The following is a 72,089-nucleotide window of genomic DNA, read 5'->3' as shown; positions in this document are numbered from 1 at the left end:
ACATATAAATGCACTAACAATAGCTGTTTTAATGTTCTTGTCTAATAAATCTATTACTTTGTAACCTCCAAGTCTATTGATTTTTCAATTTATTCAGTTGAATGAATTGAATTTTCAATTATTGATTTTTGTTTCCTTCTTACTATAAGTTGAGTTTCTTGCCCTTTTGTATGCCTGATAATTTTGGATAGATGCTAGACATTGTAAATTTTACAAAGGTGATTGATGAATTTTTTAGTACAGTTGACCTTTGAACAACATGGGTTTGAACTCTGTGGGTCCACTTATACACAGAGGATTTTTTTTGATACAGTACAGTACTGAAAATGTATTTTCTCTTTCTTATGATTTTAATAACATTCTTTTATCTAGATTACATTATAAGAATCAAAAAAATGTGTGATATTATGTTATCAAGAAGGTTTCTAGTCAACAGTAAGCTATTAGTACTTAAGTCCTGGGGAGCCAAATGTTATCTGTAGATTTTCAACTGCATGGGAGGTTAGCACCCTGAACCCCCATGTTGTTCAAGGTTCAGTTGTATTTCTTTAAGTGTTTTTTGCTTTTGGACATAGTTACTTAGATATAATTTGATTCCTTTAAGACTAGCTATTAATTTTTGTTGGGTGGGATCAGAATAGCTTTAGTCCAGTGCTAGTTTTGCCTCTTTACTAAAGCAATACCCATCTGATGATTTTATGTATGGTAAAAATCATTTAAATTCTGACTGGTGGGAACACAGACCATGCCTAGCCCTGTGTAAGCTCTGGATCTTATTCCACATTCCATTATTCCATTCTCTCTAATTCCATTCTCTCTAATGATCTTTCCTTTGGCTGTCATGTGCTAATTAACATTCTGCTAAAGAGTTTAGGGGAATCCTCTGTGGATCTCTAGATCTCTCTATATGTGCATCTCTCTCCTCTCCAAGACTTTGCCACATAATTTCTAGGTACCTTGATCTCCTTGAACTCTGAATTTTGTTTCATTACTGAATGGAGATCACTGAACTCTGTTTTCATATCCTTTCCTTGCGCTGTGGCCTAGAAACTTTCACAATGAAGTGAACCAGGGCATTCGCAGTGTTTGCCTCATTTATTTACTTTCTCTCAGTGTTCTCTATCCTATGCTACCTATTGTTTAATATCTGAAATGCTTTTTCCTGGAATTTTGCCCAATTGTTAAGGCAGATGGACAAATCTGGTTACTGTATTGCGTCATGGCTGGGGGCAGAAGTCCAAAAACCTGATTCTTAAAATGCAGAGTTGACACCTGGGCTAATATTCAATGACAGGCAAGTACTAAAAGGCTAGAAACTTATTTTGTTGCTACTTAGATTAAATGAGAATTTTAAAAAAACATTGCAGGGCACCTGGGTGGCTCAGTTGGTTGAGCTTCTGCCTTCAGGTCAGGTCATGATCCTGGGGTCCTGGGATCGAACCCTGAATCAGGGTCCTTGTTCAGTGGGGAGACTGCTTCTCCCTCTCCCTCTGCCCCTCCTCCCACTTGCACTTTCTCTCTCTCCGTATCTCTTTGTCTCAAATGAATAAATAAAATCTTTAAAAAGATAAATAAGACATTACAGTTAATGCCACAGAAATAAAAAGGCACCTGGGTAGTTCAGAGGTTAAGTACTTGTCCTTGGCTCAAGACATGATCTCTAGGTCCTGGAATCAAGCCCCAGGTCAGGCTCCCAACTTAGCTGGGAGTCTGCTTCTCCCTTTCTCCCTCTGACTCATCTCCTGCTTGTGCTCTCTCTGTCTCTCTCTCTCTCAAATGAATAAATAAAATCTTTTTTTTTTTTAAGTTTTGTAAGTCCTGGACAGAGTAATTAGGCAAGGAAAAGAAATAAAAGTGATCCCAAATTGGTAACGAAGAAGCAAAACTATGACTCTTTGCAAATGACATGATAGTATGTGTAAAAAAATCTAAGAACTCAACCAAGAACTAGTAAACAAATTCTGTAAAGTTGCAGGATAAAAATCAAAATACATGTGATGTGATGAGCCCTGGATGTGATATGAAACTAATGAATCATTGAATATTATATCAAAAATATGTTGGCTAATTGAATTTAAATTTTTAAAATTAGTATACAAAAATCTGTTGCATTTCTATACACTAATAATTAACTAGCAGAAAGAGAAACTAAGAAAACTATCCCACTTTTAGTTGCATCAAAAAGAATGAAATACCAGGGATTAATTTAACCAAGGTGAAAGACCTGTACTCTGGAAACTATAAGATATTGATTAAATAAGTTGAAAAAGACACAGGCAAGTGGAAAGATATTCCATGCTCATTAATTGGAAGAAAGAATAATTTACAATGTCTATGCTACCCACATCAACCTACAGAGCCAATGCAATCCCTATCAAAATCCAATGCATTTTTCACTAAAATATATACATATGCACACAATGGAATAATACTCAGACATAAAAAGGAAGGAAATATTGCCATTTGCAACCACATGAATAGTTATTGAGGGCATTATGCTAAGTGAAATAAGTCAGACAGAGAAAAACAAGTACTGAAGGACCTCACTTATTTATGGAATCTAAAATAAAACAAAAACAAAGCTGAATTCACAGAAGGCAGAAGCTCAGCCAACTGAGTCACCCAGGTGCCCTGCAATATCTTCTTCAAATTCACATTTAATCTAAGTAGCAATTCATTGTTGGTTGCCAGAGGTGGCAAGTGGGATGGGTGGGTGAAATGAGTGAAGGGAGTCAAAAGGCATAAACTTTCAGTTATAAAATGGATAAATCCTGGGGATAATGTATAGCATGATGACTATAGTTAGTAATATTATATTGTATATTTCAAAGTTGCTAACAGCGTATGTCTCAAAAGTTCACATCACAAGAAAAAATTATAATTATGTATGGTGACAGATGTTGAATAGACTTATTGTGGTGATTACTTGGCAATATATACAAATATTAAATCATTATGTTGTATACCTGAAACTAATATAACACTATATGTCAATTATATCTTAATAAAAAATGAGAATTTAAGTATCAACCTTCAATCCTAATATATTGTTCAGAAGCTAAAACAGTAAGGAGTATAGTTAAAACTCAAATTCTGGTCTGTGAACATAGGTATATGATAAAGACTAAATAGGTCTTGAGCACTCCAACTGAGAAACCATAACAAATTACCACAAGTTTAGCACTTAAAACATGCAAATTTATTATTTTACAGTTCTTTAGGTCAGAAATCTGGGTACCACATGGCATGTCTGGTTCCTTGACTTAGTGTCTCAAAAGACTGAAATCAAGGTGTCAGTAGGGCTATGTTTCTTTCTCAGGATTCTACAGGAGAACACCCTTCTAGGCTTACTCTGATCATTGGCAGAATTCAGTGTGGCTGTAACCCCATTTCCTAGCTGTGTGCCATCCAGAAGTCATTCTCATTTTCTAAGGCTGCCTGTATCTCCTAGTTAGTGGCCCCTTCCATAGGTAGATTGGGTCCCTCATATTTGAATCTCTCTGACTCTTGCCATCTCTCCTGCTACATATTTTTTTCACTCTAGTTGGAAAAATTTGTCTGTTTTTAAGGGCTCAAGCGATTAGATTTGGATGACCCAGATAATCCAGGGTAATCTCCATGTATTAAGGCCCATAATCTTAAACAGATTTGCAAATCCATTTCATCAAGTAACATCACATAATCACAGGATCCAGCAGTTAGGGAATAGACATCTTAGGGGGGGCCATTATTTAGTTTACCATTTCAGTGTATTGGCTAAAATCTTCATCCTATCCTTTACCTTTATACTCCCAGAAGACAGAGGAATGAACAATTCAACCCTTGGGAGACCTTTGACTTTCTCACCCTTGCTGTTATTCAGTTTCATCTTGGAGACAGAAATAAACAGATACAAAATATCATCACAAAGTATCAAAGCTGGAAGGAATATTTTTAATCACCTAGTCCAGACCTCTTATTTTACAGATGAGAAAATTAATGTTCAGAGACAAGAAGATGGTTTGACTAGTTAATGGTAGTTAATGGTAGAATTGAATTCTGAATCTGCAGATCCTTGCCAATATGTGGTTTCATTAATTACCTGACTAGGCATTTATATATCCTTTCTTCTTTTTTTTTTAATTTTAATTTTAATTTTTTAAAAAATTTTTTAAACAAAGGTTTTAATCTTTTTTTTTTTAAGATTTTATTTATTTATTTGACAGACAGAGATCACAAGTAGGCAGAGGCAGGCAGAGAGAGAGAGGAGGAAGCAAGCTCCCGGCTAAGCAGAGAGCCCGATGCGGGGCTCGATCCCAGGACCCTGGGATCATGACCCGAGCCCAAGGCAGAGTCTTTAACCCACTGAGCCACCCAGGCGTCCCTTATCAATCCTTTCTTAACTTCAGTTTGTTCTTCTGAAAAATGGGAATAGTAATGATCTTTCCTTCTCAAAGATGTTGCAAGAATTAAAGGAAATTAACATATGTAAAGTACATGGTACAGTAACTATACCTGACATTTAGTAAGCACAGGAAATGTGAGCTATCATTGTTGTTGTTGTTACTACTATTATATTATTATTTTATGAATCAAGGCTACAACAACATATAGGCACCTTCTCTCTCTTTTTTTCTTAAAGATTTTATTTATTTATTTGTCAAAGAGAGAGAGAGAGAGAGCGCGTGCACCAGCACAGGCAGGGGGAGCAGCAGGCAGAGCAGGTAGTTGGAGAAGCAGGCTCCCTGCTGAGCAAGGAATCCCATGTGGGACTCAATCCCAGGACCCTGGGATCATGACCTGAGCTGAAGGCAGTGGCTTAACCAACTGAGTCACCCAGGCGTCCCATAGGCACCTTCTCTTGACTGACCTTTTCTTGCTTTGATAACTGAATAATTTAGTTGAAGCAATTGTGAATGTGAACTTTTATATTATATCATTGCTTTTTTAATGTGATCCCTTTTTTTTGCTTGATTGACTTGAAAATTTAGATGGGTGAGAAAATCCGTCCTACCCAGACTGAACCTTTATGTTAAGGTGATAAAAGAGGTAAGGAGAGAGAGGATGAGAAGAAGGAGGTTTTGCTGAAGACTTAGATATGAGCAGATGATAAGGGAAAGGATGGCCTAAAGACGACTCCCAGGTTTCTGACAGGGAGTTAAGGAATATTGTCAGAAGGAAGTTTAGAGGCATTAGGTCTAATTTTATCAATTACTTGTCATGTTGCATGTAATTTCATATGATAGTTGGCTTTTTAATTTCCCATTTTGGAGGAAATCTTATATAAAAAATTGTGTTAATCAAATCTACCTACCACCCTGAAGGATTCTTGTGAAAATATGTTCAGAAAATGTAGTTTAAAAACAAAGAAAAAAGTAAATACAATTGTATTTGTTTTATGAGAGAGAAATAAGTGTATGTAATTATAAAATAGTTGTTTAAAAGTGGAGCTGATATAGCTGTTGAAATTAAAAGATCAGAGAAGGCAAATCAATAAATAGAAAATAATATTTTATTCTTAACACAAGCAGTATGTCGTTTGAGTCAATCTGGATGGAAGGGAAATAACATTTTTAAAGGGGAACTTGAAATGGCTGCAGTGGTGTAATGGAGGGACTTATTGTTGAAAGTTAATGATGTTCACTGTTCTTTTATTCAATACTTAATTTAATCTTAACAAAAACTCTGTAATCCAGACATTATCTCATCTTAAACATGAACAAACTCAGGCTTAGAGTAACTAAGTAAGTTGTTAATGGTCGAGGTTAAAAAGTTACAAGGCTATGACTTAATCCCAAGTCTGTATCTCTGGGGTAAATATCAAGTAGTGCAATTGCTGGGTCATAGGGTAGCTCTATTTTTAATGTCATAACCTTAACTTCCATACTGTTTTCCAGAGCGGCTGTATAAGCACTGGGTGTTAAACGCAACGAATGAATCATTGAACACTACATCAAAAACTAATGATGTACTATATGTCAGCTAACTGAGCATAATAAAAAAACAACAAACAAAAACGCCAAGTCTGTCAAACTCCTAAACCCAATGGCTTACACCAGAGGCTGGCAAACTTTTTTGTAAAGGGTCTGAAATCAGTTTAGGTTTTGTGGGCCATATTGTCTCTTTCTCAACTACTCAGTTCTGCCATTGTACCATAAAAGCAGCCATAGATGATACATAAATGAGTGGGTGTGGCTGTAAGCCAATAAAACTTTATTTATTAAAGTAAGTTGATATGCTAGATTTGACTACTGACCACAGGCTTACACTAAGGAAAGGAGACAGCTTAACAGTTTCTATGAAAAATGGTGATGCCAAGACACAAAGCCTCATTTAAAGACAATCCACTAAGAAAATTATTTCAGATGCAAGTTAATGAACTTTAATGTTTCTTAGGATTTGCGATGGTTATGTCACAGCCTAGCATACATTCGCTGTTCACGGTAAAGCAGAATGGCAAGACACTAATTAAAATTCTAAAATAATCTAGAAATATCATCTTACTCAACAGTTCCAAATTTGTCTTTCTTCCAGCCTTTTACTGGAGCTACTGACTAGGAAACTGAACAGTGTGCATTTGACTTTTTCCTTTATATTCCCTTTATCAGTTTTTTTAAGAGGTAGTATTAGCCGCAGACATAATGAAGAAGAAAAGAACAGACAGAGGGAGGGGTGGTCACAGATTTTAGAGTATAATGGATGGCATAACTTCTGAGGCTTCTAGATTGGGGGTCTGTCATAATTAGCCCCTGATAATCATAAGTTTTCCATAGCAAGTGAGATGATCAGTGTATTCATTTTCTATTAATGCCATAAAAATTACCACAAACTTAGTGGTTTGAACACTCATTTATTACCTCACAGTTTTGTGGGTCAGAAGTCCAGGCACAGCATGGCTCAACTGGGTCTTCTATCTCACAGAAGTACAGGCACAGCAAGAACATGATTCAGACTAAAAGAAAGGCGTCAGCCAAGCTGGGCTCTTATTTAGAGATTTTGGGTAAGATTACCCTTCCATGTTTATTCAAGTTGTTGGCAAAACTTAGCTTCTTGTGAATTGATAACCAAAGTTACCCTTTCCTTAACATGTTGCCCCCTTCATGTTCAAGCCAAATTGACACCTGGAATCCTATTTGTGATTCAAATTTCTGACTTTGTCTTCTGCTCTGCTTTTAAGGGTTTGTGTGATTAGATTAGTCCTACCTGCATAATTTCCATATCTTAAAGTCATGCAATTAATAATCTTAATTACTCCTACAAACCCTTTCTGCCATATAATATAGTAAATTCATGTGAGTAACACCAGGAAGCAATGGTCATGGAGGCTATCACACACTAAGTTAGAATTTGTTATTGCAACTTCTTTCCAGGGAATAGGAAGGTTGGGAGGGAAAGTACTGGGTTCTAATTTAACTCATCAGCCGTTGTTTTGCAGTGTTAGTGCTGAAGACTGAAGTTCCTTCCTTTCTTCCTTTTAACAAAAGTTTTACAGGGCACATATACATTAAAGAGAGAGATAAAAGAACTTAGAGACCAGTGGAGAGCCTCACAGGCTAATAACTAACAGTGATAGGCATGACAAGTAAACACAAGGCAAAGGAGCACAACAGTGAGGGGGAGTGCATATATTCCAGTCTCAGAGGGTCATGTTACACTATTTAGAAGAGATGACATCTCATCCACCAAAGGATGAGTAAGAGTTAGTTAGCTCTTCCAGTGTTTGTCACTATATCTCATTGTCTTTTTGTTTTCTTTCCTAATTTTCATTTCAGTTAAGAAGAGCTCAAAGCAATGGAAAATTGAACTGTGGTCACTGCATTTATCTTTCCAGGATTTCCCAAACATCCTGAATTACAAAGGTATTCTTCTTGGTCTTCTTGATCATTTATCTGATAACTCTTCTTGGAAGTGCTTTCACATTAACAGTAATCAGAATCAGTCCTGTCCTCCACACTCTATTATATATATCATTAGCAACTTGAGCTTCTTGAACTTCTGCTACTTGTCCACTACCATTCTGGTCATGCTGGTGAACTTATTCCAGAAGAAGATCATGTCATATGAGGGCTGCCTTTCTCAGATGTTCCTGTGACCTGTGCTGAGGAAATCTTATTGGCTATTATAACTTATGAATGCTATGTAGCCATTGGCCACCTCTTTAACTGCCTGCTTCTCATGATTCCAAAGGTCTGTGTGTATTGGTTGACTGGAACTTGCCTGCATGGCCTAGAGAATTCTGTGACACACTAAGTGCTGGCAGTCATGTTCACTTTGTGTGGGCTCAACCAGATCAGGCACTTTCTCTGTGATATCCCACTGTTCCCGAAGCTCTCCTACTCAGACATCTTTCTCAATGAGTCTGTGTTCCGTGTCATCAGCATCACCACTGGCCTGAAGCCTTGCCTGTTTATTGCAATGTCTTACCTACTCATCATCTCTGCCATCCTTAGGAGTCCCTCAGGGCAGAAACAAGGTCTTTATCTGGGCATCTACTTCACTGTGGTGGTGACCTTATTTGGGACAGCTGACTTCAACAATGACAACCCAAAGCAGGCTACAACTCAGATGTGGATATCCTTGTTTCTGTGCTTTTCTGTGTTGTGACCCCTTTGTTGAACTCCATCATCTACAGCCTGTGAAACAAGGAAGTCAAGAATGCCCTGAGTAAGCCGGCTAAAGAAAGTGGATTCTGTAGTAATATCAGTGAGTAGATAAACATTTTTATTCTGCAGAGTTCTTCTTTCTTTCTTTTTTTAAAAAAGATTTATTTATTTATTTTAGAGAGAGAAGGGGAAAGGGCAGTGGGACAGGGAGAGAATCCTCAAGCAGACTCCCCACTGAGTGTGGAGCCCAATGTGGGGCTCAATCCCAAGACCTGGGATCATAACTTGAGCTGAAATCAAGAGTCAGATGCCTGGGGTGCCTGGATGGCTCAGTGGGTTGGGAAACTGACTCTTGGTTTCAGCTCAGGTCTCAGGGTTCTGCGATCAAGCCTGGCATTGGGCTCTATGCTCAGTGGGGAGTCTGCTTGTCCCTCTCCATCCCCCTCTTTCCCTCTCCCTGCTTGAGTACTCTCTCTCTCAAAAACAAATTTTTTAAAAAATCTTTAAAAAAGAGGCCAGGTGCTTAACCAATTGAGTCACCCAGGTGCCCCCTTTTTTCCTTTCTTTCTTTCTTTCTTCCTTTCCACTTGATCACTTTTATTTATATAATCCTTTAGTTATTTTATTAAAGTATCATGTTTATTGATTTTTAGACCATTTAAAAACTGTGTGTATTTAAGGTATACAAGATGATAAGTTGATATACATATACATAGCGAATGGCAAGGCAAGCTAATTAACATATCATCTTCTCATGTAGTTACCAACTTTTATGTGTATGTGGTAAGACCTCCTTATTCTCTTAGTAGATTTCCAGTATTCAATACCCACAATTCCTAACAAAAAATCTGGTACTGAAATTCACTTGCATATGCCCCAAAAGAGAAAAGGAGCTAATCTCTTCATTGTATGCTGGGCAAAGATGATTGCCAGGACTTTAATGAATACATGAGAGAATTAATTGTTTTTCATTTATAACAATTTCTATTCAAGCTGTTGCCCTTGAGTTGTGTTTGTACTCTGAGGAATCTCAAAACAGCTGCTTAGAGAGAGATTACATGGTTACTCCCGAATGGCCAGTCCACAATCATTTATAAATGTCCATTCTAGAAAAATGAATTCTTTGAGAGATCAAAGAAAGACTCCTGTATTAGGCAATTCAAGGCAGGTCCAGGAATGGCAGATCTCTGTCATGATGCATGGAATTGATAGCCTGTTTTACCAGGGAGTATCCTTTCCAGTCTGGGAAAAAACTAGGGTAGAAAGCAGGAAGCCCTGCCACAAAATCAGAAATCCAAAGCTTTCAGCAAAACTTAGTGGTAAGTAGTTTTTTTACCATGACAATTGAGAAAAACTGCCCAGTATCAGGATATAACTACTTCTAAAGGGCATGTTATAAGATATAGTGCATATTTTCTTTACCATTTTTATGATATTTATGTAATGACATATATTAAATATCATTTTCATGTTATCAATGTCTACAATAGTAATAATAAAACCAGAATTGAAATTACCTGAGAGATTATCAGCTTGAAAGCCTAAGATGTGCCTGAATTCCTTAGGTAAGATAATATGAGGGGAAAATTTGTTCATGATAAATAATATATAAGTATTATATGTGTGTGTGTATGTATATATGTGTATATATATATATATATATATATATATATATATATATAAATAGTATTACTCCTACTCTAATTTTGGGAAGCCAGATGGAAAGCTGTAATTTTCAAGCAGAAAGAGTATTTCCTATGTGTCCCCTATAGTATGACATTAAGGACATATAAAATATTTGTTTAAATAAAATATAATTAAATTTGCATAACTCATATTTGGAAATTTTTTGTTCACTATGCCAGGGGTTCTCATATCTATATTAAAATCCATTGATGTTTGGGAGGTGTCTTACATGCAATTTATTAACTATCATAAAGCCCTGAAGTTTGCGAGTCATATTGACTGGTCCTGCCCATACTCAATGAAAGGGGATTATGGTAGAACTGTGTACCAGAGGGTAGGATTTTGGAAGGTCATCTTAGAACTTTGCCTACCATAAATGGTGGTTTTCTTTCATTTTTCCTGTTACTTGTGTCTTCCTATAAAAGAGTAACCTTTTTTGGGGAACCTGTATATGTTACTAACAATCATAAGAATTATAGACAAAGCTATGCAGAGATGGAAGGGAAGCTGGGGTGGTTTGTAAACTGATTTTTTTTGTATGGTCAATGTTATATGATATAAACAAAAAACTAGGACACACACCAAACTGTTCATAGTGGTGCCAGGCAGAATGTGACATGAAGGTGAAGATATTTCACTTTCATTTGATATGCCTATGACTCTGGTAAATTTTTCAGTAAATATATGCTTTCTTTGAAATTTATTTTTTTAAAGATTTTATTTGTCAGAGAGAGAGAGCAAAAGCATACAAGCAGGGGGAGTGGCAGGAAGAGGAGAAGCAGCTCCCTGCTGAGCAAAGAGCACAATGTGGGACTCAATCCCAGGACTTGGGATCACGACCTGAGCTAAAGGCAGATGCTTAACTGACTGAGTCACCCAGGTGTCCCGCTTTTTTTGAAATTTAAAATCCCATAAAATTTTTAATTTTAAAAACTTAGTAAGACCTCCTTGTATATTTCTTTGTAATTCCCTGTCAATCTATAAATATTTTAAAATAAAAAGTCTTCTAAAATGTAAACAGTAAATTATTAAGTAAAAATTGGGACCTATCTATCTACCTATCCATCTATCTAATGTATTTGTCTCCACATAACATTAGACCAGGAATGTTTCAGTCATGTGGAATGTTACCATTCCAAAGTATGTTCATGAATGTTAAATAGGGATTTTCCCAAGGTAGATGAAAACTATGGATATATTGATATATTAGGTCTGAATATGTTCTTCTGAATATGAACATTTCAAGGTCTTAATAATGCCATGCTTTCAGGTGTGTAACAACATTGGCAGAACAATGAAATGCCAGGTCTGAAAGGAACTGTACAAACAATTCAAATGATCTGCACTTGAAACCTGAATCAATTCTCTGCAAGGCATGTAGCAATCTAGACTGCTTGAATATCTCCCATGATAGGGTCTCATTATTTTCTATGTATTTTAAAATTCTTGCATATGTAGTAGAAATACAGTTACTAAAACAAAAAGTTGCAAGTCTAAATAAGATAAAGGAAGAATAGTTACCAGACCAATTAAGCACAAGGGTGAGAGGATTGCAATTCAATATGAATTTGGCAATTTGGCCAAGTGGATTACCAAGAAATACTTGAAATGAAGCAAGCAAAGGGAATTGTGATCAAATTCCACATCATTCATAGAGTAGTATGGGGAGAGTATTGCTCAGAGGTCAAAACAGACTACCAGGATGATCTTTTGAAGATTGGAGCTTCTGTTCTCTCACTGCAAACAGAGCTAATAATAGTACTTAAACTTTCAAGTTGTTTGAGAATTCATGGAGCAATCATGAAAAGTGCCTGGCTTATAGGACATGTTCAACTAGCATTAAGTGGGAGTTATAGTGATGGTGTTAATAGTATGTACAAGAGGACAAGAAAACACAATGTCCCACTTTGAGGTGGCCTTGACTAGATAATCACAAAATTGGTAGGAAGTTTTCCAAAGTGGAATAGGTAAGAACAGGGTCATCTTTTCATTTTCATCATAGTTTGAGATAAAAGGGACTTCCATCCAATTTGCCTGATGTAAATACATATGATATACATGCACATTAAATTTTGAGAAGTATTGCCTATTTAATGACTTCTGAATATTTTATCTGGTCTTACATGCCCATATGATGGGGAAGGGTACAAACAGAAATCTGGGCAAAGCAAAAATAGCTTATATCTTATAGCAATAAATTAACTTTGCCACAAACACCTCAAATGTTCTGGATGTTCTTTTAGAAGAATTATCTTGACTACTCTTACTAATCATTGTGTGTGTGTATCTGTGTGTTTATGTTCTAAGTAGATAAGCAATTTACTTGGCAACATGAAAATTATATTTAAATTTTAATCATTTCTTAGCATCACTGGAAATATGAACAGATGTTTTCCTTGTGTGTTCTAAGGTTTTCACAATCACACCAACTATCCTGCTTTATATTATACTTATTTTGTTTCCTTGAAGGAAATAAACCCCTAAGGTTAGTCAGCAAAACATTTTGTAAGTGCTAACTATTATTACCTTGTGTGTCTCTTCTCATTATTTGGTTTGAGAGATTCTGGTTGAATTCAGTTATGTATAAAATGTTGCTTCTTTCCAAAGTAAATCATTAAGTTGTATTTATTTTTTAATTTTTAAATTTTATTTAAATTCAACCATTAGTTTCAGATGTAGAATTCAGTTATTCATCATTTGCATATAACACCCAGTGCTCATCACATCAGATGCCCTCCTTAATGCCCATCACCTAGTTACCCTATCAGAGTTTTGTTTTATTTTTTGTTTAGGTGGGTTATACTGAACTTATTTTAATCTTTAAAGAGAAACATACTTCTTTTAAACTAAATTCAACAAGATTTCTTTCAAGCTAGACATTTTTGTGTATAGAGCCAGTCTAAGGCTTACCCTCTAACCTCTTTTTCTGACAAAACACAGCCTCACTTAAAAATGGAGAGAAAGGTCATTCTCATAAAGCAGAGGGGTTGAGACTGAGATTGCCTATTCATATGCAGTACTATGTAAATTCCAAAAGGCAAGTGTCCAGAGTATCACATAAACTGTAGTGTATCTGGGGTGCTTATTAACAGTGAGTTTTGATGATGATGGTGCTGATACAGCATTGTTACTATATACAAAACAGCATAAGCATGAAGAATATAAAACGGCTGTCATTCCTAACTCCATCCTCTGGGCTCACATATTAAGGTAGTCAGATTAAAAAAAAAAAAAGAATTTAGTGCAATTCTGATTCTCCTACATGTGTGCGCGCACATGTGTGTGTGTATATAATGCCCCATCAATATGTTCCTCAGGAATGGACTTCAAATCATGTTTTAAAACAACTAAAATAAGCAGTGTATACAACCTCAAGGACCATATTTTTTAAAGTTCTTAAACATTTCGAAGTCACTTTTACGATTTAGTTATACATAAGTCATACATCAATTTTTCTTTGTGGGACCACCTTCAGTGAAGGATTTCATTTCTTTCTGTGAATAAACCCAAGTATTTACCTGTAAAAAAGTCTTTTACCTCTACATTTTCAATATTGTGAGCTGAGAGAAAATGCATATCACTGATTTTTAATGAAGTGAAATCTATCTATGCTGTTGGTAGAGAAAAATAAAGAATAATACACAAGTATCACATAAAGATTTTCTAAGAGGACATACGGATGATGAAGCCAACCTTAATGTTGTTTTACTATGAAGTGATGCCCACAGCTAACCTAGAGAGGGTGATGAATATAGGCAAACCTCCTTCTTGGACACATCATCCACCATACTTCCTGTGAACTGTGGGAATTATGAGAGCCCCACCTTAGACTTCTCACTCCATGTATTCTCTTTGGTTGATTTCATGTATGCCTATGGATTCAACAGCCACCTTCAATACCATTGCTCTCAAATCCATTTCTAGACAGGTCTAACCTGTCTCCTGAAGACAAATCTTTTTTTTTAGCTGCCTATTGGGCGTTTCCATGTGGATAACTCACAGGTACCTAACACTCAACATTATCTTAATCCCTATCTTCCCTCCCCATACTTGCTGTGCCTCATTTATTTCAGGTTTTAATTAATGATCCCTGCCTGCCTAAACTGACTCAGTGCCCTCACCATGGCACCACCACCCATCATATTCAAAGTGCTTCAAAACAAGCTCCTTCTCTGTGTACTATTGCTCCATGGATTTTCTCCAACCTTCCAAACCCCATAGCTTCAGTTACAGACCATTTTATTTTGATCTGGATTTAGTTCTCAGACTACTCTCTTGGATTGAACAAAGGTGTTTTAACTAAAGGCACATGAACTATAAAGGACTCTAGAGGTGGGTTTCACAATTATATGACTCCATTGAAATGACATGGAAGATACTGTGCATGGGTACATATATATTTCTTCTAGATATATAGATATTTAACAAGTTTCTCAAAGCTCAAAATTTTCTAAAACACAGGCCATTACCCTCCAGGTGCTGCCTGTTTCCAGTCTACCCTCACCTAGAATGTGATTTATGGGCCATTGTTGATACTCTGCAATCATTCTTGCCCATTCTTACAACAAAGCCTGGCTTCCAGACAGTCCAGATATCTAGACTCCCTGCTGCCCATAAGGGAAGAGAAAATATTTTTTGAGATCTCTGTTGGAGGGCTGCTCAGTTTTGTTTTTTATTTGTTTGCTTTTTGAGTTTGCTGAGAGGACAGGTCTGACACAGTCTTTCCACATGCTTCTTTTTCAGAGGGAAAAAAAAAGAAAAAGAATTAAAGAGATAGAAATAAATAAATAATAAAAATTGAAAAATTAAAAATAAAATAAGGTAAAATAAAATACATAAAGAAAGCTAGATCCTAGGTGTCTTTTGGTCTTCTTGTTATGAGATGCTTGTTAGAAAAAAGGTAGAAAGAAAGAAAAGAGAAAGAAAAGAAGAAAATTAAAAATTAAAAAATATATACCATATGATTTCACTCATAGATGGGATTTAAGAAACAAAACTGATGAGCATAAGGGAAGGGAAGGAGAATAAAATAAGATTAAAAAAACAGAGAGGGAGACAAACTGTAAGAGATTTAACTGTAGAAAACAAATTGAGAGTTGTTGGAGAGGAGTTGTAGCCCTCACTGGTGCGTTTGTTCGTATATTGGTGACTAGTGTATCTCAATGGTGCCCACAGTGTCCTTTGCCCACAGAGAGGCTGTATAACCTCTCCTAAATGCACTCCAAGCTGCAGAATCAGTTCTCCCTGTGTGACCCTGGGGATCCTCAGGCTGCCCACTGCTGGGGCTCAGCTCTACTCCTGCACCAGAGCACCACCCAGCTCCACAGGGGTGAACCTGGCTATGACATAAACTTCTAAAACCTCAGAATCTGCATTCTGCTGTTTATAGAAAAATGACAGTATTGTAGCCCTCTCCTTTTCCCCTGTCAGTGGTTTTGAGCAATAGTTTTCTTGTGCAGTCCCTTGAGTGTGTTTTTGTTCTTTCCCCCCCCTCCCTGTACTTTTTCTCTGTCTTCCAATTTAAGTGTACAGGTTGATTAATTTTTATGTAAATATGAACTCATGGAATCACTATCCAAATAAAAAAATGGAACATTTCCTTCACTTTAGAAAATTTCTTAATGCGCCTTTCCCAACAATGTCATCCAGAAGTAATTATTATGTTTTAGTAATTATATATTCACAATATATGCATAATGAATATGTTCACTTTATTACCAGAGTTTAGTTTTGCCCATTTTTGAACTTCTTTTAAGAAAATACAGTACAAATTTTTTTATGCCTGTCTTCCTTCATTAAAGAAAAGTGTTTTAGATTCATCAGTGTTTATACATGTATCAGTATTTTAAATAACTGTGTGCTATTCCATTGCATAAATATACCACACTTTTACATCCATTCTCCTGTTGATAGGCAAACCATTTACAGTTTGTATTATTACTAAAGAAATTGGCTTTGAACATTATCATGTAAATCATTTTGTGATCATATACACCCACTTTTCTTGGCTATATACCTAGGTGTGGAATTTCTGGTTCATAGAATAATTGTATGTTTGACTTTATTAAAAATTTCCAAATTATTTTAAAAAGTGGCTGTATAGACTTCCAGTTTCAACTCTGAGATTTAGAGAGCTAGAAGAAGTCTGGTTTCCAGTATTATAACAATAACCATAAAGCTGGACATAATGTAAATAAATGACTTTTCTTGAACCCATTAGGGAATTGAGGTTTCAGGGCAAATACTAAACAGAAAACTGGGGAGATATAGCCTCTTACAGAGAAAACAGGATACAAGAATTTTTTATTTAACCTAGAGCAGTCATCAGATACCATATAAACTGATAAGATTCAGCTTCTTTGTGAATTTAATGAATTGTTAAACACTAAGAGTGGGCTAATATGAGAATGTGAAGTCCCTGGGGGCCATAGACAAGAAGGTTTTCACCATCTTTCTTTTCCTCCATGAACTCCACCACATACTCGCAGTGAAGACCAGGAAATATTCAACAGAAATTTTCAAAAATAAAGAGACTATCTGGGAGAGGATGGTGGGAGAAGTAACAGTTGCTGCCAAAACTTCTTCCCATTTACTACATTTTTCTTACAGAAATAAAACTGTAATCTGAAGGGCAAAAGCAATAGAAAAAACCTGTCACCTTGGGACACTGTGGAAAAACATTGCAGCTGGGGAAGGGACAGAGACAAAACATCTCTCTCTCAGGGAAGAGAAGGAATATATGCCCAGCACTGGCAGCTGGGGAAGAGGCAAGGCCATATCCCAAGATGCAGGTTCACAGAATTTAAGACTAACGGTTAACCAGAACATTAGGCAACACTTCTTTCCTATTCCCCACCAGCCCACTAACAAATAATAAATAAAACTAACTGTTGAGTACAGCTGGAAAATCTTCATAAAACAGATTATCTCTAGGGTTAGCAGTATAAAAGGAAAATCCAAAAGCAAGCAGGGAGTAAAAATCGAGAAAAATAAAAACTCTGGCAAACTTGCCTAGCCCTAAGCTCAAGATATCATTAGAAAAATTTGAAACCTGTGGTGCACTGAGGGTAACCATAGCAATGACAAACCAAATTCAGCCCAGCTCCTCACTCCATTAATTCAAACTTCTACAGTAAAGGCCTAGCAGGAGGAAAGATATGCTCATCTCCAAGCACCCCCCCCAACATACACACACAAATTTACTTCAGTCTCTAACGTTCTATACATTTCCAGTTTCAAAAAAAAATTATGAGGTATACAAGAAGGTAAGAGAAACACAGTCTAAAAAGACAAAGCAAACATCAGAACTAGACTCAAATATGACAGAGAGGTAAAAAGTTAACAGAGAAGAAATTTAAAATTACTGTCATTAATAGGCTAAAAGATTCAATGGAAAAGGTGGACAATGTGCAAGATCAGACAGGTAATTTCAGCAGAGAGATGGAAAGAATAATAAAAGATCAAATGAAAATGCAAGACGGGAAAAAACACTGACAGAGATAAAGGATGCTTCCTATGGGCTCATCAGCTGAAAAAAAAATCAGGGAGCTTGACAGTATGTCAAAGAAATTACTCAAGCCAAAACACGAAGAAAAATAAGAGTAAAAAAACAAAACCCAAAACTCCAGAATATCTGAGCACTATTGTACAACACCAAGTATACATATAATTGGAATCCCAGAAGTAGGATCATAAGAAAATACATCTCAATAGATGTAGAAAAATCATCCAAGAGAATTTAATATCCATTCATGATAAAACTTTCATTAAAGAATAGCTGACAATTTCCATGACTGTTAAAGACACCTTTTAAAAAACTCTATACCCAACATCATATTAATGGTAAAATACTCAATGCTTTCTCCCTAAAATCAGGAATAGGAAAGAATATCCTCTTTAACCTATTTCATTTTGTTTTAATTTACATTTACTTAATGTTGATGTATCTTTTCCTAATTTACTGGCCATTTAGTTGTCGTGTTTTGTAAGGTGTTTGTTCACGTCTCCATTTTTCAATTGGGTTGTTCATTTGTCTTTGGTGTTTCTGTTATTGACTTATAATTATTTAAAATATATTTTGAATATGATGTCTTTGTGAGATAAATATTTTTCTTGTCTCTAGCCTGTTATTTATCTTTAATAGTGTTTTTTAAAGAGCAAAATTCTTAATTCTCATGAAGTAGGATTATCAATTTTTCCTTTAAGTTGGGAGTCAAAATTCTTTATTTTTTATGTGCATATTCAAATATGTATTTCTGATACATGTATATGTGTGTGTACATATATGTATATAGTGGCAACATATAGTTGCTCCAGTTCCTTTTCTAAAAAATATTTCTTTACTATATTGAATGGCTTTAGTAGGTTTACTGAAAATCAATTAATCTTGTTGGTCCATTTCTAAACTCTCTGTTCTGTTCCATTGATATATTTGTTTTTTCTTGCAATAGTGCCATACTATTTTAATCACTTAAAGTTATACTAATTCTTGAGATATGGGAGTATAAGTTTTCCAGCTTTATTTTTGTTCTTCAAGTTTATCCTGATTATTCTAGATCCTTTAAATTTCCATATAAATTTTAGACTCTGCTTGGAGTTTTCTCAAAAAAATTACTGAAATTTTTATTGGGATTGCATTTAGTCTGTAAGATAACTTTTGTCTATAATTTCTCTCAGAGGTATTTTGTACTTTACAATAGAGAAATCCTGTAAATCTTCTGTCAAATTTATTCCTAATTATACTTATTGATAATTAAAGTTATTGTAAATGGTATTATTTTAAATTACATTTCCAGTGTTTGTTGGTTATAGAAATGCAATTGATCTTTGTATACTGACCTTGCTTCCTGTGATTTTTAAATATTATTTTGTTAATTCCTTTTGATTTCATACAGACAAAATTATGACATCTGTAAATTAAATCAGACTGACATCTTTCTTTCGAATAGTTTTGTCTTTTACTGTTTTTCCCTTATTGCCCTGGCTAGAACCTCAAGTATAGTTTCAAGTAATGATGAGAGTAAACATCCTTGTTTTGTTTTACATATTATGCAGAATATGTCACAATTAAGTATGATAGTATGTGTAAGGTTTTTGTAGATACACTTTACCAGATTGAAGAAGTCCTAATTTATTGCCAGTTTGTTGGATTTTTTTATTACAAATGGGTGAAGACTTTTTCAAATGCATTTTGTCAAATGTGAACATGGAGATGTTCAGTTTTTCTCCTTTATTCTATTTATATGAGGATGCCAATGATTTTTAAGTGGAAAACAAGCTATATTCCTGGGATAAACCATAATTGTTAATGGTGCATTATCCTTTTTAAGTTACTATTGGATGTGATTTGATAATATTTTGTTCAGAATTTTTGTGTCTATATTCGTGAAAGATATTAGCTTGTAATTTCCTTTTCTTATAAGGACCATATCACATTTTGGTGTCAGGATTATGCTGTTATCGTAATATATTTTATATTACTGAATTTTTTGTTTACTTATTCTATCATTTTTAATGAGAGAAGAGTATTAAAGTCTTCAATTGTGACTGTGAACTTGCCCAACTCTGTTGTCAATATTTTGGTTATGTTATTAGATGCTTTTTTTTTTAAAGATTTTATTATTTATTTGAGAGAGAGAGAGAGTCACAGCCAGAGAGGGAACATAAGCAGGTGGCATGGGAGAGGGAGACGCAGGCTTCTTGTTGAGCAGCGAGCCCAATGAGGAGCTTGATCCCAGGACCCTGGGATCATGACCTGAGTCGAAGGCAGACGCTTAATGACTGAGCCACCCACATGCCCTTGTTATTAGATGCTTTTAAAATTGTTATGGTTTGTTAAATTTTTTAATTATTTTTTATTTTTTAAATTTCTTTTCAGTATACCAGAATTCATTGTTTATGCACCACACCCAGTGCTCCATGCAATACATGCCCTCCATCAGGTTCACCCAACTTCTCAGGCTCACCCAATTTCCCACCCTCTGCCCCTCCAAAACCCTCAGATTGTTTATGTTTTCTTGATAAATGGATCCTTTTATTATTATAAAAATTCCTTTTTACTTTTGGCAATCTATCTTAAAGCATACACATCAACTTGTTTAATGTTTTCTTTTAAATTCTGTATTTGTTCCCATCCTTTTATTTAACATATCCAAGATCTTATATGTAAAGTACAGTTCCTGAAAAGGGGTATAGTTGGTTTATTTTTAAATCCAGTCTAACAATCTCTTTTTATTGGAATTTTTAGTTCATTTATATTTCCTGGTATTACTAATATGGTTGAATTAAGTCTAATATTTTACTATTTGTTTTCCATTTGTCCCATCTACCCTTGGTGCCTTCTTTTGAATTGAATTTTTATTCTTGTTTTATTCCATTTCATCTGTCAGTTTTTGGATATACTTTGTATTAGTTTTTAGTGCTTAGTCTATGTATTTTATTATACATTATTTACTTAATATAGTCTACCTTGAATTAATATTTTATGACAATGTATATTGTAAGAAAAATACAAAATATTTTATCATGTTCTCATCCAACCTTTGTGTTGCTATTGTTATATATTTCATTTCTATTTATGTTATAAGCTCTCTAATGCATGCTATTATTTTTTTTCTAAATGGTTAGAGTCTTTTAAAATTATTTTTTAAATGTTATATTTGCCCACTTATATTTTTTAATTATTTTTTTATTATTCCATTTCTGACATGAGCCCTTTTATTTCAATCCTTATTTTAGTCATGAAAATATTAAGCAGAGACTAAGTAACTTGCCCAAAATCTCATAACTAAAGGATGACAAAAGTGAGTTTTGATCCTAAGAAATCTAACTCCAGAGTTCACAACTTGACCAGTATAGTATGCTATATCCATCATTACTGCATTTGGAACAAGCTTCAAAGCTGTAGTTTACAAAAGCCTTTTCTACAGCCTTGGGTGGTGGCCTTAGAAATCTGTTCACATAATCATGTTGCTAGAAGATTTACTAAAGTAAAATATTTTTACATAAAAAAAGAAAGCCCCCCAAATGGTACATTTCAAAACTTGGCAAATCTGGATTTCTTTCTGAACCCATGTAAAATAATTTGAACTTCATTTGATAGAGAATGTAGGCCAGTGCAGGATTTTAAGGTAGAGAGGGGCTAGAGGTATTTTAGGGTTTAGAGAGATCACTGCTTTCAACAAGACAGCATCTGAGAATATGATTTCCAGTTTAATGTTGATTGAACACGTTTGTAGGGAGGCTGCCCTTCAGGTTAAGAGATCAAGGTTGCTGATTAAATAATTTGGTAAATCCTTCTGTCTCTTCAGTAGTTTGGAGACACAAATTTGGGGCACATTTAAAAGTTAATCAAGTAACATATATCAATTGGGGTTCTAACAAGATAGCTTTTGCTGTAATTGATAACTTATATGAGAAAAATAAAAATAAGCTAGGTTTTATGTTTGCTTTCTTACTAATGAAGATAATTTATTATATAAAAAGCCAATATAGAGGGGTGCCTGGGTGGCTCAGTGGGTTAAATCCTCTGCCTTCGGTTCAGGTCATGATCCCAGGGTCCTCGGATTGAGCCCTGAATCGGGCTCTCTGCTCAGCGGGGAGCCTGCTTCCCTTCCTCTCTTTCTGCCTGCCTCTCTGCCTGCTTGTGATCTCTGTCTGTCAAATAAATAAATAAAATTGTAAAAAAAAAAAAAAGCCAATATAGAGTAAGAGGTTAAAATTCTCAATGTGTAAAGTTTTGTACTCTAAAGATTAAAGTAGATTGATTGGCATGATGGGTTGATATTCACAGTTTAGGAGAGAGATATATGGAAGAATAATTAAGCATAAGTAGGCAAAATGGAAAAGAATTAGACTAGATTTTCTCACAGGAAATATAATGAATTCCATAATAACCTAAAACATAGATATATTTATTCATTCAACAAATATTTATTGAGCATAAGCTGTATGCTAGGCTCTCTCTTAGGTATTAGGGATAGAAAATGACCAAAACTGAGCCTCAGGCCTCATAGAACTTATACTACAAACAGAAGTGAATAGATCAATAATTTCATGCCAAGTGTAGCATAAGTGCCACAAAAAGAGGTAAAGCAAAGTAAGGGGATAAAAAGTGATGTGACTTCTATTTTAAATAGAATTGTTAGAAAAAGTATCCCCGAGACTGTAACAGTTCAGGAAAAACCTCAATGAAAATAGGAGATGGAACAAGCAAATATCTGGAGGGAAAGTGTTTCTGGCAAAGGAAATAGCAAGTACAAGCCCTTGAAATGGGAAGGTGCTTGGTGTTGTTAAAAACAGAAAGCAGCTCTGTGTAGCTCAAGCTAAGTGAGCAAAAGGGAAAAACAGTGGGAAGTAATATCAGAAAGGCAGTCAGAGGTCAGATCCCATAGATTTCGTAGGCCAAGGTGTGATCTTTAGATTTCAGATAAGTTAAATGGAAAAACTTTGGAAGGTTTTGAGTTTAGGAGTGGCATAATTTAGCTTACATTATAAAAACTCACTCTGGCTGCTGCTGCTGTGTGGAGACAAATTAAATGGGAACAGGGATGGGAAGAAAGTGGAAGTCTGCTACAGTGGTTGATGCAAGAGAAATTGGTGGCTCAGACTGGGTTATCAGTAGTGACTGTATTGAAAAGTGATCATATTTATACAATTTTGAAAGCAGAGTCAAAGAAAATATATTAAAATATTTTTGTATGGATTAAAAATAATAACCATGATAACTGCAGTTGATTGAACATCTGTTACATACAGGGCACATTGCTTATATCATGTCATGCTACTTTTTGAGAATGCAGTCATCAAACTGGGAAACAGAGGAGTCAAGTTGACTTAGCCACCATCTACATCTAGTAAGTGAAAGTAGGATATCTGGCTCAAGATGTCTCACATTCAAGATTGAAAAAGGTACAGAAATCATACTTGAATGGCTGTGAACCTATCAGAATGGATAACTTAACAGAAAGCTAGTAATTGTACTAATTATTTTTTCAAGAAACATGCAATGCTTGATTGAGGTTAAATCTTGGCACATAATATAAGTGAAATAATATAATATATTTTTAAAGATTTTATTTATTTATTTGTCAGAAAGAGAGAGAGGGAGAGAGTAAGCACAGGCAGGCAGAGGCAGAGGGAGAAGCAGGCTCCCCGCTGAGCAAGGAGCCCGATGTGGGACTCAATCCCAGGACGCTGGGATCATGACCTGAGCCGAAGGCAGCTGCTTAACCAACTGAGCCACCCAGGTGTCCCGAAATCATATATTTGCCTTTCTGTGTCTGGCTTAGCATAATGTCAGCATAACCTTTTCAAGATCCATTCATGTTGTAGTATATATCAAAATTTTGTTCCTTTTTTTTAAAAAAAGATTTTATTTATTTATTTGACAGAGAGCACAAGTAGGCAGAGAGGCAGGCAGAGAGAGAGGGAGAAGCAGGCTCCCCACTGAGCAGAGAGCCTGATGCAGGGCTCAATCCCAGGACCCTGAGATCATGACCTGAGCTGAAGGCAGAGGCTTAACCTACTGAGGCACACAAGTGCCCCAATTTTGTACCTTTTTATGGCTGAATGATAGCCCATTATAAGCATATATCACAAAATGTTATCCTAACATTCTTCAATGAACACTTAAGTTGTTTTTGGCTATTGTGAATAATTATGCTATGAACACCAGGATACAAACACCTGTTCAAGTCCCTGCTTTCAATTCTTTTGGATATGTACCAAGGAATAGAATTTCTGGGTCATATGGTAGTTCTATGTTTAACTTTTTGAGGAACTGGCAACTGTTTCCCATAGTAGATGTGCCATTTTACATTCCTGTCAACAATTCCTGAGGGTTCCAAATTCTTCATATCCTCATTAACATATTTTGTTTTCCATTTTCTTCATTATAATCATCCTGATGGGTGAAAAGTGGTAGCTCAGGTTTTTGATTTGCATTTCTCTAAGACTAATGATATTAAGCATCTCTTCATGTTTTTATTGGCCATTTGTATATTATCTTTGGAGAAATGTCTATTAAAGTCCTTTGCTTATTTTTGAATTGAGTTCTTTTTGATTATTGTTAAATTCTAGGAGTTTTTATATATTCTGGATATGAGTCCCATATATGATATATGATTTGCAAATATTTTCTATTTTATAGGTTGTTTGCTTGCTTGATAGTGTATTTTGATGACACTTTCTTAATCTTGATGAAGTACAATTTATCTATATTTTTTCTTTTGTTGCCTGTATTTTTGGTGTCATATCCATAAAATAGTTGCCAAAACTAATAGCATAAAGATTTTCTTCAATGTTTTCTCCTGAGAGTTTTATAGTTTTTGCTCTTAAGTTTAGGTCTTTGATCCATCTTGAGTTAATTTTGTGCATAGTGTGAGTTAATTTTGTACACTTTATTCTTTTGTATGTGGATATCCAGTTTTCTCAGAACCATTTGTTGAAAAGACTGTCTTCTCCCTCATTGAATGGTCATTTTCAACAAAAGTTGAACATGTGAGATTATCATTTTATATGTGTAAGAATTTATGTGAGAATTTATTTCTGGGCTCTCCATTCTATTTCATTGGTTTATATGTCCATCCTTATGCCAATACCATACTGTTTTAATTACTGTAGCATTGTAGTAAGTTTTGGAGTCAGGAAATGTGAGTCATTCTTCCTTTTTCATAAAAGGAAAGTTTTTGTTTTGTATGTGTTTGTACAGGTGTTTGTATGTGTGTGTACAGGTGTTTGTATCCTGGTGTTCTATTCCGGTCTCCTTGCCTGAATATGAATTTGAAGATTGATTTTTCCATTTTTGTGGGAAAAGGATACTGAAATTTTGATAGGGATGACATTGAACCTATACATTACTTTGGATAGTACTAACATCTTAACAATATTAAGTCCTTTCATCCATGAACATAGGTGCCTTTTTATTTAGTTGTCTTCTTTAATTTCTTTCAGCAATGTTTTGTAGTTTTTAGTATACAGACCTTTCACTTCCTCAGTAAGATTTATTGTAAGCACTTAATTCTTATAGATATTACTGTAAATGGAATGGATTTCTTAACTTCCTTTTTGGATTGTTTATTGCTAGTATATAGAAACATAACTGATTTTTATGTGTGCAACTTTGCTGACTGTTTATGAGCTCTAATAATGTTCTTGTGGATTCTTGGGTATTTTCTATATATATAGGATCATGTCATCTGTGAATAGAGATAGTTTACTTCTTCCTTTCTAATTTTGGAAATTTTCCTTCTAATATTTTATTTTAATTCCAGTATCATTAACATAGTGTTATCACTTTTAAGTGTACAATATAGTGGTTCAAAAATTCCATACATCATCCAGAGCTTATCATAACAAGTGCTCTTAATATTTTAAAGCAACAAATAGAGATCAAGATTTACATAACTGCAAAAAATAAACAAAAAACAAAAACCCACTACTACAATTGTGAACACCAAAAGGTAACACTGGCTCTGATTCTGCAGGTGAGTGAATTTTTACTTATGTCTTTATACATTTATTTTTTTTAAAGATTTTATTTATTTATTTGACACAGAGAGAGAGCACAAGCATGGGAAGCAGCAGCCAGAGAAAGAGGGAGAAACAGGCTTCCCACTGAGCAAGGAACACAATGCAGGGCTCAATCCCAGGACCCTTGGAGGCAGGTGCTTAATGACTAAGCCATTCCAGGTGCCCCTGTCTTTCTACATTTAAAAGAATTTTGCAATGAGATGTTATTTCTTGGGGGAAAAAATGAAAGAAAAATGAGATGCTTACCAGAAAGGGCAACAATCACAGATATTACTAAGACAATGAGATCAAGCTACATGAATTTGCTCTAATGAAGAGGTTAGTGGTTTATTGCTGGATTTGACCAACATTTTAATGTTGGATTGACCATTTATTTTCACCCACCAGCAGTGATGTAAATCCATGGGAGGTCCCTGGGCCTGAACTGGCTGGATTTGTTGAGTGAGAAGTTGCGATCTCTCTGAAGACTTTCCTACAAACCTCATTGTTTTGTAGCTATGACACCATTTGAAATGAACAATCAAACAGATGTAACGGAATTCATCTTCTTGGGATTTTCCAACCACCCCAAACTACAGGGTTTGTTTTTCCTGGTTTTCTCAATCATTTACCTGACAACACTTGCGGGGAACATGCTCATAATAACAGCCACTAGAATCAGTCTTGCTCTCCACACTCCAATGTATTATTTCCTCAGCAACCTGAGTTTCTTAGACATCTGCTATACATCCACAACCATTCCAGTCATGCTGGTGAACTTCTTCCGGAAGAAGAAGACCATTTCATATGAGGGCTGCCTTTCCCAGATTTTCTTCCTCGTGACATGTGCCGGCACTGAGGGTGTCTTATTGGCTGCTATGGCATATGACCGCTATGTAGCCATTTGCCACCCTCTTCAATATCCAATCTTCATGAGTGTGAAGGTCTGTGTTTTTTTGGTGACTGGGTCCTGGCTGTGTGGGCTGGTGAATTCTGTGACACACACGGTACTGGCAGCCACACTCACGCTCTGTGGACCCAACCAAATCAGCCACTTTCTCTGTGACATTCCACTGCTCCTGAAGCTCTCCTGCTCAGACACAGCTCTGAATGAATCTGTGCTCCATGTGGCCAGTGCCACCATTGGCCTGAGTCCCTGCCTGTTTACTGGAGTGTCCTACATACTCATTATCTCTGCCATTCTTAGGATTCCCTCTGCTCAAGGTAGGAGTAAGGCCTTCTCTACCTGTGCATCCCACCTTACTGTGGTAGTGGTCTTCTTTGGAGCAGCCAATTTCAATTATGACAGAACCAACATAGGCTACAACCTGGACATGGATATCCTGACTTCTGTGTTCTTCTGTGTTATAACCCCTATGTTGAACCCCATCATATACAGTCTGAGAAACAAGGAGGTCAAAGGTGCCCTGAGGAAGCTAACTAGGGAATGTGGGCTCTCTAATGAGATCAACAATTAGATGAAGTTTTCATTCTGAAAAATTCCTTACATAATAAAAACATGGGCCTTTTAGCTGCAATTATAACAGTGGTGTCTATATAGCATCTTCTGACAACTGTAATGCTCCATTCCACCAGGACAACCAGCTATACCTGTGCCAAGCATTTCACACATTGTGATCTAAAATTTCGTGTGTTCTCCAATCCACTGATATGAGAACATTTTCATAATCCACCACCGCTCCAAAAAAAAATCCAGTACCCACATATTTTAAAAAGAAATCATCCCCCCGTATTTGCCCATTTTAGTAGCACTAAAAAACCACTAATCTGCTCTCTGTGTCTATGGATATCCCTATTCTACCTGTTTCACATAAATAAAATCATATAGTATGTGCCTTGTGTGTCTGGCTTTTTTCACTTGGGGTGTTTTCAAATCCCATCCATATTGTAATATGTATTGGTATTTCATTCACTCTAATTGCCGAATAATTTCCATTTTATGGATATGCACATTTTACTTATCCATTCATCACTTAATAGACATTTTGTTTATTTCCATATTTTGGCTATTATGAGTAATATTGCTATGAACATTTATGTACCACTGTTTAGTGAACATATATTTTTATTGTTATGGAATTTATACCTATGAGTGGAATGGTTGGATCAAATGATAACCTTATTTTTACCATTCTGAAGAAGAGCCAAGTTGTTTTCAGAACAGTGCACCATTTTACCTTACTAAGAGCAGTATATGAGGATTTTAATTTCTCTACCTCCTCACCAACACATTATTATTATATGTTCTTTTTGGTACACCCATCCTAGTATGTGTGAAGTACTTTATCAATGCAATTTTGGTTTGCATTTCCCTGGTGGATAATGATTTTAAGGACTTTAATAAGCACCACTTCTGTACTTCTCCTTCATGTACAGAAAAATTCACGTTGCTAAGGGAGTGTTTGAACTTTAAACACTTAACTCTTGACACTATCTAATGTTTTTATCCTAATTTTGGTGAAGTAAAATACAAGATTTTCAAACTTACAACCTTTTCCCCCACTATAACGTACAGAGCTGTTTGATGGCTCTGCTTTTTTCTCCTTTAGAACTCCATATTAATAATGTCATCATCAGATCAGAGTACTGCCAGAAATTTGAGGACATGAAGATGTAAGGATGTTGGTGGGGAAGAAAGGAAGCACCATATCCAGGTGAGCAGCCCTAACTAGGAGGGGCTTAGTGCCAAAACAGTAGGTTGTTAGTACGATAGCTCCAATATACATGCACTGGCAGAGCATAGAGTATGGAGGAGTCCAAGTCTGAGGGGAAAACTCTCTATGCTTCATGGAATCCAACCAGATAAGCTCACACCCACACTTCCCTCTCTTCTTCCTGATGATAATAAGGAGAAGCCAATCTCATAAGCTTCCATCACCTCCAGCTTCCTAATAGAAATCTAGTACTGAAAATTACTCATCAATGTCCCTAAAGAGAAAGGAAGATGAACTCCTCATTGCATGCTGGGAAAAGATGATTGCCACAACTTTAATGAATCCAAGAGAGAATTAATTGTTCATCACTTCTATACTTTCTATTCAGGCTGTTGCCCTTGAGTTGTGTTTCCACTCTGAGGAATCCCAGAACAGCTGCTTAGAGGTGACATGGGTATTCTCAAAAGATTGGTCCACAGGCATTTATAAAAGTCCATTCTAGAAAAATGAATTCACTGAGAGATCAAAGAACTTTTGACTCCTGCATTAGGCAATGAATATGCTCAAGGCATCTCCTGGAATGGCACATCCTTCAAGTGAGACACAGCAGTTGGCAGTTTGTTTTTCCAGAGAGTATCCTTTTCATTCCAGGAACTAGAGTAAAGAGCAGCAAGCCCTGCTTACAAAGCAAGAAAGGCTTTCTCTTTAAGATTTATTTATTTATTTATTTATTTATTTATTTATTTATATGAGAGAGAGAGAGGGAGAGCAAGTGGGAGGAGGGGCAGAGGGAGAGGGAGAGGGGAAGCAGACTCCATGCTGAACACAGAGCTTGACTCAGGGCTCAATCCTACGACCCTGAGATCACGACCCAGGTGAAACCAAGAGTAGGATATTCAACTGATTGAGCCACCAAGGCGCCCCCAGAAAGGCTTTCTGTGAGAGCGAATGGTAAGTAGTTTATTTACCATCACAAATGAGAAAATTGTGCCCTGTGTCAGGATATATCTACCTCTTAAGAGCATATTACAAAATATTGTGCATATTTTCATTATCATTTTGATGGCATTTATGTAATGACATATTTTAAATATTTTTCCATTCATATGTCAATTTCTACAATAGCAGAGTAGAATTCTACAGTACCAGAGTAGAATTACTTTAGCCATTATCTACTCTAAACCTGAGGGGAGCCTGAATTCCACCATGAAATAATATGATTTAAAATTTTGTTTATAGTAAATAATACGGAATACAATGTGTTAGTCCTTTATTTTTCACAAACAGGACATAAAGGACTAATTTTCAGGGAGAAAGCATAGGGACATTTTTATATGATGCATTATAATGTGATAATAGGCACACACAAAATATTTGTTTAATTTAATATAATTAAATTTGCATAACACTTCTATTTGGAAACATTCACTAGCTGGACATTTTTTTTAAGGTTTTTATTTATATATTTGAGAGAGAGCATGAGCCTGGGGAGGGGCAGAGGGGGATGGAGAGGGAGAATCTCAAGCAGACTCCCTGGTGAGCTCAGAGCCTGATGTGGGGCTCAATTCCAGGATCCTGAGATCATGACCTGAGCCAAAACCAAGAGTCAATCACTTAACCCATTGAGCCACCCAGGTGCCCCCACTAGCTGGACATTCTTATCTTTATGTTGCAACTGACTGATGTTTGGGAGGTATACTGCAAGCAATTTATTAACTGTAATAGAGCCTAAAGTTTGTGAATGATCTCCTTTCCCCATAGTCCCTTTGTTAGCAACCTCATAGAGTCAGGGTTATTCCTATATAATTTCATTCTCATTCATTTGCTTTTGGGAGGATTTATTGACTGGGAAAGGGAAGAAGCAGAATTGTTGCTGTTTGATTGGAAACAGCCAATGCCACCACAAGGTTTCCACGGGACCTCTGTTCTTATGGTAAAGGAGAATGTCAAGATCAGCACAGGCCGTGGGGTCATGGTGCCACATTTATGTCCCCACAGGCTGTTATTTTTCTCAGGTCAGGAAGATGTTTGTACCCAAACAACTGGATCTAAATGTCCTCCCAATTTCAGCAGAAATGTCCCTTCTCAATCTCTTTTTTCTCTGTGGACCAAAGTTTTTTTTTTTTTTTTTTTTTTCCTGTTCTACTGACTTTAGTCTGGGTTGTTAGTGAGCAGACTTTATTTCTCAAGGTTTGGTTCCCCATTCAGCTTTAGTAGGCAGGGGAATCAGATGCCATTGGGGGTATCAGGCTTTGTGATGGTGGGGTCAAAGACCTGATATGCCCCTCCTGGAGAGGTGATTGGTGAAGGTCAGCCCTTTTCCATTCTGACAATCATATTCATAGAAAGAAACTCAAATTTTAACAATGGCTTTATATTGTCATGGGACAGGCTAGGGAAAGGATGTGATTTCCTATGAGGCCCCTATAAAGCCACCTTCTTCTCAAACCTAAGACTAAATACATTGGTTTAGAGATGCTGATCTATACCATGTTTGAGGCAGAACTGATGCTGAGAAATCTTAGCCTGTCGAACACCACAGGGCTCTCAGGCTGGGACCACCCAGAGAGAGGAACAACTGGTGGAAAAGTAGTCAGTAATTTGACTCTTTTTATATGCAGAATTCCAGGAAATTGGTTTGAATGGTGTTAACATTAACTTTTGGTTTTTTGGTTTCCTTAATGTTAATTTGGATGAATTCTCAGGAAACTAAAAAGATATAGATATTTTTCCCTATTTGGTTTTCTCTCTCTCTTCATTCCATTGAACATTCTCTATAGACCATGAGTTGAAAAGGTAATGGCCTCCAGAATTAGATAGACCTGGGTTAAATTCCTGGCTTGCTTAAGTAGCTGTGCAAACTTAAGTATCAGTTTCCTCACCTGCAAATCCTACTAAATATTTTCTGTATAGGATTGTTGTGATCATGTGTACAAATACCCAGCCCAGTACATCCTGGTACACTCATAAACAGGAGCTACTATTATATTTGGGGCTGTTGTTACAATCATAGGGCCTCTAGACAGGGCTATACAGGGATGGAAAGGAGTCTGGGATTGTTTGTTAAGCTGGCTTCTTTTATTTGGTCATCATGTATGCAATTTAACAAAGGACTGGAAGAACACACACCAAACTGTTAACAATGGTGTTGAGCAGAGTGCTTTATGAAGGTGAAGATACTTCATTTATTTTTTATGTACTTTTGACTTATGTGAAATTTTTCAGAGAACATGTACTAATTTTAACATTAAAATTATTTTCATTAAAAAATGTAATCACAATACTGTACATTCCTTGCAATTTCTTACATATCTATAATTGTTTCAAAATAAAAGTTTTGAAATCATTAAATAAAATAAATAACATAAAATAAGGGAATTTATGTATTATGTGTATATATAAATATTGGAGGCAAGGAGGCTTTCAGTCATGTAAAATGTTAACCATCCTAGAGGATGTCCACCCCCCTAGAAGGGGATGTCCTTAGGATAGGTTAATATTAAGGCATACACTGTTATGTTGGGTTGTGAGGGCCTATTTAGCCAGAGCGGCCCCACCTTGGTTGAACAGCCATTTTGTTGTTTATGCAGTAAAACTTAAATTGACCCTGCCACCCCCAGGGGAACTTATTTAAAAGCAAGTCCCGGAAACCAGTCCCAGGTAACAAAGCCCAAATACAAGGGTGGGTCAGGTCAGGTAGAGATAACAGCCCTAATGCAGGGATGAGTCGGGTCAGGTGGAGACATCCAATCAGTAAAGCATGCATACTGTCTTCCTAGCTACCAAGGGGTGTGGGCCCCACATTTTGGGCACCAATTCTCACCAAGGTGATAGGCTAGTTCAAATGTCTACTATAGGGTAAATTGTAATTCAGTTGGTCACTTATGTGTGACCTAGCATGACTGTGCAGCTTTCTCTGTGTGTTACAATCTCATTCACCACCTGTGTGTGGCCAGGCCCAACTACATGGGCTTTGCTCTATAAAAGTTAGTCTGTGAGGCAGGGAGGGGTCATGTTCTCTGTAAGAGGCATAGCCCCGGCCAGTCAGTTTGATTCTCGATGCTTGGCATGAAATATAGCTTTGTTTGACCTTCGCTTTGTATCAGTCTTGCTCCTTTAATCACGGACCCATTATTGGGGGACCCAATATTGGGGACCCAACAGGGTTTGATCCAGCCATATAAAATATGAAATTTTCATGGTCTTACTCATGCCATATTTTCAGATGTATAATGACATTGGTAGAATAATAAAATCTCAGGGCTGAAAGGAACTATTGGAACAACTTGAATGATCTTCATTTAAGACTTGAATCAATCCTCTCTGCAGGAGTTGTAGCCTTTGCTTGAACATTTCCAGTAATGAAATCTCATTACTATCTTTATTATAAAATGCTTGCTTATCTAGTCTAAGTTCAGTTTGTGAAACAGGAAGTTGGAGGTTAAAAAACAAAGAAATAATATATGTAAGACCTTTATACTTATGTTTATACATCTCAATTAAGCAGAAAGGTGAAGAGATTTCAATTCAAAATGCTAAGTAGATTACCAAGGAAAGCTTGGAATGAATCAAGTAAGTAGAGTTGTGAAGAGCTACCTGAATCATACATTCGTGTGAGAGGGAGGGTTATTCAGTGGTCACAAATGAGACTTTGGGACATTTTGAAGCATCAGGTCTGTCATCTCTAAAATGGGGTTCATAATATTTATACTTTAAAGTTGCTTTGAGAACTTATGGAGGTGATTCACCCCCTGACACATAGCATATACTCAATAAGAATTAAATAAGAAGAATAATAGTGGAATTTATAATATGTACAAAAGGATAGAGAAATACAGTACCCCACTTTGAAGTGCCTTTGGCTAATCACAAATATGGTAGGAAGTTTTCCAAAATTGAACTGGTGACAAGAACAAAGACATCTTTCCATCATCACCATAGCCTGTTTGAGATAGAAGAGCCCTCACAGGTGAATTAGTCTGGGTCTTTATTATGGAAATATGACACGAAATCCTAAACCATGCTCTAATGAAATAAATCTGTAGGTTTACTCTTCCTGTTTGTTTGTTTGTTTGTTTGTCTTACTCTTCCTGTTTTTAAAGGGATGTGTGGTTTGGGACAAATATGAGAGGGAGAAAATTTGTTGTAAATCAGAACCAACTCTGGACATCCAACCTCCACACCTTTGCTTCTCTGTTCTTACTACCTCAAATGCCCGTTCCTTTAGGGTCCACAGAAATGCCATGTCTTTATTCTTTTTTTCCTTTGAAATTTAGATTTTATTTGTGCATTAGTTTTATACTTTGGGCATATAAAATAAAAAAATTGGATAGATTTTTTAAATATTAAAATATATGGTTGCCAGAGAAGGTTTTTTTTTTAGCTTCTTAAGTTTTTATTTTAATTCCAGTTAGTTAGCATACAGTGTTATATTAGTTTCAGTCTTTAAGGAAACTTTTTATCTCTATTCCATAGATGTTCCTTATGGCCCCTCTTCATTTATCAAACATTTGTGCCAGCCCCAGACTCGTTTTTAGCACAGAAATGAAAAGCCCAGACCATGACTTCAGGGAGCTCATAATCTAAATGGAATGAGGAAGGGTGCCTGGGTGGCTTAGTTAGTTAAGAGTCTGCTTTGGCTCATATCAAGATCTTGGGGGTCTTGGGACTGAGCCCTGCATTGGGCTTCCTGCTTAGCGGGGAGTCTGCTTCTCCCTCTTCTTCTCCCTCTCCTCCTCCCTTGCTTTTGCTTGCTTTCTCTCTCTCTCTAATGAATAAATAAAATCTTTTAAAAAATGAAATGAAGGGATTGGATCAAGTAATGAGTGTCCTATTCCTAGAGCTGTTCAAGCAGAGATTGTATGACCAAAGATGAGTTTAAAAAAATAATAACCATTTTAAAAATAAACAAAATGTTACAGAGCTCTCTGTCTCATACTACAGTTTATCTTCTCATTAGCTTATAAGTTTGGGGAGACAAGAATTTTATCTCCTTTGGATTTTTTTAATACCTTGCCTAGGGCTATAATAGACCTTATGGAAGAACTAAATTGGTTTGAATTGAAAACTATCCACTACCCACTACCAATTGAAAACTACCCACTTCCAAGATGGTTGGAAGATATTGAAAGGAAATGAGAATTTCACAGCTTGAAGAATTTTATGGCTGGAAGGCTCTTGCATACCAAAAAAGGTAGTAATTTGCCTTCCCTTCCCCTTTGCTTTAGGAGAAGCACAGGTGAGATATAAAGGGCCAAAAAAAAAAAGTTAATGCTGGAATGAAATTTTCAGACAAGATGTAGAATTTTTCTTGGTAAATTTGTTAAGAAAGGACTTTTAACATACTGGTTAGAGGTTAGGACAGCTCTGATTATTAGGTGGGAATAGCCTAGTCTCTTGGCACTAAAGCTTGGTTCTTTGATCAGTGGCCTGGGCATCACCTAGGACCTTGTTGGAAATGTAGGTGATTTACATTCACATTAAAGTTGGGGGAGCCCTGGACTATACAATGAGTTCTGATTATTTCATCTGTTCCCAGGCACCTGTATTACAGGGAACTGTACAATAGGAATCTGGACCAGGTAAAAATAGCTCATATAATCCATAGCAGTGAATTAACTTGGCCACAAGCATGTGAAATCATTTGGATTTTCTTTTATATAAAGTTTCCATGTGCTGATATTATGTGTGTATGTGCATTTTAAGTAGGTCAGCAATTTACATGAAAATTAGATTTAAAAATGTTCATCATTGCTCTGTGTTATTGAAATAAATCATGAATAGATGTTTCCTTTATGTGTTGTAAAGGTTTTCACAAACACACCACTTACCCTGATTTAGTTTTTCCCCATTTTGTTTCCTTTGAGGAAATACATTCCTTAAGGTTAGTCAACAAAACACTTCATTTATTGCCAAGGCAAAAAATATTTTTTTTCCCTCTTTTAAGACTTATAGGCTTGTTTTCCACAGTTTACACTTAGATTTTTAAAATTATATTTAACTTCAGTACCAACTTTCTATTGAAATTTAAAAACTTTAATTTCCTCAAGGACCTAAGATTTGGAATTTTTAATGAATGTTGTGTTTACCTTTTACTCATGTGCCTTGAATTATTAGAATAAAATATAAGAATGCATAAGCTTTAAAGACTATAAAGCACTTTATAAATATATCATTATCAGATAACAAAGTATCATTTTAAAAAATAATTATGATTAGGATAAAGAGTTAAGGTGGTGGAGGGGTAGGGGACCCTAAGTTCATCTGATCCCTGGAATTTAGCTAGTTAGTTATCAAGTCATTTTGAACACCTGTGAAATCAGTTGGAGATCTGAGAAAAGAAATGCTGCAAGTCTACAAATAGAAAAGCAACCACTCTTTGGAAGGTAGGTGGTGTGGAGATGTGAATCAAGGGTAATATATCGGAAGATACAGCAAGGGAAGGGAGACAGCTTAAGGAGGCTACTGAAAAATATTATAAGGAGCAGAGCACAAAATCAGAACTTTTAGAAGTCTTCTATGGTGGGGGATGTCCCTGGCTTAAAGGTGCTTGGATGGTGAAGCAGGGCAGAATCCCAGGTGGGACAGTGTGGTCTCGGGATCCCTGGGGTCACACAAAGAATGGGGGTGCCTGAGTGTGGCAGAGTTCCCAGGCATTTGAGCAGAGAACCTGGCTGAAAACAGTGAGTCTAGGTGCCAGCTTTCTGCTTGATGTTGCCATAAACTGCAAAATGCTACATGGTGATGGTCATGTGACCACTCTCCAGGCAGGGACCTAGCAAAAGGCAGAAGTACAGTGACACCCTGTTTCCTCCCTGGGAAGAAGGGCACCAGTCTGTGTTGCAGGAGTCCATAAAGTTTGGAGACTCAAAGCTGGGTCATGTGCCTGAGATAAAAACACTCAGTCACTAGCTGGGTGAACACAGAGTTGGTTGGAAATCAGGGACACAAGAATGATTGACTGTTTTTCTGTGAGAGCTCACTGAAGAGTAGGGGATGTGAACTTTTAGATCTGGAGTTAGAGATTGGGGTGCTGCCATTTTCATCTCCCTCATCAGTGCTGAAAGCTTTCAGGGAGGAAAAGAACACCACATAGTGCAATCTGGAGCCACTTACAGTGAACTCGGCCCCTGGCAAGTGAGGCACAATTCCACCAGGTCAAGGACACATGAAAATCAGCATAACAGGCCCCACCCCCAGAAGGCCAGCATATAATGGATAGCACCAAGTTTACTGATCATAGAGAACTGCAGAACTTCAGATCTTGGGGTATATAACATTCGTGGGGTTTTTTAATTATTATTATTTATTATTATTATTCTTTAGTACTTCAGTTTTATTTTTTTCAGCTATTTTCTTATTTTTTCAATTCTTTTTAAATTTTTATTTCTATATATATGTTACTTTTTGGCTTTGGCTTCCTTTCATTGTATTTTATTGTGTTTTGTGTGTATATATATATATATATATATATATATATATATATGTATGTGTATGTGTGTGTATGTATATATATATATATATATATAACTTTCTTCCTTTCTAATTTGGGATCTACTTTCTTTTAACAAACAGAACAAAATACACCCAGGATCTGGTTTATTGTTTTGTTCTGTTTTACTTCTTGTTTGATCCCTCCTCCTCCTCCTCCTTCTTCTTTTTCTTCCTTTCTTCTTCATCTTCTTTTCTGTTTTATTCTGGTTTGTTCTGTCTTTTCTTTTCTGGTGTTTTCGTTGTTATTTTTGTCTTTTCTCTCTCTTTCTTTTATTCTTTTGTGGACATAATGATTACATGGAGAAACTCACCCCAAAAGAAAGAACAGGAGGAAGTACTCACTGCCAGGGATCAAATCAATATGGAGATAAGTAAGATGTTAGGGCTAGAATTCAAAACAATGACTATAAAGACACTAGCTGGGCTTTAAAAAAACAGAAAACACTAGAGAATCCCTTACTATAGAAATAGAAGAAATAAAGTCTCATCAAGCCAAAATTAAAAATTACTGAGATGCTATAAAAAATGATGGCTCCACCAGTAAGGATAAATGAGGCAGAAGAGAGAGTCAGTGACATAGAAGACAAAATGATGGAAAATAAGGAAGCTGAGAAAAAGAGAGAAAAACAAATCCTAGATCATGAAGGGAGACTTCAAAAATCAGTGATACCATAGAGCAAAATAATATCCAGATAATAGGAGTCCCAGAATATGAAGAGCAAGGGAAGGGAGCATACGTTTTATTGTTAAATTCCTATAATCCAATTAATAACAAAATTTAAAAATCACATTGATAATAATGCAATAATAGGGGAATTTAACACCCCACTCAGAAATGGACAGATCATCTAAGTAGTAGATCGACAAGGAAACAAGGGCTTTGAATGACACACTGGACCAGATGGACTTCACAGATCTATTCAGAGCACTCCATCCTAAAGCAACAGAATACAAATTCTTCTTGAATGCACATGGAACATTCTCCAAATAGATCACATACTGGTCAAATCAGGTATCAACCAGTACAAAAAGATTGAGATTATACCATGCATATTTTCAGACTACAATGCTTTAAAACTTGAACTCAATCACAAGAGGAAATTTGGAAGGAACACAAATTCATGAAGGTTAAAGAGCATCCTGCTAAAGAATGAATGAGTCAACTATATCTATCTATACCTACCTATATCTGTATCTATATCTATATCTACATCTATATCTATCTACATCTATATCTATATCTATCTATATACCACATCTTTATCCATTCATAAGTTAATGGATATTTGGGCTCCTTCCATAATTTGGCTATTGTTCATAATGCTGCTGTAAATATTAGGGTGCATGTATCCCTTTGAATCAGCATTTTTTTAAATTTAATTTTATTTTTTTCAGTGTTCCAAAATTCATTGTTTATGCACCACACCCAGTGCTCCATGCAATACATGCCTTCCATAATACCCACCATCAGGCTCATCCTACTCCCCCCCCTCCCCTCAAAAACCCTCAGTTTGTTTCTCAGAGTCCACAGTCTCTCATGGTTTGTCTCCCGCTCTGATTTCCCCGCAACTCACTTCTCCTCTCCATCTCCCAATGTCTTCCGTGTTATTCCTTATGCTCCACAAGTAAGTGAAACCATATGATAATTGACTCTCTCTGCTTGACTTATTTCATTCAGCATAATCTCTTCCAGTCCCATCCATATTGATAGGAAAGTTGGGTATTCATCCTTTCTGATAGAGGCATAATAATCCACTGTATATATGGACCATATCTTCTTTATCCATTCGTCCATTGAAGAGCGTCTTGGTTCTTTCCACAGTTTGGTGACTGTGGCCATTGCTGCTATGAACATTGGGGTACAGATGCCCCTTCTTTTCACAACATCTATATCTTTGTGTAAATACCTAGTAGTGCAATTGCAGGGTCATAGGGAAGCTCTATTTTTAATTTCTTAAGGAATCTCCACACTGTTTTCCAAAGTGGCTGCACCAACTTGCATTCCCACCAAAAGTTTAAGAGGGTTCCCCTTTCTCCACATCCTCTCCATTTGTTGTTTATTGTCTTGCTAATTTTGGCCATTCTAACTGTTGTAAGGTGGTATCTCAATGTTGTTTTGATTTGAATCTCCCTGATGGCTAACGATGATGAACATTTTTTCAAGTGTCTATTAGCCATTTGTATGTCTTCTTTGAAGAAGTGTCTGTTCATGTCTTCTGCCCATTTTTTGATGTGATTATCTGTTTTGTGTGTGTTGAGTTTGAGGAGTTCTTTATAGATCTTGGATATCAGCCCCTTGTCTGTAGTGTCATTTGAGAATATCTTCTCCCATTCTGTGGGTTGCCTCTTTGTTTTGTTGACTGTTTCCTTTGCTATGCAGAAGCTTTTGATCTTGATGAAGTACCAAAAGTTCATTTTTGCTTTTGTTTCCTTTGCCTTTGGAGACATATCTTGAAAGAAGTTGCTGTGGCCGATGTCAAAGAAGCTACTGCCTATGTTCTCCTCTAGGATTCTGATGGATTCCTGCCTCATGTTGAGGTCTTTTATCCATTTAGAGTTTATCTTTGTGTATGGTGTAAGAGAATGGTCAACTTTCATTCCTTTACACATAGCTGTCCAATTTTCCCAGCACCACTTATTGAAAAGACTGTCTTTTTTCCACTGTATATTTTTTCCTGCTTTGTTGAATATTATTTGACCATAGAGTTGAGGGTCCATATCTGGGCTCTCTACTCTGTTCCACTGATCTGTGTGTCTGTTTTTGTGCCAGTGCCATGCTGGCTTGGTGATCACTGCTTTTTAGTAATGCTTGAAATCAGGCAACGTGATGACCCCAATTTTGTTTTTCTTTTTCAACATTTCCTTAGCAATTCAGGATCTCTTCTGGTTCCATACAAATCTTAGGATTGTTTGTTCCACCTCTAGAACACATCAATGAAACTGAATCGGTATTTTTGTATCCTTTGGGTAAATACCTTGGAGTTCAGTTGCTGCGTCACTGGGTAGTCCTATTTTTAACTTTTTGAGGAACCTCTACACTGTTTTCCAGAGTGGCTGCACCAGCTTACATTCCCACCAACAGTACAAGAGGATTTCCCCTTTCTCTGCATCCTTGCCAAAACCTGTTATTTCCTATGTTGTTAATTTTAACCATTCTGACTGATGTGAGGTGATACTTCATTGTCCTTTTGATTTGTATTTCTCTGATGATGATTGACTGTTGAACATCTTTTCATGTATACATCAATCTCTAAAAAGGGTTGTCATATCTATCTTTTTGATATCAAGTGTTCAAAAATATATGTCACTGATTTTTAATGACATTTCTAATCCACTCTCTCCTCTCCCCATACCTGCTATATTTCATTTCCCCCCTGTTTTATTTAATGATCCCTGCCTGCCCAAACTGATTCAGTGTCCTCACCATCCATTAACCACAAAATGCTTCAGACACAGTTCCTTCTCTATGAACTGTTGCTTCAGGCATTTTCTCCAAGCTCTAAAACTATATCTTTAGTTACAAAATATGTCATTTTGCTCTGGTTTTAGTTCTCAGACTACTTTCCTGAACTAAACAAAAGTGTTTTAACCTAAGATGCATGACCTCTTAGGGACTGTAGGGATGGGTTTCACAATTTACAACTGTATAAAGATCCTGAGCATGTGTTTGCATGTGTTTTCTGGATCCACAGATTTTTATCAGTTCCTCAAAGCTGATGCCTCTCTAAAATGCTGGCTGTTACCCTCAAGGTGTCCTGTTTCCAGTCTGTTCCAACCTAGAAAGTGGTCTATGGGCCATTACTGATACTCTACAATCATTCCTGCCCATTTACACACCAAAGCCTGGCTTCCACGCAGGCACCTGAGCTCTCTGCTGCCCCATGGCTGGAGAGAGAATATTTTCCGAGGCCTCTGTTGTAGGAGCACTAAGTTTTTTTGTCCCCAAGGACCTTCAGAAAGACATACCTGACACAACTTTATACAGCCTATACTGTGCCCCACCTCCTCTGGTGGAGCTAATGAGATTATGTTTGAAGTAAAATCACCAAGCTACACAGTGCCTGGCTGGGTCAGTCAGTAGAGCATGCAACTCTTGATCTCAGGGTTGTGAGTTTGGGCCCCACATCAGGGGTAGAGTTTACTTTAAAATAAAAACTACCAGACTACGTAGAACTCACCCATTAGAACTTGGCAGCACCCAACTAGGTTTGCCACCATCCACTCCTTGCAACATAGTAGGAATCATTAGACATAAGAGATGCAGCTATAGGTGAGAAGGCTTTTAGAAGAACTCAGAATCCAAGAGCTTTCCTACCACTGATAGCAGTGGAGCTCTCAAAGTTCACTATGTCCCAGAGATCTCTGGGTGCTTTCTTCTGATTCACTAGGACAACCCAAATACTCTGAACTTGTATTCCTTTGGTTGGACAGGCCAAATGTTAGTCTATTTTGCTTGAGATTTCTGCCACCAGTGTTGCCTGGGATGCCAACCTGCAATCCTGTTATCATGGGACAGTATGTTCAGACATGTTTCCTCCCCCCCTCAAAATATATGTATGTGTTTGTGGCAATCACAATCATTCTTCCAAAGAAAACATTTCAAAGAATGTGCCTTGATATGATTTGTAAAAAGTGATGTGTACTTAACTATTATTGTGATAGAGAAGAAGTAGAGATGCAAAAATGAGAAAAGTTTAAAGTCTTAGTGACTTAAAAAATATTTAGGCATGGTTCTGACCAATCCTGAGATGAAAATTTTATTGAAAAATTCCTCTTGCTTTTTCTCTTTCCTTACCTTATTTTTTTTTAAGATTTTATTATTTATTTATTTATTTATTTATTTATTTGACAGACAGAGATCACAAGTAGGCAGAGAGGCAGGCAAAGAGAGAGGAAGGCAAACAGGCTCCCTGCTGAGCAGAGAGCCCGATGTGGGGCTCGATCCCAGGACCCCGGGATCATGACCCGAGCTGAAGGCAGAGGCTTTAACCCACTGAGCCACCCAGGTGCCCCCTTACCTTATTTTTAAAATTGAATTATAATTCATATTTAGTAAAATGCACAAAATCTTAAGTGTACAGTTTGAGATATATATATATATATAATTTTATTTATTCAAGAGAGGGAGAGCATAAGCAAGCATAAGCATAAGCAAGGGGAAGCAAGGGAAGCATAAGCAAGAATAAGCAAGGGGAAAGTTAGAGGAGAGGAAGAAGCAGAAGTCTCACTGAGCTGGGAGCCCAACATGGGGTTTCATTCAAAGGACCTGGAGATCATGACCTGAGCAGAAGGCAGACACATAATCATCTGAGCCATGCAGAAGTCCCAACCCTGGGTAATTCATGCTCCATTTCAGATAATACCACTCCCAGCCCACAGAAGTAACCACTATTCTCATTTAATACCATAGTTTGGTTTTTCTTATTTTTTTAAGATTCATTTAAAGGAAACATATGTATTTTTTGTGTCTGGCTTCTTTCATTCAACACAATGCTTTTTAGATTCATCAATGTTATTATGTGTATCAGTATTTGTATGTTTTGTAAATAACTATGTAGCATTCCATTGTATGATATACCACAATTTGTTATCCACTTTTCTCTGATAAGCATACTATTTGTTTGAGCTATTATGCAAAAAGATTTTTTGAATATCCTAATACTAGTCTTTTTGTGAACTATGCATCCATTTTCTTGAGACTATGCCTAAGAGTAGAAGTGTTGGGTCACAGAGAAATCCCATGTTTAACTTTATTAGAAGCTGCCATATAGTTTTCAAAAGTGGTTATATAGACTTTGAATTCAGCTTGGAGATTTAGTGAGCTACAAATCACTTTATTCCCATCATTATACCAACAACAAAAATCAGGATAAAATTCAAATTAATGACTTTCCTTGAACCCATTAGGAAACTAAGGTTGCAAGGCAAACAACTAAAACAAAATCTGGAGAAAGAGGATACCACAGGAACACATGATTTTTTTAACTTAAGGCAGAAACCACTAAATACCTCGTAAACTGATAAGAAGACTCAGTTTAAAATATTTAATATTTTATTTAATTTATTTAATTTAATTTAAATTTAATATTTTATTAATTTATTAATTTAATATTTATTAATTTAATATTTTATTTATTGAGGCTAAGTATAGGCTAGCATAAGAGTGTGAAGGCCCTAAAGGTCATAGACATAAGGTTTGCACCCACTTTCTTTCCCTTCTTAAACTCAACCAGATGCTTACAAGGAAGCATTCTTAGAAAGCTTTCTTAATGATGCTATCTGAGGCCAAGCTGGGGTGGAGGGCAAATAACAGGGAAAAGGAGTAGCAGAAACTGTCAAAACTCCTCCAAGATCCGTTTCTTGTATTTTTACTACAGAACAAAAGCTACAGTCTGTAAGGGCAAGAGCTATAAAAACTGCCACCTTAGGGTACTGTGGAATCCCATTACAGCTCAGGAAGGGGATGGGGCAATAAAAGTTCTACTCCTTAGGGGTAGGGAGCAGGAATATATGCTAGGTCCAGCTGTACAGCTGGAGGAGGGCACAATTACTCATGGAGGCCATACTACCAAGACCCAGATTCACAGTATCTAAAATAAAGGGTTAACCAGAACATCAAAGAATACCTCATCCTTGTTACCCACCAGCCTACTAATAACCATCAAGTAAAAATAACAGTGGATTACAGCTAAAAGATCTTGAAGAAATAGATTATCTCTAGAGAATAGGGAAAATGGAAAACACAAAGCTAAGAGAGAGCAGAAATTTGGGCACACTAGTCCATACCCTAAAGACAAAGTATCATCAGAGTAATTTGAAGCCTGTAGTGCACTCAGGATGACCATAGGAAAAACATAGTCAAACTCAATCCAGCTGGTTACTAGATTAACCCTCACACTAAAGGTTTAGTATAAGGAAAGATATGTTCATTTCCAAGCAAATAAATTTATATTTCAGTATTTACTATTCTACGTGCCTAGCTTTCAAAAAAAAGGTATAATGCTTACCAAAAAAAAAAAAAAATACATTCTGAGAAGACAGTGTTTATACTAATGTTTATATCAGAACCAGATCCAGATATGAGAGAGATATTAAAACTATCAGACAAGGAATTTAAGATGATGATTAAAGGGTAGACATTTTAATAGAAAAAGTAAACAAAATACAAGATCAGACAGTTAATTTCAGCAAAGAGAAGGAATCTGTAAGTAATGATCCAGTGGAAATGTGAGAAATAAAAAACATGACAATAAAGATGAAAATTACCTTTGGGGCGCCTGGGTGGCTCAGTGGGTTAAGCCGCTGCCTTCGGCTCAGGTCATGATCTCGGGGTCCTGGGATCGAGTCCCACATCGGGCTCTCTGCTCAGCAGGGAGCCTGCTTCCTCCTCTCTCTCTCTCTCTCTGCCTGCCTCTCTGTCTACTGTGATCTCTCTCTGTCAAATAAATAAATAAAATCTTTAAAAAAAAAAAAAAAAAAAAAAGATGAAAATTACCTTTAACAGTTTTATCAGTAGACTTGACACAGCTGAAGAAAGAATCAATGACCTTAAAAAAAGGTCTATAGAAATTACCCACATCAAAACACAAGGGGGAAAAAAGGTAAAAAAAGGGGAAAAGAACGGAGCACCCAAGAGTTATGGCATAATATCAAACTGTTTAACATGTACATTATTAGAATCCTGGAAGGAAGAGAGAGAATAAACAGAATATATAAGTGTGTGTATGTGTGTGTGTGTGTGTGTGTGTGTATGTATTGAAGAAGCAATGGCTGTGAATTTTCCAAAATTTTATGACAGATTGAAAAGTTCAAGAACACTAAGCAGGATTAATACAAAGCAAAACCCTAGGCATATTATATCCAAACTGCTATAAGTAAATACAGAAAGGAAATTTTGCAGGCAGCTAGAGGGGGGAAAAAACCCAACCTGACAAAGACCCGTGAATAAGAATTACAGCAGACTTCTCATCAGAAAGTATGCAAGTAAGAAGACAGTAGTGTGGCATTTTTAAAGTGCTTTGAAAAACCTGTCAACTCAAAAGATAGGCTTCAAATATTAAAAGAAATATACATTTTTTTCAGACAAGCAAAAACTGAAGGGATGCTTTGCCAGCAGACATACTGTAATAGAAATGTTAATGAAAGCTCTTCAGGGAAAAGGATTATGATCCAGTCAGAAACCTGGATCTTTATAAGAGGGGTTAAGTATTAAAAATATATTAAATGAAGGTAAATGTAATAGGTTGAGTATAATCTCCCCAAAATTCACGTCTGTTGAGAACATCAGAATTTGACCTTATTTGGAAATAAAGTCTTTGAAGATGTAATTGTTTAAATTAACGTAATACTGATTTAGTGTGGGCCCTAAATTCCAAGACTGGTGTCCTTATAAGAAAAAGAAAGGACACACAGAGATACACACAGGGGAAAAGACCATGTGATAAGAGGTGAAGATTGAAGCCATGCAGCTATAAGCCAAGGAACACCAAGGATTTCCAGGAGACACTGGAAACTATGAAAGGGCAAAAAATGATTCTTCCCTAGAGCCTTCAGAGGGAGGATGACCCTCTGAAGGGAGGGAGTCTGAAGATCCCTTGACTTCAGACTTGTAAGCCTCCAGAATTGTGAGTGAATATTTTGGTTTGTTTGTTTCAAGTCATCAGGTTTGTGGTAACTTGTTATGACAACCATAGAAAAATAGAAAAACTCACTTTTATTTTTAATTCTCAAAATTGACATTTTAAATGAAAAATTGCAACAATGTAGTGTATGTTCATAACATATGTAAAAGTAAAATATGTGACTATGATAGCAAAAAGGAAGCAAGGGAGAAATTAGAAATATAAGGTCTTACAACCACACTGAAGTGGTATATAATATGAAGGTAGACTCATACTATTTGCTATGTATTTTGTCATTCCTAGGGCGACATTCAGAAAAGTTTACCAAAAGGTAAAACAATAAATATATAAATGTGATTTAAAAAATCATAAAAAATGCTCACTTAAGCATACAGAGACAGAAAAAGAGAGAACAAGAAACAAGGAGTAAGTGGAACAAATAGATAACATTCTCCCTCTCTGCCCCCTCCTTCTGCCCCTGCCCCCTGCATGTGCATATGCTCTCGCTCTCTCTCTCAAATAAATAAATAAGTTCTTTAAAAAATTAGAAATCAAATCTCCAAGAAGATATAACAATCCTTAATGTGTATATTTCTGAAAAAAAGCTTCAAATTAATGAGGCAAAAACTGACAGATGTGAAAGGAGAAATAGATAAATGCACAATTATAGTTGGAGACTTCAACTCTCCTTTCTCATTAACTAAGAGAACAAGTAAGCAGAATATTAGTAAGGATATAGATGACCTGAACAACAGTCAACTGACTTAATTTAATTAACATTTATAAAATAACAACCTCACAAAAACAGAATATATATTCTACTAAAGTATACATGGAACATTTACTAAGATAGATAATATTCTGAACTATAAAAAATTTAAATTTAAAATAATAAATGGGGTACCTGGTTGCTCAGTTGGTTAAGCATCTGCCTTCGGCTCAGGTTATGATCCATGGATCAGGCTCCTGCTCAGTAGGGAGCCTGCTTCTCCCTCTCCCTGCCACTCCCTCTGCTTGTGTGCACTCTCTCTGTCTCTCTGTCAAATAAATAAAAATTTTTAAAAAATAATAATAAATGTCATATAAGACATATTCTTTGAACATAATGAAATAACACTAACAGAGAGATATTTGGAAAAATCCCAAAATATTTAAATATTAATCAATATACTTTCTTTTTTTCTAAAAGATTTTATTTATTTATTTGACAGAGGGAGAGAGACAGTGAGAGAAGGGACACAAACAGGGGGAGTGGAAAGGGGGAAACCGGCCTCCAGCTGAGCAGGGAGCCCAATGCAGGGCTCGATCCCAGGACCCTGGGATCATGACCTGAGATGAAGGCAGATGCTTAACAACTGAGCCACCCAGGTGCCCCCCTTTTTAAATTTTTTATAACAACTTTATTGAGATACAATTCACAAACCATGAAATCACCTATTTAAAGTGTATGATCCATTGATTTTTAGTCTATTCACAGTTGTACAACTCTCCCCATAACCACTACATAATTCCAGAACATTTTCATCACCTAAAAACTATACCTGTTAGCAGTCACTCCCCCCTACTCCCTGCCCCCAGCCCTGAGAAACCAGTAATCTTTTTGTCCTATAGATTTGCCTATTCTGGACATTTCATACTGGTGGAATTAAATAACATGTAGCCTTTATCAATATACTTTCAAATAACTCATAGAACAAAAACAAAGTCTTAAAGTAAGTGAAAAAATATTTGAACTGAATAAAAATTAAAACACAGTATATCAAAATTTGTGGGATACAACTGAAATAAGGTTTAGAGGGAAACTTATACCATTTAATACTTAGATTATGCTGAGTGAAATAAGTCAAGCAGAGAGTTAATTATCATATGGTTTCACTTACTGTGGAGCATAAGGAATAACATGTAGGACATTGGGTGAAGGAGAGGAGAAGGGGGCTGGGGGAAATTGAAGGGGGGAGATGAACCATGAGAGACTGGGGACTCTGAGAAACAAACTGAGGGTTTTGGAAGGAAGGAGAGTGGGAGGTTAAGTGAGCCTGGTGGTGGGTATTACGGAGGACATGCATTGCATGGAGCACTGGGTGTGATGCATAAACAATGAGTCTTGGAACACTGAAAAAATAAAATAAAGTTTAAATATCAAAAAAAAAAAGGCAAAAAAGGAAAGAAAGAAAGAAAAAGAAAAGCTTATGGCTAAAATCCTAACCCAAGCTTCCACCTTGAGAAAGTAGGAAAAAAGAGTACGTTAAACTCAAAACAAACAAAATAGATGTATGTTACATCTGATGCTTACTAGATGGTGACAATGGTTAAATTAGCTGAGTTCAGTTCCTTAGTTTCTTCATTGTAGTCTGAGATTAATGGTGCCCATGTTATGGTTGTTGGAAAAAGTAATATGAGATAATTCAAATCATGTGCCAGGCACATAATATGTGCTCAATGCCCTTTACCAGTTTAGAAAGTCTATGTCTATCCCTACTCTACTGATAACTTCTATCATGAATGGAAAATGAATTTTATCAAATGATTTTTCTGCCTTTATTAAGTTAATAATGCACTTTCTTTTTTTTTTTTTTTTTAAAGATTTTATTTATTTATTTGTCAGAGAGAGAAAGAGCGAGAGAGCACAGGGAGACAGAGTGGCAGGCAGAGTCAGAGGGAGAAGCAGGCTCCCTGCCGAGCAAGGAGCCCGATGCGGGACTCGATCCCAGGACGCTGGGATCATGACCTGAGCCGAAGGCAGCTGCTTAACCAACTGAGCCACCCAGGCGTCCCAATAATGCACTTTCTTATTTAGTCTGTTAATGTGGTAAATTATATTGATTGGTCTTTTGAATATTGAACTAGCCTTGCATTGGAATGGATAACTTAACAGAAAATTGGTACTATATTAATTATATTTTCAGAATATATGTAAAAATTGACTGAGGATAAATTTTGGATTACTAAAGTTTACTTTAATGAGGAAAATTACCTAAGTATATATGATTGTTTAAAATTTCTTATGTCTTATAAATCCTAAAAGACAAATGTTCTCATTGAGAAAAATGAGATCAATTTACATAAAACAAATGAATATAATTTTATTCCGAAGAAATAAGAGATGTTCACAGATATTTCTGTATGAAAAATTTCATTCTAGCGTTTATAATAGCAAAGGGAATGGAAGCAATCTAATGTTTAATCATAAGGGAGATATTAAATTTATTTTGTATGATAGAATAAAATGCATTTGTAGGAATTTGTGCTCCCAATATTTTAAGCCCGTAAGTAGAGATCAAGATTCATATATAGAAAAAGAGACTAGAATGGAATACACTGAACAATTGATTCTGTGAGTTGTTCTATTTTCTTAATTTTTCACAATTAAATTTTATTACTTAAAAAATAAAATATTTACAAAAAAAGAATTTAATGCAGTGAAGCATGCAATGCGAGGAGGCAGATTTAGCAGATCCAGAACTAGATGAGCTTTAAGATAAGGACTATCAGTTTATTGTAGGTTTTGACCAAATCTTCATTTTTTTTTCACCCACCAGCAGTGATGTAAATCCATGGGCAGTCCCTGGGCCTGAACTGGCTGGATTTGTTGAGTGAGAAGTTGTGATTTCTCTGAAGACTTTCCTACACACTTCCATCCACAGTCCAGACCATTCTATATCCAACATTATTTGATGTAACCTTGTAGGTTAACATGCCAATTTAGGGTGCTCTTTGTACATTTTCATTATGACTTTTCTTTCTTTCCTCATTGTTTTGTAGCTATGACACCATTTGAAATGAACAATCAAACAGATGTAACGGAATTCATCTTCTTGGGATTTTCCAACCACCCCAAACTACAGGGTTTGTTTTTCCTGGTTTTCTCAATCATTTACCTGACAACACTTGCGGGGAACATGCTCATAATAACAGCCACTAGAATCAGTCTTGCTCTCCACACTCCAATGTATTATTTCCTCAGCAACCTGAGTTTCTTAGACATCTGCTATACATCCACAACCATTCCAGTCATGCTGGTGAACTTCTTCCGGAAGAAGAAGACCATTTCATATGAGGGCTGCCTTTCCCAGATTTTCTTCCTCGTGACATGTGCTGGCACTGAATGTGTCTTATTGGCTGCTATGGCATATGACCGCTATGTAGCCATTTGCCACCCTCTTCAATATCCAGTCTTCATGAGTGTGAAGGTCTGTGTTTTTTTGGTGACTGGGTCCTGGCTGTGTGGGCTGGTGAATTCTGTGACACACACGGTACTGGCAGCCACACTCACGCTCTGTGGACCCAACCAAATCAGCTACTTTCTCTGTGACATTCCACTGCTCCTGAAGCTCTCCTGCTCAGACACCTCTCTGAATGAATCTGTGCTCCATGTGGCCAGTGCCACCATTGGCCTGAGTCCCTGCCTGTTTACTGGAGTGTCCTACATACTCATTATCTCCACCATTCTTAGGATTCCCTCTGCTCAGGGTAGGAGCAAGGCCTTCTCTACCTGTGCATCCCACCTTACCGTGGTTGTGGTCTTTTATGGAATGGCCAACTTCAACTATGACAGACCCAGAGAAGGTTACTCGCTAGACATGGATATTCTGGTCTCTGTGCTCTTCTGTGTCATAACCCCTATGTTGAACCCCATCATATATAGTCTGAGAAACAAGGAGGTCAAGGGTGCCCTGAGGAAGCTGGCTGGAGGGTATGTGATTCCTGGCAATATTAGTGTCTAAATCAGCAGTCTTCCAAACAGGTATGAAAAATTTCTGAGATTTCCTTTAAACTTCTGCCTTTCTTTCTTTTCTTTTCTTTTCTTTCTTTCTTTCTTTCTTCCTTCCTACCTTCCTTCCTTCCTTTCTTTCTCTCCTCCTCCTCCTCCTCCTCTTCAGTTAGCCAGCATATAGTACGTGGTGTTATATGCATCTAAGGTATTTGTAAATCATAGTTTTAAAGTCCATATCCAGATCCTCAATTCCTACATACCAGCTCCTAAAATTCATCTTTCTCTCCTCTCTTTCCATAAGTACTCTATTTCCACTTTGCGAAGTCATGTTGTGTCAGGTATTTTATGTTAGTTCTCAGCACCATCTCAGTCCTTGTAAGTTCTCTCCACATCATAAGGGCTGAAATCCTGGAAAGGTTATTTCCCAGGCTCCCTTGACAACACAGGTTCCATTACAAATTTTGCCAGTATAAGAATTATACACAAGAGATTAGAATAGAATATAGAAGAAATTGTCTTCTTCTGGATCTGGTAGCAGTGGCAGACTAGTACTGAACTGGCAGAAACAGATTTCTGGGTGACATTAGCTGGTGTTTACAGTCTCCTGTGACAGCTGTTCTTGAAACATAAGGTCACACAGGTATGAAATGAGTGTCTCTCTATAGGGAGGGTAGGGACTTTCATAAAAAGGGTAGTATAACCTTCCTTCCCCTTTTCTGTTCTCCCAACTTTTCCAACACTTTTATCACTTATTTCTTGTGTTAAATTCCTCTAGGTTGAAATATTTACATTAGTTTTTTAATTTCCTCTGTGAACACTTTATTTCCTCTGTTAGCTACAGCATTTTACATCAGAGTCATTCAAAGAAACTGACCCTCAGAGATGGAAGTCAAGGGGTGCCTGCACCCCTTGCTCAGTTGGTTAAGCGTCTGACTCTAAATTTTGGCTCAGGTCATGATCTCAGGGTTGTGGGATTGAGCCCCGTGTTGGGCTCTGTGCTAGGCATGGAACCTGCTTATGATTCTCTCTGCCCCACCTCCCTCTCTTAAAATTAAAAAAAAAGGTGGAAGTCTGGATTGTATATCTGATCTGATGAGTTTAAATATTTTGATGACATCATAGCCAAGGGAAAATGGAAAATCCAATCATTCATAGTGTGCAATGACAAAATGACTCCTTAAAATTATCAACATTGTCTGAAATAAAATATCTATTGGAAACCAGACATTGAAATGCCAAATTACTACTACAATACTACAATTGACTTTTGTGATGGGAATGAAGACTACAAAATTGTTTACTGACTGCATTACTGATTGCAATGGGAGATTTATAGGAAGAAAATGACAGGCTCAAGCATTTAAATTCCTCACTCAAGGCAAGGTCAAACAACCAGGAAATCTTTTATCTCTCAAAACTGATGAGGCTTAATTCAGAACAAAAATCTGATTTTGTGGGTTGCATAATTACAAAGCAATTTGTAAATCCACAACTTCTCTAGGTCTCTTATGTAGCAGTTAGGACACTGACTTGGGTATGAGTGGGACTCTGATCACTAGAATTGGAAAAATATAGTGGATTTGGGCAAATCTTAGAACTTGAACACTTAAATCTTCATTAAATTTCTCTGCCATCAGAAGTAGCCCCTCCTCCCCTATCTGAGGAGACTAACTTTCCCTAAGTTGAAACCCTATAATGATCTCACCTAAGGCAATTGTCTTACAAGTAATGCCAATTCTCTTTTAAGATGTTCACCTACCATCCTTCATTATCTACAGACTCTTAATTGAGGCCCCATTCTAGAATACCCCAGGTTAATAGCACAAAGTATAACCCAGGAGGTTATAATGCTCACACAAAATAAAATGTTAAGATTTTATCATTTTTTTAATTGGTAAAACCCTTGAGAATATGTATGACAATGGATTCATAAAGTGCTAGACCAAGAAGGATAGAACATATTGCTGGATCATTTTGAATATATTTACGTGGGTGCAATTTCCTAGAAATTTTGGATTCAGTGTATTATCTTGAGCAGCTGGGAGGGGCTTTAACAGGTTATTTGGTTGGTTAACCGAAACCTACACTCATTGATGGACTACATGCAATAAAATTCTGATGACAGGATATTCCTGACAAAATGTAAAAGGTGGGATTCAAATCTTCAGGGAAATAAAAATGTTGGATGGATTTATTTTATATGACCATCTTACCCTAAACCCACAAAGTACTCAAGGAGAGAGCAGAGTACATTCCCTTTACCAAAATCTCCTACAAAATGCATTGATAAAGGGAGCACCACCATCTTTATAAAAGCTTGTAGTGGCTGTCCTCTGCAGCCTGGGAATGACACCAGGAGAGGGCATCATTGAAATGGGCTCCCTTATTTCAGTGAGGATAGTGGGGTTCTGAAGTGGTAAAGATCATGTGATTTCACAGAACTCAGAATATTTTAATCTGTAGAGATCTTTGGCAATGATTAAATGATCACATTATCTCTAGATCTGAAATGAATGGTCATCTTACTGTTCAATATAATGAAAAATCCAAAGTCCAATAACTAAAATCATTAATCGTGTCATTACAATGGAGAGCTAGCCTCACCCAGTCAGTTCTCAGACCTTCTGAAACAACCAATTTAATGTGGTTTGAAGGATCTGTGGTGTATGGGCTGCCATATAAAACCCTTGAGGCTCCAGTAGGAGAATTACAGTGCCAATCCCCTAGAATTTAGAGCAAAGCCATGCTCTCTCCTGAAGATAATAACTCTTATCCTTTTGAGAAATAGCTTCTGGCTATTTCTGGGTTGCCATAAGACTGATCATTAGAATGGACACAAACAATGTGATTTTAGCTATTTATATGAACTATGTGTTCTCTGATCTACCATGCTACAAATGTAGGTGAGATAGCACCTCATCATCAAGTGGAAGTGATATATACAATATCAGGCTCCAGATACTCCTGAAGGCCCAAATTAGTGACATCAGCAAGTGATTCAGACTTTCAAACACCTTACTTTACTGCACTAGGACCTTCCTCAACACAAATGCATGGCCTTACAGGATGTTCTTCAAGGCCAATTTGCTGAAGAAGAAAAAATTAGAAACTACTTTACAGATAGTTCCACAAGAAACTCTGGCACTAGCCAGGGTAAATTGATACCACATTATAGCCCCACTTAGGACTGGCCTTGAAGGACACTGAGGAAAATTAATCTTAGTGGGCAGGATTTTGAGCCACAAATCTGGTTGTCTCTTCTGTCTAGAAAGAGAGATGACCAGAAATATGAAGTGATACCACTTCACAGTGGCCAATGATTTAAATTGATGGTCAAGGAACTTAGAGGAAATGAAGCTGGAATATTGCTAACAAGGGCATGTAGGAGGGATGCCTGGCTGGCTCAGTAGGTAGAACACGTGAGTCTTGATCTCATGGTTGTGAGTTCAAGCCTCATGTTGGCAAAGAGCCTATTAACATAAAAAAAGAGGATCTGAGGAAGAAGTATATGAACAAATCCCTCAGAATGAGGTAAACTGTGAAGACATATACATTTTATGGGAATACTTGTTAAACGACACTTATTATAAAGACCCTTTCTCTTGTTAATCACATGGAGAGGATAATATTCTCAGTAGAGGTAAGTCATCTTTTTCTCAACCCACCCACGTGCTTGCTCAGTAGACTCATGTACAAAGTAGTCATGTTGGCAAGGACAGGTATAATGCCATTAGCTCAAGAGCATGGGCTTTCCCTTCATCAAGGCTTATCTGACTACCACCATGTTGAGTGCTCAATTTGCCAACAACTGAAATCAGCTCAGAGCCCCTATATAGCACTATTCCCCATAGTGAAAGATTAACTATACTAAACCATTTTCAACATGGAGAGCAGAGATTTTTTTCCCTCATGTTTCAAGTTTTTATTTAAATTCTAGTTAACATACAGTGTAATATTAGTTTCAGGAGTAGAAATTAATGATTCATCACTTACATATAACACCCAGTGCTCAACACAAGTGCCCTCCTTAATACTCATCACCCATTTAAGCCATCCCTGCCTACCTCCCCTCCATCAACCTTCTGTCTGTTCTCTATAGTTAAGAGACCTTCTAACATTTTGTCTCCCTCTCTTTTTTTCTTTCCCCTATGTTCATTGGTTTTGTTTCTTAAATTCCACATATGATTGATATTATATGGTATTTGTCTTTCTCTGACTGACATTTCGCTTACCATAATGCACTCCAGATCCATCCACATCATTGCAGATGGCAAGATTTCATTCTTTTTGATGGCTGAGTGTTATTCCATTGTATATATCTGTACCACATCTTCTTTATCAATTTTTCAGTTGATGGACATTTGGGCTCTTTCCATAATTTGGCTATTGTTGATAATGCATCTATAAACATTGGATGAAATTGTCCCTTTGAATCTGTATTTTTATATATAAATAAATTTTATATTTATATTGTATAAATGCCTACTAATGCAATTTCTGAGTCATAATATATTTCTATTTTTAACTTTTTGAGGAACGTCCACTCTGTTTTCCAGAGTGCCTGCACTAATTTGCATTCCCATCAACAGTGTAAGAGGGTTCCCTTTTCTTCACATCCTCACCAACATCTGTGGTTTCCTTTGTTGTTAATTTTAGCCATTCTGAGAGAAGTGAGATGGTATCTCATTGTGGTTTTGATTTGTATTTCCCTGATATCAAGTGATGTTGAGCACTTTTTCATGTGTCTGTTTGCCATTTGTATGTCTTCTTTGAAGAAATGTCTGTTCATGTCTTCTTCCCATTTCTTGACTAGATTATTTATTTTTGGGGTGTTGAGTTTGATAAGTTCTTTATAGATTTTGGATATTAGCCCTTTATCAGATATGTGATTTGCAAATGTCTTCTCATATTCCATAGCTTGCCTTTTAGTTTTGTTGATTGTTTCCTTTGCTGTGCAGAGGCTTTTTATCTTGATGAAGTCCCAATAGTCATTTTTACTTTTTTTCTCCTTTCCTCTAGAAAGATGTCTAGTAAGAAGTTGCTGTGGTCGAGGTCAAAGAGGTTGCCACCTGTGTTTTGCTCTAGGATTTTGATTGTTGCATTTAGATCTTTCATCCATTTTGAATTTATTTTTTTGTATGGTGAAAGTAAGAAAGTTGCTGTCCTGTTTTCCCAATACCATTTGTCATGGTCCTGGAAGCCTTAGCCTCAGCAATCAGACAACAAAAAGAAATAAAAGGCATCCAAATCAGCAAGAAAGAAGTCAAACTTTCACTATTTGCAGATGGCATGATACTCTATGGAGAAAACCTGAAAGACTTCCCTTAAAATTATCTAGAATTGGTATGAATCCAGTAAAGTCACAGGATATAAAATCAACATGCCGAAATCTGTTGTACCTCTATACATTGATAATGAAGCAGCAGAAAGAGAAATTAATCAAAGAATAGATCCCACTTACAATTGCAGCAAAAAACATACAATACGTAGGAATAATCTAACCAAAGAGGTAAAAGATCTGTACTCTGAGAACTGTAGGACACTTACAAGAGAAATTGAAGAGGGCACAAGGAAATGGAAAAACATTCCATGCTCATGGATTGAAAGAAGAAATGTTGCTACAATGTCTACAGTACCCAAAGAAATCTAGACATTTAACGCAACTCCTATCAAATACCCACAGCATTTTTCACAGAGGTAGGACAAGCAATCCTAAAATTTTTACAGAACCCCAAAAGATCCAGAATAGCTTGGATCCTGAGACCCATGTAGACATGTGCTACATTCTAAAAGAACTACTTTAGATTTCTACCTTATACAGACAGAAATCTGAGGAATATGTATGGGAACAGAATCTAAGTGTGTGGAATAATGGTGGCAGGAATATAAAATTGTATCAGGCCAAATTTATTGATATGAGTTCAATAAGCAAAGATTCTGTGCTTAATGTTGCAGCTTTAGGAATTAGAGAGGGCCCTGTTTGGCTACTTGTTGAAAACATGAACCAAAAGTGACCTACAGTACAAGGTAGAAATGCAAGACCTGCCTTGGTTTAATGTAGAGAAAGGGATTCAAGGGTTTATAGAGATTGGGACATTAGAGTGTATTTGTCATTTAAAATCAGCTTATCCAACCTAGAAGGGTCCAGAAGACACACATTTCACCATGATTGTGAGAAATAAATTTGTGAGGGAACCCTAGCCTCCTTGAAAAGTTCTGTGATTCCTTTTTGTAGGCCAGAACTTACAGGAGGAAATATGATCACTGAATTGGGAAACCTAAATTCAATGGGAATAATTGGATCCCAGGGGCCAAGTGGCAGCACTCAACCATCAGAGGCAAGGCACACATGGTTACCATAATAAAGAGAAGAAACAAAACAGCAATGAGAATAGTTTGACTTGCATGGATCTATGCTGTTGGATAGTTGATCATGGTTTTCCTAGAATTGAAATAGATAGGAAGCCTATTAAATTGAAAATTTCTAGGTCAAGTGAACATAAGTCTAATGTTATAAAAATCAGAGAGTCACAGACCCTCAATCAATTCCAAGACTTGAGCCACTTTATAGAGTCAGGACCCCCTGAATAAAGGGGAGTCCAGTTCTCCTTGAAGAAGAAGCCTGGTAATTGATACTGTTAATCTTTATCCCCAAAAAGAATTATGGCATTTTACTAAGGTAACTATACATTGGGGAGAAGGAAATAATCAGACCTTTCAAGGATTACTGGAACTCTGGCTCTGAACTGACATTAATTCCAGGAGATAAAACACATCACTGTGGTACATCAGTCAGAGTAGGGGCTTATGTAGGTCAAGTGATCAATGTGGTTTTATCTCAGGTCTGTCTCATAGTGGGTCCAGTATGTCCCCAAGACCCATCCTGTTTTACCCAGTTCTGGAATTCACAGTTGCAATAGACATATAGAGCAGTTGTCAGAATTCTAGCATTGGTTCTCTAACCTATGAAGTAAGGGCTACTATGGTGGGAAAATCCAAGTGGAAGCCACTAGAACTGCCTTTACACAGAAAAATAATAAAGCAAAAGCAGTATTGCATTCTTGGAGAGATTGCAGATTAGAGCTATCATCAAGGACTCAAAAGATGCAGGAGTGGTGACTCTCACCACTCCCGCTTTTAACTTGCCTATTTGGCTTGTGTAGAAGACAGATGGATCTTAGAGATTGACAGTGGATTATCATAAGCTTTACCAGGTGGTGATTCTAATTGCAGCTGTTGTACCAGATGTGGTTTCCTTGCTTGAACAAATCAACACAGTTCCTGGTACCTGGTATGTTGCTATTGATCTGGAAAATGCTTTAAAAAAAAAAAAAAACAAAAGTCTGTAAATCAAGACCATCAGAAGCAGTTTTCTTTCAACAGGCAAGGCCAGCAATATGCCTTCACTGTCTTACCTCAGAAGTATATCAACTATTTAGCACTGTGTCGCAATGTAGTTTGCAAGGATTTTGATTGCCTTTGTCTTCCACAAAATACCCTGGTCCATTACATTGATGGCATTATGCAGACTGGACTTAATGAGCAGGAAGAAACCACTCTAGACTTATTGGTAAGACATTTGTTTGTCAGAAATAAGGAAGTAAATTTGACAAAAATTCAGAGGCCTTCTATCTCGGTGAAATTTCTAGGTGTCCTGCCAGTGGTGTGAGACATCTCATAAGATGAAGGATAAATTGTTGTATCTTGCCCCTCCTCTAACCAGAAGAAGGAAAGGCACAAAGTCTGGTAGACCTTTTTGGATTTCAGAGGCAACATATTTCTCATTTGGATGTGTTAGTTTGGCCCATTTACCAACTGATCTGAAAAGTTATTACTTTTGAGAGGAACCCCAAATAAAAGAAGGTTCTGCAACACGTCCAGACTGTCACTGCAAGCTGCTCTGTCACTTGAGCTATGTGACCCAGCAGATCCAATGGTGCTTTAAGTGGCAGTGGCAGGTAGAGATGCTCTCTGAAGCCTTTGATAGAACATAACATATATAAGAACCACAGCAGCCATGCTTAATTCCTTTCTTTCTTTTTTTTTAACCCCCTATATAGGCATATATAAGTACGTATTTTCTCCCATCTTTTTCTTGTTATTTTTTGTAAGGAGTGTTGGTGGGCAGCTAATTATTTAGCCTTTAGTTATAGGATATCTAGAATGAACTGTGACTAAACTAGAAACAAAACTCACCTAGAGAAAAATATGACTGGTGAGGCTTTGGGACACTGCAATCTGAAAAGAGGGTGAGTGTGTTCTTATATGAGGGACGATTGCTTCATGTTGGAAAAGTCGTTATATTTTTGCTTAGAAGTTTAAGTTGGAATTTAAGGGTGTATGTGGGTTACTTACCAAAGGGGTAAACACACCAGGTATTTGTCTTGACACTCAGTATCATCCTCATCACTCTATGCTCTCTTCTGAATCACAGGGGCTAAAAATCTGGAGACTGAATTTCTACGACTCCCTCACTACTGGAGTTCTGTGTTAGGTTCAGCCAGTAAAAACAGAAGGCACTCTAGAGTTTTCAACTAGAAAGATCTTGCAATAGTGATATTAACTACAGACAAACATGGGATCAAATGAGCTCCAGCATCGATGGTAGCAGTTTATTACATTTCCTGATCTTTGGGAGATATCATCTTCCTTCTACATGTATTCCTTCAATGTTTCCAAAATTCATAGAAATGAATTCTCCATAATAAATGTCTTTCTAGTTGAAATCTCTAGAGTGTCTTCTGTTTTCCTGACTGAATCCTGAGTGATATAAAAGAACTACTTTTGGGGTGCCTGGGTGGCTCAGTGGGTTAAGCCTCGGCCTTCGGCTCAGGTCATGATCTCAGGGTCCTGGGATCGGGCCCCGCATTGGGCTTTCTGCTCAGCAGGGAGCTTGCTTCCCTTCCTCTCTCTCTGCCTGCCTCTCTGCCTACTTGTGATCTCTCTCTGTCAAATAAGTAAATTAAATCTTAAAAAAAAAAAAAAAGAACTACTTTTACCCTTTCTCAGTCTTACTATGGTGCATCAACCTCAGGATAGAGTAATCTCTCTTTTTTTTTAAAGATTTTATTTTTCAGTAATTTCTAAACCCAACATGGGTTTCAAACATACAACCCTGAGGTTAAAAGTCATGTGCTCTACTGACTGAGCCACCCAGGTGCTCCTGTGATAATCTCTGAATACTAATAAGTGTAATAATTAGACTCTTTGGTAACAATAATTTAAAAAATTAAATAACTGAATAAAAAATTAAATTAAGTTTTTAGGGAGTTAATTATTGAGAGAGACGTCTTCATGCATGCAGTCTTTTATTCTCGTTCGGTCACTTAAGAATGGGTCTTGGGCCTGGAATACCTCCTTACCAAGATATGAAGAGCCCATTCAGCCTAAGCTGGGCTTACCACCCTGTATGTGAATATTTTTCCCTATTTCAAACTCAGTGTGTGCTCTTTTGTTAAGCTTAAGTGTGTATCTTAATGGCTCTCAGACATACCCCCAGCTTTCAGTATTTCGGACTCCAGAGGGGGAGAGAAAGAGGTTCTTCTTGAAGCATTGAAAGGGTTACGTATAGGTAAATTACCCTGTGTCAGTTGTGGGGAAAGATCCACTGACTATGAAGGATTAATGCCCCCTTCTGATGTTAATCTCACTCTGTTTCTTCTCTGTGTAAGTGTTGCTCCTTTCAGTGCTTGGCTGCCTTTTGTTTTCCTTGGCAACTGCGATACCAAGATGCAATGGGAAGAAGTGTTTAGAGTCTTTCCCTGGAATTGGTAACCTGTACGTGGTGTTCTGCTCCCCTGGGATAGATAACTGGTGAATGGTGTTCTTCTTGATATTAAGTAGTTCCTAATTGTTTTTTATGAAATTAAAGGGGGACCAAATAAAGTAATTAGCTGATAGATTACTTTTTATATTTACTCAGAAATTTATTTCTGATGCTCTTCATTATTTCTTGAAGAATCAAGATTCCGTCTGTACAATTTCCCTTCAGTATGAAGAACCTTACTTAACATTTCCAATAATGCATCTCTTCTAGCAATACAGTCTCAGTTTTCTTTTACCTGAAATTGCCGTTATTTCACCTTCATTCTAGAAAAATGTTTTCACTCAATACAGAATTCTGGATTGGCAGCTTTTTTCTTTCAACACTTTAAAAATATAGTTACAGGAGGTGGTCCAAGATGGCAGCATAGGAAGACCTTGAAGTCGCTTCCTTCCACAGACACACAGAAGCTACACCTACATATAGAGCAATTCCACACAAAGAAGAACTGAATGATAATCAGACAGCACAGCAAAGTCTATAGGAACCACACAGAGAAGAGTTGGAGGGACAGAGACATGTTATTTATAGGAATCCTATTCCTAATGTGATGACCTGCAGTAGGGGGTGGATATCACTGAGAGGCTCTTATGCAGGTTCACTCACCCTGGGGCACAGCAAAAACAATCAAACAAGCAAACAAACAGATCAAAACCCCCCAAAACCCCGGAAATTTGAAGGGAAACTGGACTATAAATGAAGGAAATCCATTTACCAACCTCAGAGCATTCACCAACCTTTGGAGGGAACTGCTAGAACTCTCTCTCAGACTGGAGGTGCTGGCAAATGCCATTCTTTACATTCTTTCTCCACCATGATAGCATAAATGGGAGCGGGGTCCAGGACACTAGCTAGCATACTAGGGCTTCCCAGCAAGATCCAGACCCCTAGCCTACACCAGCTACAGCCATCAAACCAAGGTGGCTCCCCATCTATACCCACCCCAGTTCCAACCATCACACCTAGGTGGCCCTGGTGCAGTGCTCTCTAGCACCCCCAGCCCATGAACACTTCCAGTTCCATTGATCTCACCAAGGCAGTCCCGGTACAGAGTGCCTGAGGATACCTTGGCTCATGCCCTTTCCCACACCATCTCCAGCCATCCCTCTAAGGTGGTCCCAGTACAGAATGCCCCAGTACCTCACAGCTAAACCCACTACAGCTCCAATCATTCTTCCAACTAAACAAACCTACAGCTAACATCCGATTCTGTGATTTAAAAGCTGAAAGCATTTCCTCAAGATCAGAAACAGGACAAGTATGTCCATTCACACCATTTTTATTCAACATAGTATTGGATGTTCTAGCCACAGCACTTAGGCAAGAAAGATAAATAAACGCTCAAATTGGAAAAAAGGAGGTAAAAACTGTCACTATTTGCAAATGACATAATATTATGTATAGAAAACCACATTCTACAAAAAAAACCTGTTAGAACTAATAAATGAATTCAGTAAAGTTGTAGGGTACAAAATTAAAATACAGAAAATTTTGGCATTTTTGTACAGACGAATAAGCTATCAGAAAGACAAATTAAGAAAACAATTCCATTTACAAATGCATCAAAAAAATCTAACAGTAAGAGTTTTTTTTTTTAATGTCATGTGTTTTATTTATTGTGCATTTGTTACAATCAGAACAGAGCTAATAATCCACACATTCTGGCAGTCCATAGTCTTCTAAGTCTCTAAATTTCCCTCATGTGTGATTTTTTTCACTGGTATTTATTCAATGAGGAAATAGAATGGTCTTGCAGAGTTTCTTACAGCCTGAATTTTACCAGTTGCATCTCTGAGGTGTAATTTAACATTTTTCTCTGTCTTCTGTATTTCCTGTAGGTTGATAGTTGGATCTAGAGGTTTAATTGCTTCTATTGATCTATCTTCAAGTTCATTAATTCTTCTGTGTCTGCTCCATTCTGCTGTTGAGCCCATCTAGTACACTTTAACCAAGACAGTTAAAGACCCCTACCCTGAAAGCTATAAGGCACCGATAAAACAAACTGAAGACACAAATAAATGGAAAGATGTTTCATGGCCGTGGATTGGAAGAATTAATATTGTTAAGATACCCATGTGACCCAAAGCAATCTACAGATTCTATGCAATCCTTATCAAAATACCAATGACACTTTTCATGGAACTAGAACAAAGAATTCTAAAATTTTTATAGACCCACAAAAGACACCAAATAGCCAAAGCAATCTTGAGAAAGAAGAACAAAGCTTGAGGTATCACAATCCTCAATTCCAAACTATGCTACAAAACTATAGTAATCAAAGCGGTACAATATTGACTCAAAAGTAAACACATAATCAATGATATAGAAAAGAGAACCCAGGAGAAGCCCACTCATAGATAGCCAATTAATCTATGACAAAGAAGGCAAGATTATACAATGACGAAAAACAGTCCCTTCAATAAATGGTGTTGGGAAAACTGGACAGTTACATGCAGAAGAATGAACCTGGACCACTATCCTACACCAGATACAAAAATAAATTCAAAATGGATTAAATGCTTGAATGTTAGACCTGTTACTATCAAACTCCTAGAAGAAAATATAGACAATAAGCTTTTGACGTTGGTCTTAGCAATAGTTTTTTGGACCAGACTACTCAGGAAACCGTAACAAAAGCTAAAATAAACAAATAGGATTACATAAAGCTAAACAACTTTTTGCACAGTGAAGGAAACTATCAACAAAACAAAAAGGAAACCTACTGAAATGGAGAAGATATCTTCAAATAATACATTCAATAAAGAGTTAATATCCAAAACATATGAAGAACTTACACAAATTAACATAAAAATAACCTGATTTAAAAACAGGCAAGGGATATCTGGGTGGCTCAGTCAGTTAAATATCTGACTCTTGATCTCAGATCAGGTCTTGATTTCAGGGTCATGAGTGCAAATCCATGTTGGGCTCCACACTGCACATGGAGCCTGCTTTTAAAAAATAGGCTGAGAACTTAAATAGGCATTTAAAAAAAAAAGACATTACAGATGACTGATAAGTGTCTGAAAAGAGGCTCAACATCACCAATCATCAGGGAACTGCAGATCAAAACCACAATGAGATATCATTTCACAAGTTAAATTGGTTAATACATAAAGACAAAAATAACAAGTATTGGTAATAATGTGGAGAAAAGGCACACTTGTACACTGCTGGTGGGAATGTAAATTGGTGCAACCACTATAGAAAACAATATGGAAGTTCCTCAAAAAAAAAAAAAAAAAAAAAAGAGCTACCATACAATATAGCAATTTCACTTCTGGGTGTTTATCCAAAGAAAACAAAACACCAATCTGAAGAGATACATATGCCTCTATGTGCACTGCAGCATTTTTATAATAGACAATGATATGGAAGCAATCTAAGTGTCCATCAATAGATAAATGGAAAAAGAAGATGTGAGATACACACACACACACTGGAATATTACCTAGCCATAAAAAGAATGAAATCTTACCATTTGCAACAACATGGATATAAATAGAAGGTGTATGTCAAGTGAAATAAGTCATACAGGAAAGACAAATATCTTATGATTTCATTTATATGTGGAATATAAAGAACAAAACAAATGAACAGGCAAAACACAACAGAAACAAACTTATAGATACAGATAACAAACTGTTGTTTACCAAATGAGGGAGAAGATGGGGGTGGGCAAAATAGGTGAAGGGAATTAAGAGATACAAATTTCCAGCTATAAAATAAGTAAGTCACAAGGATATAATGTACAGCATAGGGAACATAGTTATCAATATTCTAATAATTTTCTAGGTGACAGATGGTAACTAGAATTATTATGGAAATCATTTTGTAATGTATAAAAATATTGAATCACTGTGATATACACCTGAAACTAATAGTATAGTGTATGTCAATTATAATTCAATAATAAATTATTACAGAAGAAAGAGGAAAAAATAAAATAAAAATGTAGTTTTACTGTCTTCTGGACTCCATTGTTTATGAGAAGTCATGAAAATTCTGTTTATAGTATCACAAATTTCTATTGTGATTTCTTCTTTTTAACATTTTAATGATGCAATTTATTTTTTAAATTATTTTATTTTTTCAGTGTTCCAAGATTCATTGTTTATGCACCACCCCCAGTGCTCCATGCAATAAGTGCCCTACTTAATGCCCACTACCAGGCTCACCCTCCCCCACCCACCCTCCCTTCCAAAACCCTCAGTTTGTTTCCCAGAGTCCACAGTCTCTCATGGTTCATCTCCCCCTCCAATTTCCCAAATCACTTTTCCTTTCCTTCTCCTAATGTCCTCCATGCCATTCCTTATGCTCCACAAGTAAGTGAAACCATATGATAATTGACTCTCTCTGCTTGACTTATATCACTCAGCATAATCTCCTCCAGACCCAACCATGTTGATACAAAAGTTGGGTATTCATCCTTTCTGATGGAAGCATAATATTCCATGGTATATATGAACCACTACTGTGATTTCTTATTGATCCTTGGGTTTTTAGAAATATGTTGTTTAATTTCCTAATATTTTGTGATTTTCCATTTACCTTTTTTGTTATTGATTCCTAGTTTACTTTCATCTTGATCAGATCTATTTTATATAATTCCAATAACTTTAAAAAAGAGACAGAGAGAAGGAAGCAAACCATAAGAGACTCTTAATGATAGAATTGATGGAAGGAGGTGGGTGGGCAATGGACTCAATAGATGATGGGTATTAAGGAGGGCACTTGTGATGAATCAGTAAATTCTACTCCTGAAACCAATATTACACTATATGTTAGCTAACTAGAATTTAAACAAAAATTTGAAAATTATTAAGACTTATTTTAAATCCCAGTTATATGGTTTATTTTGGCAGAAATCAATGAAATAGAAACCAGACCAAAAAGCCAGAAGTTTGTTCTTTGAAAATATTTTTGTATTCAATGTTTTTTGTGATTTTCCTTGAATTTTTTAGACCCAATGGAAGTATCCTGGGATTTTATGTATACTCAAAAAGAATGTTCTTTCTGCAGTTGTTGGGTATAGTGCTCTATAAATATCAATGAGATGAAGTTGATTCATTGCATTGTTCAAATATTTAACTAAATTATTAACTTGTCTATTCTCTTTTTCATACTGTTTATTTTGTTTCCAAAGTAGATTTTTTTTCCTGCTGAGTTAATTTTTTTTTAGTTTGTTTTTATTAACATATAATGTATTATTAGCCCCAGGGGTACAGGTCTATGAATTTCCAGGTTTATACACTTCACAGCACTCACAATAAGATTTGTTTTGCTATATTTCTTAATTGAAGTAAAATTGGTATATAGCATTATATTGGTTTCAGGTGTACAACAATAATTTGATATTTCGGGTGCCTGTGTAGCTCAGTCAGTTGAGCATCTGGCTGTTGATTTAACTCAGGTCGTGATCTCAGGGTCATGAGATTGAGCCCTGTGTGGGGGTCCATGCTGGGCATGGATCCTGCTTAAGATTCTCTCTTCCTCAGACAAACCATAAGAGACTCAATCTCACAAAACAAACCGAGGGTTTTTGGAAGGAGGGGGTATGGAGAGGGGGGTTGGGTTATGAACACTGGGGAGAGTATGTGCTATGGTGAGTGCTGTGAAGTGTGTAAGCCTGACGATTCACAGGCCTGTACCCCTGGGGCAAATAATACATTATATGTTAATAAAAAATTAATTTAAAAAATAGAAAAAATTATTCTCTCTCCCTCTCCCTCTACCCCTCCACTCCCCCGCAAATTGCATTCTGTCTCTCTAAAAACAAATAATAATTTGATATTTGTATACACTACAAAGTGATCACCATAATAAGTCTAGTTGCCATTTGTCACCATATATTTGACCCCATTCACCCTCTTCATTCACTCCCCATAGTTCTAATTTTGCTTCACATAGTCTGAAACTATGATTTTAGGCACAAACACATTTTTTAGGAAACCATCAACAAAATCTCATTTTACCAACATTTTAATCACTCCTAAATTATCCCTGATTTCATCTGTAGTCAGTTCCTGTTCTCATATTCAGCCTCAAGCAACAATTAATCCACCCTCTGTATATACGGATTTGTCTATTTTGGATATTTCATATAAACAGAATCATACTATGTGGTCTCTTGTGTCTGGCTTCTTTCATTGAGCATAATGTTTGCAGGGTTCATACACGCTGTAGCATATAACAATACTTTATTCCTTTTTAATGCTGAATAATATTCCATTGTAAGGATATACCACGTTTTATTTATCCATTCAGCATTTGATGAATGTTTGGATTGCTTCCACTTGGAGAATAGTATGAATAATACCTCTATTAACATTCATGTACAAACTTTTTCTTGGACATGTTTTCATTTATTTGGGACACATATCTAGGGGTGAGATGTCTGGGTCCTTTTTTTTTTTTTTTTTTTTTTTTTTTTTTTTTTAAAGATTTTATTTATTTATTTGACAGACAGAGATCGCAAGTAGGCAGAGAGGCAGGCAGAGAGAGAGAGAGAGGAGGAAGCAGGCTCTCTGCTGAGCAGAGAGCCCGATGTGGGGCTCGATCCCAGGACCCTGGGATCATGACCTGAGCCGAAGGCAGAGGCTTTAACCCACTGAGCCACCCAGGCGCCCCAGTCTGGGTCCTTTTGAAGAACTCCCAGGCTGTTGTCTAAAGCAGCTATATCATGGAGCACCTGGATGGCTTAGTCAGTTAAGCATCTGACTGTAGCTCAGGTCAAGATCTCAGGATCCTGGGACTGAACCCTGAGTCTGGCTCTCTGCTCAGTGGGGAGTCTGCTTATCTCTCTGCTACTCCCCCAACTTGTACTCTATCAAATAAATAAAATCATTTAAAAATAGGTAACAAAGCAATTATACCATTTTACATTTCCATCAGCAATGCATGAGGGTTCAAATTTCTGCACATCATCATTAACACGTATCACTCTTTTTTTATTACTAACATATAATCATATCACTCTTTTTGATTGTAACTATTCTAGTGAGTAAAAGTGATATCTCATTGTAGTTTTGTTTTGCATTTCTCTGATGGCTAAAGATGTGGAGCATCTTTACATGTGCTTATTGGCCATTTGTGTATCTTCTTTTGGAGAGTATATTCAGAAACTTTGCTCATCTTTTAATAGAGTTATTTGACTTTTTATCAGTGAGTTGTAAGAATTCTTTGTATATTCTACTACAGTTTCCTTATTAGATATGTGTTTGCAAATATTTCTCCCATTCTGTGGATTGTTTTTCACATTCTTGATTATGTTCTTTGAAGCACAAAGTTTTAATTTAATTAAGTCCAATGTCTCAATGCATCTATTTGTTCTTTTCTTGCATGTACTTTTGATGTCACATCTATAAAACTATTGCCTAAACCAGGGTTACAAGACATACTCCTTTTTTTTTTCTAAGAGTTGTACAGTTTTAGCTCTTACATTTAGGAATATGATCCAATTTGAGTCAATTTTTATACCTTTCTTACAAATCTTAAAAATGTTCTTTTTTTATTATCTCAAGTTCTTATTTAAATTCAAGTTAGTTAACACATATGGTAAAATTGGTTTCAGGTGTAGAATTTAGTGATCCATCACTTATATATAACACCCAGTATTCATCACAACAAATGCCCCCCCCTTTTTTTTAGAGAAGAATGACATTTTATTTCTTTGTATGGTACTAATAGAGTCCCTATTAATAAACTTAAGCTTACTTATTATTACCTTTCCCCGCCCCTTGGTGAATTTATTTTTTTTATTTTTTTTTATTTTCAGCGTAACAGTATTCATTGTTTTTGCACCATACCCAGTGCTCCATGCAATACATGCCCTCCCTAATAACCACCACCTGGTTCCCCCAACCTCCCACCCCCCGCCCCTTCAAAACCCTCAGGTTGCCTTAACACCCATCATCCATTTATCCCATCCCCTCACCCACCACCCCTCCAGCCATGCTCAGTTTGTTCTCTATTGTTAAGAATCTCTGTTATGGTTTGCCTCCCTCTCTTTTTTTTCTTTCCCCTGTGTTCATCTGTTTTGTTTCTTTAAAAAAATATTATTTGTTTACTTGAGAGAGAGAGAGAGCAGGGGGGAGGACAGAGGGAGAAAATACTCAAGCAGACTCCCCACAAAGTAGAGAGCTTGATGCAGGGCTTGATTGCACAACCCATGTGATCATGACCTGAGCTGAAAAGCAAGAGTTGAATGCTCAACTGACAGAGCCACCCATGCACTCCTCATCTGTTTTCTTTCTTAAATTCCACATATGAGGTCATATGGTATTTGTCTTTCTCTGATTGACTTATTTCATTTAGCATAATACACTCTAGCTCTATCTACATCATTTCAATGGCAAGATTTCATACTTTTTGATGGCTAAGTGATACTCCATTGTATATACATACCACATCTTCTTTATCCATTGGCTATTGCTGATAATGGAGCTAAAAACATTGGGGCATGTAGCCCTTCAAATCTGTATTATTGTATCCTTTGGGTAAATACCTAGTAAGTGCAATTGCTGAGCCATAGCGTAGTTCTATTTTTAACTTTTTGGGGAACCTCCATACTGTTTTTCAGAGTGGCTCCTCAGTTTTCCTTCCCATCAACAGTGTAAGAGGGTTCCCTTTTCTCTGCATCTTCATCAACATAGGCAGTTTCCTGTTTTGTTACTTTTAGCCATTCTGACTGCTGTGATGTGGTGTCTCATTGTGGTTTTGATTTATATTTCCCTGATGCTGAGTGATGCTGAGCACTTTTTCATGTGTCTGTTAGCCATCTGGATGTCTTCTTTGCAGAAATGTCTGTTTGTGTCTTCTGTCCATTTCTTGATTGGATTATTAGTTCTTTGGGTGTTGAGTTTGATAAGCTCTTTATAGATTTTAGATGCTGGCTCTTTATCAAATATGTCATTTGCATATGTCTTCTCCCATCCCATAGGTTGTCTTTTAATTTTGTTGACGGTTTCCTTGCTTTGCAGAAGGTTTTTATCTTGATGCAGTCCCAATAATTCATTTTTGCTTTTGTTTACCTTGTCTTCAGAGACATGTTTAGTAAGAAGTTGCTATGGTTGATTGAGGTCAAAGATGTTGCTGCCTGTGTTTTCCTCTAGGATTTTGATGGATTCCTTACTCACATTTAGGTTTTCATCCATTTTGAATTCATTTTTATATGTGTAAGAAAGTGGTTCAGCATGTTGCTATCCAGTTTTCCCAACACCATTTATTGAAGAGTCTGTTTTGTTTTGTTTTTCTGATTGGATATTTTTTCCTGCTTTGCCAAAGACTAGTTGACCATATGGTTGTGGTCCATTTCTGGGTTTTCTATTCTGTTCCGTTGATCTATATGTCTGTCTTTGTGCTGTACCATACTGTCTTGATGATTACAGTTTTGTAATATAGCTTGAAGTCTGGAATTGTGATGTCGCCAGCTTTGGTATTCTTTTTCAAAATTGCTTTGGCAGTTTGGGGTCTTTTGTGGTTCCATACAAATTTTAGGATTGTTTGTTCTAGCTCTGTGATAAATGCTGGTTGTATTTGATAGAGATTGCTTTAAATGCATATATTGCTTTGGGTCATATGGACATTTGAACAATATTTGTTCTTCCAACCCATGAGCATGGAATGTTTTTCCAGTTCTTTGTGTCATTTTCAATTTCTTCCATAAGTTCTATAGTTTTCAGAGTATAGATCTTTTACCTCTTTGATTAGTTTTTTTTTTTTTTAGGGGGGTAGAGGGAGAGGAAGAGGAAGAGAGAATCTTAAGCAGGCTCCATGCCCAGTGCAGAGCCTGGCACAGAGCTCAGTCTCACAACCCTGAGATCATGACCTGAGCTAAAATTAAGAGTTGGATGCCCAACCAACTGAGCCACCCAGGCACCCCATGGTTCCCATAGTTATTTTTATTCCTAGGTATCTTATGGTTTTTGGTACAATTGTAAATGGGATCAATTCCTCGATTTCTCCTATTGCTTCCTTGTCAGGGTATAGAAATGTAAGTTTCTATATGTTTATTTAATATCCTGTGACTTTGCTGATTTTGTGTATCAGTTCTAATAATTTTTTGGTGGAGTCTTTTGGGTTTTCTACAGAGAATAGCATGTCATCTTCAAATAGTGAAAGTTTGACTCCTTCTTTGCTGATTTGGATGTCTTTTTGTTGTTGTTGTTGTCTGATTTCTGAGGCTAAGACTTCCAGTACTATGTTAAATGACAATGGTCAGAGTGGACATCCCTTTCTTGTTCCTGACCTTAGGGAAAAAGAGCCATTTTTCCCCATTGAGGATGATATTAGCTGTAGATCTTTCATATATGGTCTTAATGATGTTAAGGTATATTCCCTCTATCCCCCCCCTTTTTTTGAGGGTTTTTATCAAGAATGGATGTTGTATCTTGTCAAATGTTTTTTCTGCATTTATTGAAAGAATCGTATGGTTCTTATCCTTTCTTTTACTCACATGATGCATCATATTGATTGATTTAAGAATATTGAACCACCCCTGCAGCCCAGGATAAAAATGATGTTCTATAAACAAAACTTATTTGTGAACTGGAAACTGCCTGTACATGTGATCTTTTGAACAACACAAGGTTCACTTTGACATTAACTGTGATGCATGGGAATATGTCAAACTATCTTGGCACTTTTGTTTTGGGGACCAAGCAAAAGGAGTGGTTCTCCACAAAATCTACCAGTAATTGTATGAGTTTTTAAAAAGAGAGACACTTTTTCTTCAGGTTCAAACATTTAAAAACAACAATAAAATCCAGCTAAGCTGCAAATTTGAATCCCAATATAATATTTCTATTTTGGATGGATGTTGGATATGCCCAGATTTTATACAATTTGCACACCTCCATTATGATACTTCTGAGGTCTCCTAATAAACATCATTATTCCTCAGTGAGCAGAAATAGCATAAATTATTAATGGTGTCTGCATTTTTGACATCTAAATCTGACATTATCAGATGTTTTTGCCCTAGTTTTATTGCAGTAAAATATTGTGAGATTATCTAAGCCTACTGCCTTTCCTTTGACCTGGAGGCATAACTTTGCCCTGAAGAGCTGCTGGGTTTTTTTTTTTTTCTTTTCTTATATCCCAGAGGTAGTTGGTGTTAGTACCAAGTTATTGGCAATGTCAAGCAGAATACTGGGGGAGCTATGAACCTATGAACCTATCAATGACAGGGAGCTATAGGGAAGACAGAAGTCATAGCATTTGGGAAAGAAGTTTCAATCAGAGCATGGGTTTGGTGCTGAGAAAGTGGTATATTGTTGGAACCATAACTCTGAATGACAAAACTCTGGTTGGTGAGTCAAAAGAAAAGGAAAGGCAATGATATGGAGTTTAAGAACAAGGTCTGTGTATAAGAACTTCAGCTCAAGTGAAGGAAAATTGCATTTATAGAATCTAAGTAAGTAGATGGGCGATAGTTATGATTCTAAAATCTAGGCAGAGCAGCAAAATCAGCTACTTATTCAATACATACAAAAGAGAGGCTTGTTTGTATGTATGGCCATAGAGAGAACATGAAAATGCAGACTGGCCATTAGGGAACCTGTAAAGAGGGACGTCCAGAAAAGCAGGAAATAGTAACTTGGGATTTAGGAACACACTGCTGTATAATCAACAATATGTCTGAGATTTCTGAAGGGGGCAATTGTGTCTTCTCATTTCTAGTGTTCCAGTGCCTAAAACTGACCTGACATAAAGCAGGTACTCAGTGCATATTGTGGGATGAATAAATGTGCATAATAGGATAAAGGATGCCTTTTCCTAAACTTACTTGAAACCCTTTTTAGTGTAGATATCTAAGGTTTTTATTTATTTTTCATTTAACTTTTTAAATTTGAATTCAATCAGCCAACATATAGTACACCATTAGTTTTTAATTTAGTGTTCAATGATTTGTTACTTGCATATAACACTCAGTGCTCATCACATCATTTGCCTTCCTTAATGCCCATCACCCAGTTACCCCAT

At 36.6% G+C, this 72,089-nt stretch overlaps 2 protein-coding genes across 2 annotated transcripts; both read left to right on the top strand.

Moving 5' to 3' along the window:
- Positions 1 to 26,296: 26,296 nt before the first annotated feature.
- On the top strand, positions 26,297 to 27,256 carry LOC308341631 (olfactory receptor 5V1-like; the record flags this gene model as incomplete). Its single annotated transcript, XM_080801656.1, has 1 exon — positions 26,297 to 27,256. One exon carries the CDS (start codon positions 26,297 to 26,299, stop codon positions 27,254 to 27,256), a length of 960 nt encoding a protein of 319 aa, XP_080657782.1.
- A 22,075-nt stretch (positions 27,257 to 49,331) lies between these two features.
- On the top strand, positions 49,332 to 50,291 carry LOC308341630 (olfactory receptor 5V1-like; the record flags this gene model as incomplete). Its single annotated transcript, XM_080801655.1, has 1 exon — positions 49,332 to 50,291. The coding sequence occupies one exon, from the start codon at positions 49,332 to 49,334 to the stop codon at positions 50,289 to 50,291; it is 960 nt and encodes a 319-aa protein (XP_080657781.1).
- Between the last annotated feature and the right edge of the window lie 21,798 nt (positions 50,292 to 72,089).

This window comes from Martes martes (assembly GCF_963455335.1).
Source record: "Martes martes genome assembly, chromosome: 4".
Taxonomy (NCBI): Eukaryota; Metazoa; Chordata; class Mammalia; order Carnivora; family Mustelidae; genus Martes; species Martes martes.
The sequence above is the reverse complement of the archived record's forward strand: the minus strand, read 5'-3'. Positions and strand labels throughout refer to the sequence as shown.